Source organism: Lissotriton helveticus, chromosome 2_2 (genome assembly GCF_964261635.1).
Source record: "Lissotriton helveticus chromosome 2_2, aLisHel1.1, whole genome shotgun sequence".
Lineage (NCBI taxonomy): Eukaryota > Metazoa > Chordata > Amphibia > Caudata > Salamandridae > Lissotriton > Lissotriton helveticus.
The window spans coordinates 209,094,352-209,166,440 of record NC_136060.1 but is presented as its reverse complement, the minus strand read 5'-3'; positions in this window follow the sequence as shown (position 1 = coordinate 209,166,440).

Sequence of the window (72,089 nt, the reverse complement as noted above, 5' to 3'; positions counted from 1 at the left end):
CTCTGGGTATTGCATGGGAACACCCACAGTAACACCCTTTGAAGCAGAGTACTTCGTGAAAGAGGGCCATCTTTACAAGGCTGTGTATAGCCATGCAAAGTGGCTTTGCACTGCCTTGTAAATATGGGCCAACACAGAGCGCCACTAGTGCATCAAAAAGAGTGATGCTCCAGTTGCGCTAGAAGCTTGTAAATACACCACATACCTCTGTGACTATGCCGCTCTCCTGCTCTCTCCCTGTCACGCAGTGCTGCATTTTTGGCTGCTGCGCAGCATTTAGTGACACCTTTCAGAATCTGGGCCTAATTCTCTTGATGATTCAGTATGCTATTAAAAGTATAGCTTAAAAAAATTAATCATTGTACAGGAAAGAACGTTTTGCGTGTATGTGAACATGCGGTACAGTAAGGGCCAGTAGAACCATTGATTTTTTGTGTAAACCAAGGAGATGAACATGTTTCACAATCTTAATAATCAGAAATTTTGTTGATCTTACACTGAAATAAATATAAAGCAGAGATACACTTTGAGCTAATGCAAAAAGTGAATATAGAAACCAGTGTTTGTCTGCTCTGTGATTCATGCGCATTTCCAATGTCCTCGGGCCAGGTTTGCACTGATCATTTCACTGATCTGAAATACTTTTCTTGAGTTTATTGTGTATTACCAACATTTATACAGTTCTTTCTTAACCCTTGCGAGGCCCATGCCTCTGTTGAAATAGGCGAGAACCTACTCAGTTCTTATGCATGGTCATGACTATTGAAGTAGTACAACATATTCTTTTAGTGAATGAATGAATGAATACATTTTATTTGTGGTTACTCAAAACCATTAAAATAAGACAAGAAAATGTCATTATTATAAAAGATTAAATAGTTAAAACCATAAGCTTTGTTCGCAAAGAAACATTAATATCTAAAATTCATTAGTCCATTTATACTCAGCCGACAGTCTTGCCTAGTCACAATGGGATGGGCTGTACAGTCTCGACAGTGTAACACATCAGTGCAAGTACAGGCCCGGTTAGTAAGCAGGGGAAGTCCATCAGTTTCCGACGGGTCTGTTGTATAAATTTGCCATACATAGCCATATGATTCACTGTTTCCAGTGTGTACAGATGTTGCACAGCCTCCTTTGTCGTTCTGATCCCTTGTTGTAGTAAAATTGGCTTGAGGTAAAGTCTTCGCTCTAAACACAAGACCGGGCAGCAAAGTAGAATATGGGCCAAACTCTCCTGTTTATATTTACATAGCCGACACTCCGTGTACCCTGTCTTTATCGACTTCGAGGGATATAGTTCTTTAAGGGGGAGAGGATGTAATCTAAACGCTACGATCCTTTGTAAAGCTTGTCTACCCACTGGCTGGGTAAGATGGAGTTTGGACTTGTGTTCTATATGTGGGAGGCTTTGGGACTCATGGAACCCTCTTACTTCCAATGATTCCAGGTCTGAGGTGTGAGAGCAGAGACGGACCTGTTTTTTATCGCGCTTTTGATGGCGGTATACTTAGTTAACTTGGGGTCCCAGTTTTCCAGTGCAAGATTCAAAGCTTCTTTGGCGGCGGAAAAACTAATTGACCAGGAGTTGTCAGGCTCCAGAAAAATACTTTTTAAGGTAAACTTCTATGTGTTCACTGTTGCTGCCGTAGTGAGAAAGAAGTATTTGCTCAGGGAAGCCATCTCTTCCAGTTTTTGTTGATTTAGATTAAATTCTAACTGCACTAGATTGTTTCTGGTGCATGCGGGTAGTTGGAATATATTTTTGTATGCTGAGCAGTGGATTTTTTCTAGAGCTCTTGGTAATTTCCCTGGGAAGGCCAGTTGTGCATAATTAAGTGATGGTATTAACTTTGCTCTCAGGACTCTTTGAATTGCAGTTGTTGTAGGGCTGTGTAAAGTAACATAAAGCTTGCCAAGGGTGTAAGTAATACTTTTCCCTTTTGTGCGTATCTCTCAAGGTGAACTCCTGAGCGCCCTGTTTCAGTGAGCCAAACTCCCAAGTAATTGTAATGTATATAATCCAAAGTCAGCTGTCCTACCCTCCATTTTGCCAGTTTATTTTTCGGATAGTGCCCAAAAATTAATATTTTTGATTTAGATTGGTTGGCAATCAGTTTGTTCTTAACGTTATAAGTTGCCAGGGCCGAGAGAGCTTTTTGTAAGCCAATTTTGGTATGGTCAAGGAGCACCAAGTCATCGGCATATTGCAGTAGTTGGATCTTAGTTTGTCCGATCCTGAGCGTTCCTAGTGATGCTCCAATCAGGGCTTGATGCAAAGGTATAAGCCCAGGCAGAAATACAAAACAAGAACTGGCTATTCAAAAAACAAGATATACACAAACAGAAACACAATGAACTGTACTGATATATACAAATTTAATTATATTGATATTATACTACCCAATCAGAGCTTGACCCATGTCTGCGGTGGATAGGTTAAACAGCATCGGAGAAATACACATCCTTGTTACAGTTAACGATCTGTGTCAATTTTCTCTGAGGCAGAGGCTGTCGAAAGTTTGATTCTGATCCAAGTTCTTGAATATAATGATCGAATAGCTTGTAGTAAAGAAGGATCAATATTCCAGCTTGCCAATTTCTGCCAGAGGATCGAACGGTCAACCCCGTTGAATGCTGCCGTATAATTAATGAAACAAGCGAACAGCGGCAGACAATTTCGTGCCATGGCCGTATGTGCGAGATATGAAAGTGCTATAGTGTTGTCCACTGTAGATGCTCCGGATCTAAACCCTGTTTGATAAAAGGGCAGAAGGCCCTCGTTGCTGATCCAGTTTGATAGTTCCCAGAAGGGTACTTGCAAAAGCTTTGCCCTCGATGTCAAGCAAGGCAATCATGTGATAGTTTTGAGGATTGGATTTTGGGCCTTTCTTATGTATTGGGTGCAATAGTGACCCTCTCCAAGAATCAGGGACGTCCCCCAAGAGTCGGCATTCGGCGTATAGCGAGGTCAGTTTATCTGTCCAAAAATCTGTGTCTTCCCTGAAAAGGGAACAAGGCAACCCATTGAGTCCTGGTGCCCCATTGTGTCTAATCTTTTTTAAGGTTGTATTAACCACCTTTTTTTAGGGGGAACCAAGTGGTCCACAGTTTTTATAGGATGGGTGGTGATGACCCGTCGTCCAACCTCGTCCGGGTCTTTATTCGGTGAAGTTGTACTTCCTTCTTCTTGGTACAAAGATTTCACATGAACTGCCCAGGTGTCAGCGTGAAGGGAGTTCTCTCTATGGTTGGCTCCTTGGTTTAAAGTATTTAGGTATTGTCAAAACTCTTGGGAATTACCGGGTCTCAGTAGCTCAAAGATCTTTAGCCATTTCGCCTCAATACAGTCCTGTTTTGCGGCCCAAACTTTTTTCGAGTGGGTTTTTGCTGTTTCTTGAAATAGCCTTTTAGCGGATGCTGAGCCCGTTTTCTGATAGGCCCTTCGTTTGTTTCTTAATTGTTTTGCACTCTCTTTAATTGCAGGAATGTTTCCAAAGTTGTGCGAGGGATATGGAGGAGTTTTATTTATTGTGCAACCTTGAAGTAGTATTACCAGTTTACGTGCAGACCGGTCCCATTCTTCTATTGCACCCCTGTTGTTTTCGCTTAGTAGCCCTTCAGCCCATTTTTTTCCATATCTCAAACTTGTTATTTGGGACTGGACCCCATTTGATCCTTCTCTGCAATGTGAACAGTTCAACTCCATTTGATGACCCAATGCGTTGTAAAGTATAACAATTGTCTATTATAAGCTTTAACGTGATTGTTAGTGCGGCGTGATCACTTTCATTGTGTTGGTCTACTTTGTAGTCTGTCATAAGATTCTGTAGCCGGCTGCTTAATAAAATATAATCTATAGTAGTTTGATTATTGTATGTTGGCGTAATGAGAACTTCTGGAGTGTCCCTTAAGAGGAGAGAATGAGCTGATAACAGCTGATAAGAGAACATCAGGGCGTCAAAGGCCTCTGTGGTCGTAGAACGATTGCTTTGTGCTACCTTAGCCCCGATATTATGTGTGTTAAAATCCCCAAGTATTATTGGTTCCATATGTGCATACTGTAGGAGAAGATTTTCTATGTGACTTATTAACAGGCAACTTGTCTTTATCTCCCGGTCCATGAGGGTTATAGTAAACATTAATTAAGAGTATTGTTAGTGGGCCCTTGTTTGTCGCTAAGCCTTTCAGGGTGCCTGCCATGAACATGTTTGATGATGTTTTTATTTCTGTAAATTGTATTTTCCAAGAAAGACTGATGTATATAGAGATACCTCCAGATGGTCTACCAAATATGTTCTCCTTAATAGCTGGTTTGCAGTATTCCGCAAATCCTCTTATTGATATTGGTTTGATGGCCCACGTCTCTTGGATGCAAATTATGTCCACTCCAACTAGGAATGGCAGTACCACCTGGTTTTGTACTAACTTTAGAATCCCTGCTACATTCCAGGACATGATAGTAACACATTGAGTGCTAATCATTGAGTTTTTAGAGATTACTGGGGGAAACATTAGCGGGATCTGTAAGGTTTTCTTACTTGCAAAAAAGCTGGAATTAGGAGTTATGGTTTAAGGCCCTTGGCACCCAGGACTAGTCTTTACTGATGTTGTTCTCAATTGAGCAAGACCGAGTTCCTTGACCCAGGACTGTGGTTACTTTAATCGAACCGTCACTTGTTGGATTTATTTTTGTGCCACTGTTAGTCCCGTGAATAATGGACGCTACAGGTGGCAGTAGATGAAGTTCAGTGGTATATTTTTTGGAGTGACCGATTCCAGAGTGGCAGTTTGTTGCTTCGAGTAACTATGTTTCAGGAGCATTGGATATTTTGGCACAGGCCTGCTCGTAATCTTTATGCCCCAATTTTCCAGTTGTTCTTTACTTCTTTTTAGTGCCTGAGCCATATCTAGATTGAAGAACTGCAACTCTGTAATGTCATTGCTCTCACGTGGACCTGGGGTGAGGAAGGAGATGCTGTCAATGTCTGTTGTATTTATAGTTTGTAGACCTGGGATATTGGCGCAAAGTTTTAAAAGATTGCTGCTTTTAAGGATGTCCCACTTGCCCTGTGAGACGTATTCATGGTGAAGTAATATTTTCAAGTCATTGTGAGTGACAGAAGACGGGTTATGATGTATCGTAACTTCCTGCAGTTTTTGAGAAATTGTGTCATTTGTGGTTTTCTGTGCCAGTCCATCGACCTTGGCCTCTGCGTGATTTATGTTACCAGCCGTCAACTGGTCTTTCCTCTCTGGCATCGCTACGGTTGGTGGAGCTTCCCTTACTCTACAGGCTATGAACTTGGTGGAGCCTTCAGTTTCCCGTTGGCCCGGGAATTGTTTGTTTATTCTTAGTATGTCTCTGGTCGTGCCGCTCGAGCATTTATCCACTGCAATGTTCGTCAAGGAGCTCCCTAAGTTAGATACCTTGGTTCTTTGTGAGGCGTGCCTTCCATCCCAAGGTACCAGTCCTTGTGGCCGATTAGAGCACCAGCTGGTTTTTACTTCACCTGTTTCCACAGTTTTTGACAGTTGCTCCGTGCGCTCAACCAACGAATCCCCAAGAGGTATTTCTAGATTAGTTTTGCCCAGGTTTGTTGGGCTTATAGAATTTTCATTTAGGATGTGAGGCTTTAGAGGACTAATAGTCTCAGGGTCGTTATTATTGTCGGTCCCAGCCTCTTTATTTTCCGGCAGCAACCACTGCCTGATGGAGCCATTAGAGGTGGAGTTGTTTTTCCTTTGTTTATTAAACTTTTTTTGTTTTTTCCTATTTTCCCGTGAGAGGAGGGCAGTAACTGTCAAGTGCAAGGTATTTGAAGTTTCTTGTTCTTTTGCATTGACGCCGCTAGGTTCTGTCGCCGTTTCTGTAGCTCTACATGGGTGCTCCTCCACTGTCCTTATGATCTCTTGCTGGAGATCTTTGACATTGGTTTGGGAATGCTGCAAATTTTCAGTCAGAGCGGGGTCGTTGTTGTTCTGCTGGAAATTTATCATGTTCCGATGTCTGCTGGTTTCTGACTTAAGATCCTCAATTAGAGTGTTCATTCTCTCTGGGAGCTTTTCCAAGTTAAGCAGTACGGGACAGCAACCACAGTCCTGCTGTTTTAGTGTTGCTGTTGTATTTGCCTGAGCTCGATGAATCAAAGAATTCAAATGTTCTAGTTTGGAGTCTATTCCTGAAATCAGACCAGCGACTGTTTGTAGAATGGTTATTTGAGCATCCAGTTTGTCTGCATGCATTATTGCGGCATTTACCATTGAAGACAAGACGTCATTAATTAGTACGAATTGGTGGTCTAAGTTGGACGGCTTCAGCTCCGTTTCCATTTCCTCTCCCCGTCCTAGCGAGCTAGGGGTTACAGGAATCGAGGGAATCAAAGGAGCGTTGTCATAAGCACTGCTACTTTGAGTTGGAGAGTAAGTTACTGTGGCCACAAATGGTTCGGCCATTGCACTTAATGCTTGAGCATTGATTGTTCTGACCTCCTTGGTCCCGATTTTCCCATTTGCCTCAGTCTCTCCCTTCCCTCCATTGACCAGACCATCCGTTTGTATTTGCGTGTCTCATTGTCGTAGGGTTACTGAGTTGGAGGTGCTATATTTACAGTTATTATTGCTGTTGCTGCTGAGCAAAGTTGGTGCCGTAGTTGTTTGTGCTTTTAAACCCCCCGGCACCATGATTATTTTTGGCAATAGTCGGATTGTCAAGCTCCTGGGTGAGTGGGATCCTTGCGATGTATTAGAGACAACTGTAGTTGAACTAGTAATGGTGTTGATATGTCCTGCGCCCGCCAAGTTTGGCGTTCTATGAAGCAGAAATTCCCTTATATCTCTATTGCTGTCATTCTAAGTGATTTTTTTTCTGGTACTCAGGCTAAGGGTGATCTTGTTGGGCGTAGGCTCATGTAGGATAGCATCCTGTCCTAGTTGGAGATTAGGCGCTAGTAGTGGAGCTGAAGGCAAGTCTCCTATTTGGGCCACCTCCACCTCCACAAGTCCGTCCTTTGCACTTAAACCCAGTTTTGAAGCCCCTCTACCAGAGGGGTAAAGCATTTTTTTCCTTATGTCGTCTTGCTGACTTGTGAAGGCGGGGCTTCTCTTGGTGTTGAAGCAGACTTTAATTTCTTGTTCTCATAATTTTATTTTGTAGCTGCACGATGCTGCCCAACAGCCCAGTAGCTCCTGGAGGCACTCTATGTGCTGGGCTCAGCCCTGGCAGCACCTTTAAGGGGATCTTGTTCCTGCCTGTCCCCCACTGGAAGGAAAAGAAAAGCCTACTTGTGCCACCGGGTACCGAACTCCGCCCTCTACGTTGCGCCTGAGTTTAGGGCTGAACCTGGGTCAAGCTCCGTCAAGCCGCCGAGAGAGTACTGCAGGCGGGAGAGGCGGGGGAGGGATCGCCAAAAGCTGCTGCTACCCCCTCGTGCTCCTGGACTCACCGCGGTACCGCCAAGTGATCCATGGTCTTGGTGCAGACTGTCTTGTGCAGTGTTTGGGGAGGCGCTCCGCGGCTTTCACTGCATTCGCTGCCACCGCTGAACACTGACGCTGCTGCCTAGATGAGACTGCAACGTGCTGACCCCTCGTCTGGCCCCCCGTCTGGGTACCGGGTCCGGGACTGCTGCGGGACTGCTGCGGTGAAAAATGGCGGAATGGCGGAGCGGCAGGCTCTTTTCCTCTCCCTACAGCAGCAGCTCCAACTGCAAGGCGCAAGCAGCAGGCAAGCAGCAGGCGCTCTGGAAAACCCGAACTGACACGTGTTCGTATTCTTTTAGTGGTCATAGGCGCTTAGAGGTGGTTGGTGTTATGCAAAACTCTGCATAATACTTGAACACATAATTGCAAGAGTCAGGGTCGAGGTAGTTTTGGTGTTGTAAATGATGGTCGGGGTGTGGCCCTGAATTTGTTAATGGCTGGTTGGTAGTGATATGAGCGAAAGAGTGTGAGATATTGGACCGCAGTTTGCACATACAAACCATTTGTTGTTGTAGGATGAGTCTAGTCGAAACTCTACTTTGAGGAACACCGAAACCTTTTTCGCTTTTGAAATGCGCCCCATCTAATCCAAATTATTTCAAAAGCGGACAAATCAAGAGTGAAGACATCCTAAATCTGAGGCTGCTCATTTGACAGTAGAGATGGTAATCTTGCTCCTACCCCTTCGCCCAATTTTAGCAAGTCAGCTGTTGTGTATAATTATCATATTTTTTAAAACCGTTCATGATATTCTAGTGCCAGTACAAGAGCAGGGCCATGCAACAATACTATGAGAATACTGGGAAATATATTCGGCCCCAATCACAAGCTGCATTTTGTAGTACATAAAGTAGTAGTATAGCGGTACTTCCTATGTACTGCAAAATGCAATTTACAGCCTACTCTGTGGAGAATCTGCCTCGGGACCGTGATCTCTACACACTTACGTATACTAAATTGTACTGAAAATGGAGGGCTGTGGGCAATGGTGGTAAATACGGGAATAATTACACACACATAGGTAGGGCTAAAGGAACATTAGAAAGGGAGCTAATACTAAACATACTCTCAAAAGAGAAAGACCATTGCAATTCACCAAGTACACTTCTAACGTTACTACAGGCCTAACTGTCAGAACAGCCCAGCCTTGGAATAAGTTATGCACCATGCAGATAACTCCAGCCCATCCTTGAAGTAAGTCAAGCACCATGCAGCCCACTCCAGCCCATCCTTGGAGTAAGTCATGCACCATGCAGCCCACACCAGCCCATCCTTGAAGTAAGTCAAGCACCATGCAGCTCACTCCAGCCCATCCTTGAATGAAGTCAAGCACCATGCAGCCCACTCCAGCCCATCCTTGGAGTAAGTCAAGCACCATGCAGCCCACTCCAGCCCATCTTTGGAGTAAGTCAAGCACCATGCTGCCCACTCCAGCCCATCCTTGGAGTAGGTTAAGCACCATGTATAACCACCCACTAGCACTGCAGGACAATGCTATAGAAAGCAATGGAGGCAGGAAATTAAACTAATCGCCCATGTGATATAATGCTAAATATTTTCATTATTTCTGATTTTAAATTATGGATAAACAATTAGGCATAATTTATCAATACATTTATATTTGTAAATTTAGTAAGACAATGAATACATATTGACTGTATTAAACCTTCAAATTGTGTCTTAGACAGTGGCAGACCACAATGAGCATCCTACTTCCCTCACCTTTTTTAACATTTATATGCAACCCTTCACAGCAATGTTGCATATTGTGAACATCACATTATACCAATATGCTGATGATAAACCAGCCCTGCCCCATGGTATCAACTTCTTTGAAAATAAGCAATCTGGAAAAATGCCTTCAACAAATTATTTATTGAAAGTCTGCATTTTCTTTAAAACTGATCCCAAAAAAGACTGAGTGTTAACACCTACATTTAAAAATCTCCACATTTCAAAAGAAAAGTGGTTGACACATTAGCCCCCTTAGATATCACAGCGCTTGCGTGGATAGAATCTCTCCTATCAGGCCGCTCTTTCCAGGTATGGGACGACAATTCCCGCTCAGCCCCTTTCCCCCTTACTAGTGGAGTTCCCCAGGGGTCGTCATTAAGCCCTACTTTGTTCAACGCTTATATGGCCCCCCTTGAGGATGTCGTCTCCCCTTTCGGAATCAAGATAGTGAGCTATGCGGACGACACGCAACTGGTCGTCTCACTCTCTCATCTTGACAATCACCCGGACAATCTGTTGAACTGCCTCCAGGAAATCCACCACTGGATGTGCGAGTCATCATTGAAGCTCAACGGATCGAAAACCGAAGTCATGCTCATGGGCAAGAAATGGTCCACCATCCCACCTTCGGTCTGGCCAGACGCTTTCGGTGAGGTGCCCTCCCCGAAACCAGAAATCAAGACCTTGGGAGTCTGGCTTGAACCGGAGTTGTCCATGAAGACCCAGGCAGCCAAAACAGCAGGCACCTGCTTCGGACTTATGCGTTCCATCCGTAAAATCCTCCCACTACTCCCGCCCCTATCTAGGAAACTCTTGATTCAAGGTTTGATCCTTGCCCGGCTTGACTATAGCAATGCTGTCTATCTGGGAGCCCCTGAATCTACCCTGGCCAAACTCCAGCGAACTCAAAACGCGGCAGCCCGGCTCCTTATGGGCCTCCCTTCCAGAACCTCTGCCAGACCAGCGCTGAAGGCCCTACATTGGCTTCCAGTGCGGCAGAGGGTAGAATTCAAGGCGATGTGCACTGCCCACAAACTCCTCAATGGTCTTGGCCCTTCTATCCTGAGAGACATGGTCACCCCCTACAAGGCCCCTAGACTCCTACGCTCTGACAACGAACGCTTGGCCACCGTCCCGAGATTCAGGAAGGCACGCACTGGTGGTAGACGGTTCGCAGTAAAAGCGTCTGCAGGATGGAACTCACTCCCCCGCTGCCTGCGACTGGAACCCTGCCACCTCCTCTTCCGTAAAAAACTGAAAACTCTGCTTTTCCCCAAATAAGCTCCCCTTCCCCCTCTGGTCTCCACTTGTATCATTAGCGCGGGGATGCCTCCGGGTCACCAGGCGCTTTATAAATCGCTAAATAAATAAATAAATAAATATGATGCCAGTTGCAACATTTCTGTGATTCGCTCAGAACTTCAGTATCCATATTACCAAATTAGCAGATCTACTGGGTATCAAATGCACTTTCTTAAGAAACTTAAAACTCCAATGCCCAGAGAACTTCAAATCTATGGAAGCAAATCCAGTAGCTTCAATTATATGCATGTTTGACCTTGAAAAACACCTGTTAATGCACAAAACCTGTTCATGTAGGTCTTCAAAGATATCTCACAGAAAGAAAAAACTGCTAGGGTACAAATAGAATCAAGAGGTATAGAAAAACATAGGGGCTGAATACAACATTGGCGAAGTTGTGCATACTCTCCGCCGGGCAAAGATGTTTTTTTCTCATGCATGGGGATGGATTGTCTTTTTGTCATTCCCATGGCAGTGCCAGAAAAACAGGCACCGCAATGGAAATGGCAAATATGTTCCAGCAGGGCATGGATGGTGATGTCCATGACGTGCTGGAACTGGGGATGACAACACATGTTGTTGTACCCCCCTGAATACATTCCCATGGCTTGGGGGCACTGCCACCCTTTTCATGGCGTGAAGCCCACCATGAAATGGCTGGCCATAGTGGGACTCATAATTTGGTCATTGGGACTGTGCCAGTCCTGCTCAAGATGTTATGTTGGGCCTCTTCTGTGCCACCACCTGGAACGGAGGTTTCCTGGTGCAGGAGATGGTCTACCACAGATACAACTTTGAAAGTCGTTATCCAGCAGACTGTGGTCCACCACTGCTGCACCACCACGAATGTGTCTGCCACACTCGTAATGATCCCCTAACTCCGAAAATCCCTAACTTAAAAGAGAACAAAACTGCCAAACTGGCCCTCCTCAGACCAGCCACCAGGCACTGGTACTAAGGGTCTGATATCAAAGACTTTTTCCAATGTTGTGTTTATGAGGAAATGTATCAGTGCATATGATCATAATTCTTCCAGGTATAAAATGCAACCTACTTACATCTTATGAATGGTTCAAACCTCCACTTTATCAACACCAGCTCTCCCTGTGGGGATCAGGATACTGAACCTGTGTATCGTTCTGTTCTGTGATGCTGTTTGATGCCTTGTGTAGGTACAAATGTTATAAGTAATGTGTACAGGTCACCAGTGGCTAGGACTGTGCTCTATTGCCAAATAAATAAATATGTGTTCTAGTGCAGTGTTTCCTAACAGTGGATGGAGAGCTGATTTTTGGTGAGTAGGAAAAAGTCAAAGCAATACATAAAGATGCATTTTCATCATGTATTCATACTGCCACATTTGAAGTGCTTAAAAGACAGAGGTCTTTAATGGGGTTTGATATTTATAAATTGTTTTCACTTTGCAGTCACAGAAAGAGAAAAATGTAATAATGTGTCAATTTTGTTAGGGTACAGGGAGAATGAATAGAAAGGCTGTAGGATATCATTTATTTGGGACACACAGCAAAATGTAATTACCTCTAAATCAACTGTACACATTCAGCTATTAAGAAAGTAAAAATGAAGCACTTTTTTACAATTCTGAACTGTGATAAAACAAAGGTTTCAATTGGATCAAAACAAATCAAGACACTTTAATTGCTGATGCAAAAATGATACATTTTCTCTGAAGGCCGATTTCTATACATTATCATTAGTTTGCAACATAGTTTTATCAGTAAACCTATATGTCTTTGTAAATTTAGTGCCCATTTCAATCGAAAATGTGCTGTCTGTAAATGACAGTGTGCTTTTCCATGATGCTTGGGTTACATTGAATAACATTGCCCTCCTCATGCCCATTAAAGCTGTGTGGTTTGCAAACATTTGTCGTTCTATAAATAGGGCTGTGGTACAAAAAGTTTAGAAAGCACTGTTCAAGTGTATGTATTTGTGTGTGATTGAATGGTGGTTTTGGACAACAACGGACACATTTTAACTGTACAACTACCCATTCAAGTGCCCTGGTTATTTGCAATAATTTCGAAATTAGGCAGTAACTTCTGCTCAGAAAAAACGTTTCTCAAGTTTGTACAAAGGAAACTTCCTGCTGAATCATACAGACAAATAAGCTAGCAATCTGGCTGACCAACTTGGAAAAATGTTACTATCTGTCCCTTAAGTGTCGATTGGACTTGAGATTGGTTGGTCCTCATGAGGATAATTTCCTGTTGCATGAAAAGTGTGTGAGAGAGTCTCCCTGTAACTGAAATAATGTATCTAATATGTGTAAGGAACTGGATTCCGACAAAGCCACATCTGAGGGTTAGCTTTTTTAAAAAATCAACCATTCAGGCAGCTTGTCACCTGCGGGGGAATCCAGGCATTGAAAAGGTCCAGGTGATCAGCCATGCCTTTTGCAATTTTCGGAACTCAGGAATATATGGGGAGTCCCGGTGATGTAGGGGTGGTTAGTTTCATGTATTTGCTGCTAGATAAGAGAAGGAGGATCCTCCACTCCTCTACATAAGATGTCGGGGTTTTGGCTAGTAAGAGGGAGTCAGACCAGAGATGCCTGGTGAAAGTTCAGGTGGTGGTTCATGTAGGTGGGTCTGCAGTTGTGTAGGCACTTGAATGCATGGTTCAGTGTGATGAAAATCCTCTTTTTTTCATGGCCACACCCACCTTTTTGCTCATCAATACTGATGTTTTCAAAAGGACCTGCATTTAAAGCCTGCTACCCCGGCCCCAGGTCCAATGCTCTTTCCCTAAAACAATTAAAAATTTACAATTAGTAAACAATTGGCCTACACTATGGCCCCCTGTAAGTCACTAGTAAATTGTACCCCTGGTACGAGGGCATGGTACCACAGACGGTCTCTAAGGGCTACAACATGTCTTATGGCAGCCTAAGGTTCCCCTATACAAACTGCGTGCAGAAGGCCATTGCAGGCTGTGTGACATGCTGAAAACCATTTTGAAAGCACAACATGGCAAACACCCCTGTATGACATGCCCATGTCACTTCATATGATATAGGTAAGTCGCCCGTACAGCAGACCTTACAGCTTTAAGGCAGGATGCTTCATATCCTATGTGAGGACATATCTGCATGAGGTCTAGTTCAATTGCTAGACATTGCGAGTAAACAGGGAAGCCATCTTAAGGTATGTACTGGGCATGGTCAAAATGGGTTACACAGCTATCTAATGGCTCCAATGAAATATATGGTGTTGGCATCAAACACCTTGGTTTAATAAATATATATGTATAAGCACATGGAGGAGTATCACCACTGGACCGTGCAGGTCCTAATGTAGTGTGGGGAAAGGGATGTTTCAAAAGAAAATTATTCCTTTGATAGAAGACCCCTCACTCACCAACCTGGTTGGTGACATGCTTCATCATCAGGGTCCCACCCGGACAGCCGAGTGCCATCCGGGTGTGCTGCGACACCTGACTACAGTGGAGCGGGTAGATTTTGTGAATGTGATATAAAAGTGAGTTCAAAATTGGCGCAGTATAACTTCAAAAAACTTTATTCAGAAGTTACTGGACAATGTTAAAAACAGATAACAGATACTAGAGCAGGTTAGATTGACCGACTATATCTATGTGGGTGTGTTAGGGTCTACATGTTTCAACCTGCAGAGGAGATTCCAGGTTTTCTTCAGGACCAAGTGAAAAGAAAAGGAACCGGGGTGGTATACACACGCTAAGGTGTACCCAACTCTCGGCCCTTGTGGCCTAACTGCTACCCACAGTTGGGAAACCTTGCATCCAGAGTTTGGAGAAAGAAAAATAATAATAAAAACTCGAAAATCGAGTGGGTTACGCCCCATAGGAAATGAGGTTAGGCGGGTACATCCGAATCTATTTTGACCGGATCGTAGCGAAGGCAATTGTGCCTATGCCCAGACCTCTAGATCCTCGAGGGTCTAGGGGACTAGGAGTACTCCCCTCCACACAGTGGAAAATCCCTTACTCTCTCCTCCTCTTTATTACATTAATAAATGTATACTCATTCCAGAATAAGATTTATTATATCATGCACCCAGAGGGCACCTGAGAGGTGCCTTCTAAAACCTACCAACCTGTGCCATCACAGACATGTTTATGACTCCCTGCAGTTGAGAGCCCACCATCTATGAGGGCTGAAACAAAGCCTACTTTGTAGGAAGGTATTCACATCTCCTCACGCAGGATGGCTAGTGATTTAGCATATCGGGACCATGGACTTCAAAGTCTCTGCCGCCTTTGATATGTAACCCTGGCTTTCCCCAGACCCGGAAGATAAAGTATGGGCTGAAAATCTGTTACACTCGCGGAATTTGTGAATTTTTGACAATTTTGTGGTCCGTGAATCGCGCAAAATTGTCAAAGAATTCGCAATTTGCGAGTTGGCGGATTTTTTTTGCTTGGTCGCGCTTCAAAAATACAATCTGGCATGTGCGACATTGAATTACTGTCATTCTGAGTTCGCCGAGTTGTTTTCCTCCCGGTTTGCGTGCGCTACACCATTTTCGATCTTGCTGCATGATCGCGCGAGACTTTTCGAACTCGAGTACGTCATTGCGTGATCGCGCAAGACTTTTCGACTGCGAGTACGTCATAGCGGCCGCCATTTTGCACTGCAAGATGCTCAGAACGCGACTACGTCATAAGGGTCCGCGATCATGCATCGCGAGAGTAAACAATTGCGAACATGTAGATGCGCCGTGCAGCTGACTTCCGGCGGGAGATTTGAACTTCTCGCTTTCCCGAAAAACCAAAAATTGCAATTCTGCACAAGAAATCTATCGCTGGCTGCATAAACCTTCTGAAATTGATGATTTGGATCAGAATAACTCCTCAGATTGACATTTGGCTGCACTTTCTTGTGCAAGGAGTGCATTTTTGGGGGTTTGGGAGGAAATAAGTGCCCTAGAGTGTCCAACTTCCTGTTACTTCCCAACAGGCTCCTCCCAGTGCTTTGTCCATGTCCTGGTCACTTTTCATTTTATCTGGAGCTGGAAGGATTACTCTTTGTGGCTGCTGCTGGATATTTTTATTTGAGGACTTTTTGTTTGGATCACTTTTGGGGTTGATATTTTACAAGTAAGTTGGTGTTGTTTGTTTGGGGCATTGCAGTTGCTGCAACTACAATTTATAAACTTTTTCACAACTTAAAAAAAAATAATTAAAATACATTGTGGGTAGCCACAGTATCTAGTAGGCCCAGAAGTAGTCATGGGTGCATGATACAACTGTTTCTGTGAGTTTTGTTGAACTTAAATATCATTGACGGCATGGATAGCATGGAATTGAATAGCTGACTGTTATTATATCTATGTGGATGTTTTTGGTAATTTAGGGGTGCGTGTTAAAGCCACACTAGCCTGTAGGCTCAGGGGTAAGCAGTGGCGCATGGGCCATGCCTTTCTGTGGGGTCTCGTGAATTTAAACATAATTTAGGACATGGATGCCATTGGATTGGGGTGACTTTTTGTGTGTATTTTGATTTTTGGGGTGTTGTTGGGGCCTGGTCCACAGCCTGGCCATATGGGTGGGGGCCATATTTTTGATGCCTGGTCCAGGACCTGGCCATGTGGGTGGGGGTCTAGGAGCCATTTTGAAGCCAGGCAGTGTGCTTTGGGCCATAGGCCTGCAACCAGTCTGCCTTGCTTTCATCCATTATGCCTAGGGGTAGTCAGTGGTGCATGGACCAAGTCTTTCTGTGTGTTCTCTTGATTTTAAACATCATTTAGGGCACGGATGCCATTGGTTTGGGGTGATTTTTGTGTGTATTTTGATTTTTTGGGTGTTGTTGGGGCCTGGTCCAGGGCCTGGCCATGTGGGTGGGAGCCATTTTTTGAGGCCTGGTCCAGGGCCTGGCCATGTGGGTGTGGGTCTAGGGGCCATTTTGAAGCCAGGCAGTGTGCTTTGTGCCATAGGCCTGCAACCAGTATGCCTTGCTTTCATCCATTATGCCCTGGGGTAGTCAGTGTTGCATGGGCCAAGTCTTTCTGTGTGTTCTCTTGATATTAAACAACATTTAGGGCATGGACTCCATTGGATTGGGGTGATTGTTTGTGTGTATTTTGATTTTTTTGGGTGTTGTTGGGGCATGGTCCAGGGGCAGGGCTATGTGGGTGTGGGCCATTTTTTTTAGGCCTGGTCCAGGACCTGGCAATGTGGGTGGGGGTCTAGGGGCCATTTTTAAGCCAGGCAGTGTGCTTTGTGCCATAGGTCTGCAACCATTCTGCCTTGCTTTCATCCATTTTGTCCAGGGGTAGTCAGTGGTGCATGGGTCAAGTCTTTCTGTGTGTTCTCTTGATTTTAAACATCATTTAGGGCATGGATGCCATTGGATTGGGGTGATGTTTTGTATGTATTTTGATTTTCTGGGTGTTATTGGGGCATGGTCCAGGGCCTGGCCATGTGGGTGGGGTCATATTTTTGAGGCCTGTTCTAGGGCCTGGCCATGTGGGTGGGGGTCTAGGGGCCATTTTGAAGCCAGGCAGTGTGCTTTGTGCCATAGGCCTGCAACCAGTCTGCCTTGCTTTCATCCATTATGCCTAGGGGTAGTCAGTGGTGCATGGACCAAGTCTTTCTGTGTGCTCTCTTGATTTTAAACATAATTTGGGGCATGGATGCCATTGGATTGGGGTGATTTTTTGGGTGTATTTCAATTTTTTGGGTGTTGTTGGGGCCTGGTCCGGGCCTGACCATGTGGGTGGGGCCCATTTTGTTTAGGCCTGGTCCAGGGCCTGGCCATGTGGGTGGGGGTCTAGGGGCCATTTTGAAGCCAGGCAGTTGGATTTGTGCCATAGGCCTGCAACCAGTATGCCTTGCTTTCATCCATTATGCCCAGGGGTAGTCAGTGGTGCATGGGCCAAGTCTTTCTGCGTGTTCTCTTGATTTTAAACATCATTTAGGGCATAGATGCCATTGGATTGGGGTGATTTTTTGTGTGTATTTCGATTTTTTTGGGTGTTGTTGGGGCATGGTCCAGGACCTGGCCATGTGGGTGGGGGCCATTTTTTTAAGGCCTGGTCCAGGACCTGGCCATGTGGGTGGGGATCTAGGGGCCATTTTAAGCCTGGCAGTGTGCTTTGTGCCATAGGCCCAGGGGTTGTCATTGGTGCATGGGCCAAGTCTTTCTGTGTGTTCTCTTGATTTTAAACATCATTGAGGGCATGGATGCCATTGGATTGGGGTGATTTTTTGTGTGTATTTCAAGTTTTTTGAGTGTTGTTGGGGCCTGTTCCAGGGCCTGGACATGTGAGTGGGGGCCATTTTTTTAGGCCTGGTCCAGGACCTGGCCATGTGGGTGGGGGTCTAGGGGCCATTTCGAAGCCAGGCAGTGTGTTTTGCCCCATAGCACTGCAACCAGTCTGCCTTGCTTTCATCCATTATGCCTAGGGGTAGTGAGTGGTGCATGGGCCAAGTCTTTCTTTGTGTTCTCTTGATTTTAAACATCATTTAGGGCATGGATGCCATTGGATTGGGGTGATTTTTTATGTGTATTTCGATTTTATGGGTGTTGTTGGGGCCTGGCCAGGTGGGTGGAGGCCATTTTTTGGAGGCCTGGTCCAGGGCCTGGCCATGTGGCTGGGGGTCTAGGGGCCATTTGGAAGGCAGGCAGTGTGCTTTGTGCCATAGCCCGACAACCAGTCCGCCTTGCTATCATCCAGTATGCCCAGGGGTAGTCAGTGGTGCATGGGCCAAGTATTTCTGTTCTCTTGATGTTAAACATCATTTAGGGCATGGATGCCATTGGTGTGGGGTGATTGTTTGTGTGTATTTCGATTTTTTTGGGTGTTGTTGGGGCATGGTCCAGGGCCTGGCCATGTGGGTGGGGGCCATTTTTTTTTAGTTTTAGGCCTGGTCCAGGGCCTGGCGATGTGGGTGGAGGTCTAGGGGCCATTTTTATGCCAGGTAGTGTGCTTTGTGCCATAGGTCTGCAAGCAGTCTGCCTTGCTTTCATCCATTTTGCCCAGGGGTAGTCAGTGGTGCATGGGTCAAGTCTTTCTGTGTGTTCTCTTGATTTTAAACATCATTTAGAGCATGGATGCCAATGGATTGGGGTGAGTTTTTTGTGTGTATTTCACATTTTTGGGGTGATGTTGGGGTCTGGTCCAGGGCCTGGCCATGTGGGTGGGGGCCATATTTGTGAGGCCTGGTCCAGGGCCTGGCCATGTGGGGGGGGGTCTAGGGGCCATTTTTAAGCCAGGTAGTGTGCTTTGTGCCATAGGCCCAGGGGTAGTCAGTGGTGCATGGGCCAAGTCTTTCTGTGTGTTCTCTTGATTTTAAACATCATTTAGGGCATGGATGCCATTGGATTGGGGTGATTTTTTGTGTGTATTTCAATTTTTTGGGTGTTGCTGGGGCCTGGCCAGGTGGGTGGAGGCCATTTTTTATAGGCCTGGTCCAGGGCCTGGCCATGTGGGTGGGGGTTTAGGAGCCATTTTGAAGCCAGGCAGTATGCTTTGCGCCATAGGACTGCGACCAGTCTGCCCTGCTTTCATCCATTATGCCTAGGGGTAGTCAGTGGGGCCTGGGCCAAGTCTTTCTTTGTGTTCTCTTGATTTTAAACATCATTTAGGGCATGGATGCCATTGGATTGTGGTGATTTTTTGGGTGTATTTCAATTTTTTGGGTGTTGCTGGGGTCTGGCCAGGTGGGTGGAGGCCATTTTTTGGAGGCCTGGTCCAGGGCCTGGTCATGTGGGTGGGGGTCTAGGGGCCATTTTGAAGGCAGGCAGTGTGCTTTGTGCTATAGGCCGACAACCAGTCTGCCTTGATATCATCCATTATGCCCAGGGGTAGTCAGTGGTGCATGGGCCAAGTCTTTCTGTGTGTTCTCTTGATTTTAAACATAATTTAGGGCATGGATGCCATTGGTGTGGGGTGATTTTTTGTGTGTATTTTGATTTTTTGGGTGTTGTTGGGGCATGGTCCAGGGCCTGACCATGTGGGTGGGGGCCACTTTTTTTTAGGCCTGGTCCAGTGCCTGGCCATGTGGGTGGCCTTCTAGGGGCCATTTTGAAGCCAGGCAGTGCGCTTTGTGCTATAGGCCTGCAACCAGTCTGCCTTGCTTTCATCCCTTATGCCCAGGGGTAGTCCGTGGTGCATGGGCCAAGGCTTTCTGTGTGTTCTCTTGATTTTAAACATCATTTAGGGCATGGATGCAATTGGATTGGGGTGATTTTTTGTGTGTATTTCGATCTTTTTGGGTGTTTTTGGGGCATGGTCCAGGGCCTGGCCATGTGGGTGGGGGCCATTTGTATGAGGCCTGGTCCAGGGCCTGGCCATGTGGATGGGGGTCTAGGGGCTATTTTGAAGCCAGGCAGTGTTCTTTGTGCCATAGGCCTGCAACCAGTATGCCTTGCTTTCATCCATAATGCCCAGGGGTAGTCAGTGGTGCATGGGCCAAGTCTTTCTGTGTGTTCTCTTGATGTTAAACATCATTTAGGGCATGGATTCCATTGGATTGGGGTGATTGTTTGTGTTTATTTTGATTTTTTTGGGTGTTGTTGGGGCATGGCCCAGGGCCTGGCCATGTGGGTGTGGGCCATTTTTTTTAGGCCTGGTCCAGGGCCTGGCCATGTGGGTGGGGGTCTAGGGGCCATTTTTAAGCCAGGCAGTGTGCTTTGTGCCATAGGTCTGCAAGCAGTCTGCCTTGCTTTCATCCATTTTGCCCAGGGGTAGTCAGTTGTGCATGGGTCAAGTCTTTCTGTGTGTTCTCTTGATGTTAAACATCATTCAGGGCATGGATTCCATTGGATTGGGGTGATTGTTTGTGTGTATCTCGATTTTTTTGGGTGTTGTTTGGGGCATGGTCCAGGGCCTGGCCATGTGGGTGGGGGCCATTTGTATGAGGCCTGGTCCAGTGCCTGGCCATGTGGATGGGGGTCTAGGGGCCATTTTGAAGCCAGGTAGTGTTCTTTGTGCCATAGACCTGCAACCAGTATGCCTTGCTTTCATCCATAATGCCCAGGGGTAGTCCGTGGTGCATGGGCCAAGGCTTTCTGTGTGTTCTCTTGATTTTAAACATCATTTAGGGCATGGATGCCATTGGTATGGGGTGATTGTTTGTGTGTATTTCGATTTGTTTGGGTGTTGTTGGGGCATGATCCAGGCCCTGGCCATGTGGGTGGGGGCCATGCTTTTTAGGCCTGGTCCAGGGCCTGGCCATGTGGGTGGGGGTCTAGGGGCCATTTTTAAGCCAGGCAGTGTGCTTTGTGCCATAGGTATGCAAGCAGTCTGTCTTGCTTTCATCCATTTTGCCCAGGGGTAGCCAGTGGTGCATGGGTCAAGTCTTTCTGTGTGTTCTCTTGATTTTAAACATCATTTAGGGGATGGTTGCCATTGGATTGGGGTGATTTTTTGTGTGTATTTCAATATTTTGGGGGTTGGTGGGGCCTGGTCCAGGGCCTGGCCATGTCAGTGGGGGGCCCATTTTTATGAGGCCTGGTCCAGGACCTGGCCATGTGGGTGGGGGTCTAGAGGCCATTTTGAAGCCAGGCAATGTGCTTCGTGCCATAGGCCTGCAACCAGTCTGCCTTGCTTTCATCCATTATGCCTAGGGGTAGTCAGTGGTGCATGGGCCAAGTCTTTCTGTGTGTTCTCTTGATTTTAAACATCATTTAGGGCATGGATGCCATTGGATTGGGGTGATTTATTGTGTGTATTTCGATTTTTTGGGTTTTATTGGGGCCTGGTGCAGTGCCTGGCCATGTGGGTGGGGGTCTAGGGGCCATTTTGAAGCCAGGCAGTGTGCTTTGTGTCATAGGCCTGCAACCAGTCTGCCTTGCTTTCATCAATTATGCCCAGGGATACACTGGTGCACGAAACAACTCTCTCTCTGTGGTCTCTCTTCTATTAATTTAAACATGTATTTTGGATTAGAATTGCAATTTTTATTTTGGGTCTTTCCGTTTTTGGGTGTGTTGTGTTAATAATAATAAATGCCTAGTTGCAAGCACGACATATGCAACATTTATTTAATTGATGTTCCTCTGCCTTCCATTGCTTTAGGTGCACAAAGACTGACAAAATCATCCTCATCATCATCACTTGCTGTAGTGCCAGGAAGAATTCCTGCTGCGGTGTGTGCACAACGTCACTTGACGTCACGTGTGTTGGCCACAGACAACTCTGCAATTCGTACAACAGTGTCCTGCTGTTCTGACATCTGTAGAAGATGGGCCCAAAGAAAGGTGGCCGTAGCTCCTCTACCAAGAAAGTTGCCAGTGCCACTGCCAGTAAGAAGGAGCAGAAGAAGCAAGTGGCGCCACTTACCAAGGAGACTGGCGTGCCGACAGGCACTTTTTTTTTTTAAAACTACGCCTGCAGCAGCGGTGCCCACCAGGGACCAAGCGGGGAGTAGCACCTCCGCTTCATTGGTCTCAGTGCCACCACGCCAAGTTAGGCCCAAGTCAATGAGTGCCACAGAGGCAGCCTCTTTAATTGCTCTTTCACCATCGACCAGTGATGTGTGCGTTGACTCATCGCAAAGTAGCATCCAATCAACGCATGGTGTAACTCATCTGACGAGTGTTCAACCACAGCCGCAACGGCAACCATAGGTGCAACAAGGAGAGGCGCAAGGAGAGGCGCAAGCAGTGGCGCAAGGAGTGGCGCAAGGAGTGGCGCAAGGAGTGGCGCAAGTAGAGGCGCATGGAGAGGCGCATGCAGAGGTGCAAGTAGAGGCACATGGAGAGGGGCATGGAGAGGCACAACTGCCCACAATGCTTGTTCCTCCAGAAGTAGGGGCACAACAGGATATCGAGATTCAAGCGAGCCACTCCTCTTGATGATCCATTGTCTTCCAGATCCCCAGCAAGAAAAAGATCAAGGAGGGCTAGTACAAGTTCTTCTTCAAGCCCCCTTCCTTCTGATGATCTAGATTTTGATTGGAACCCACCAATGCAGTCTGAGAGGGAGGCACGCCATGAACCGACAAAGGTAGCTAAAAGGAAGGTTCCCGCAAGGCTTTCACTTATGGGTGATGACGACAACAAGAAGTAGAAGTGGTGTATTCTGCTGCTGATGAACAGTCTGATGATGACGACCCAGTCATCACAGTCCTCACTCCAGCCCCAGCGGGCATGCAGCAGACAGACATTTTTACCCTAACCCGAATTGCTGCTGAGCGGGATGTGGGCGGTGTGGCACTGGTACCACCACCAACACAGGTAATTACTACACCAACACAACCTACAGCTGCCATATTTTCTCTTCAGACGGGCCCGCAGGGACCTCCATCCAGCTCGACCTCCGTTACCCCAAGTAGTGGTGCTGTAACTGTAAGTGCACAACAGAGTCAAATTCGGCCACGCCTATCCTCCACTTCATCTGGCATTGAAAGTAGCACCTCCACCACCATCAGAAATCTCAACTCCCCAGATTGGAACTTCTTTAGTATTTGCAAAAAGGGGTACAACCTAGTTATTTGTTCGATTTGTAAAACTGTAGTTAGTCGGGGTAAGCTTGGTACCAACTATGGTACCGGAGGCCAGAGAGGTCATCTCCAAAAACACCACACTATCTAGTGGGAGGCGCACCTAAGTAAGATCCGGGAAGCCAAAAGTACAACAAATCCAAATGTATCTATTGATATTGCACCTGATGATGACAAGGGGCTGATCGTGCAGGGGGGAGGTGAAGAAGCGACAGACATTTTTTCTGGTACACACAGTACCCCTGGCAGCAGCACTGCAGTGGTAGCGCCCACACCCTCTACCCCAGCAACATCTATGAGGCACACTAAGAGTCTAGAGACACCAATGCGAAAAAGTACACCAATGAGCCTAACTGGGTTGAAGACGTCTGGATCATCATCATCACATATGAAAACGGTCCAGACCACCATTAAAAGCATGTTTTGGTCGGAGGCGCCATTTGAACGCAACCAACCCAACGGCACGTCTTTATAATGCAATGCTGGCTAAAATGTTAGCGCTGGACCTTGTAGCTTTTTCTTTCGTGGAAGGGGTGGGTTTTCTATAATTTGTGGCAACAGTCTGCCCTAAATGGAAAGTTCCTAGCTGGTCCTATTTTGCCAGAGTTGCAGTTCCAGCACTACATCAAGATGTGCTAGAGGTTATTGGGGCAGCTTTGCAGAAGAGTGCTGTTCACACTATCCACCTGACAACAGACATGTGGACCATTTGCCAAGCCCTTGATTACATGTGCATCACTGCACACTGGATCTCTTTTGCAGGGGTTAGAGACAAGATATCTGCAGGTGTTGACTGTGCCACAATTTTTCAAGCTAGTCGGAAACATGCAACAGTAGCCATGTTTGCCATGGAAAAATCTCATGCTGCAGTAAACATTTTGGAGGAGTTTAACAGTAAGGTCTTTAAATGGTTGCATCCAAGAAAGCGCATGATTGGTTATGTTTCCACGGACAATGGCAGTAATATAGTTAGGGCCATGAATGATGGTGGCTATTTCAGAGTGCCGTGTTTGGAGCACAGTATTAACATTGTTGTCCAAGATTTCTTGAAAAAAGAAAACAAAGTCAGCAAGTTACTGACCACCTGCCGAAGAATCTGCACACATTTCAGCCATTCTTTTGAGGCCCGGAAACAGCTGAGGATCATTCAACGTGTCCGTAGAGCGCCAGTCAGAGGACCCTTCCAGGAGGTGGCAACACGTTGGAACTCAACCTTCTACATGCTTGAGCATCTGTTTGAGCAGTGCTTGGTAATCAATGAATATGTCTTTGCACGGGGTTCGTCTATGAAAGACATGAGGTTAGAGATGGTGGAATGGGACCTAGTTAAAAGCCTGACAGACATGCTTCGTCCTTTTGAGGTCTTCACGTGTGAAGTCAGCAGTGAGGACTGTACTTTGGGCAAAGCTATCCCATTGTTGCGCATGCTAGACCACCAACTGAAGGCGGTGTCTTCAACGTTCAAAGATGATACTGACAAGCAAGACGAGTATCAGTTGGCGAAGAGCTTATTAACCCGCCTAGTTGACAATGAAAGGCTTAAAAAAATACATACAGAACAACATTACATTTGTGCTTCTATTCTGAATCCACGGTACAAAAAGGCACTGGCCAGCAATACATTCATTTCTTTTACTGAAGCAGATGCTTCAAAGTACCAAAATTGGCTAGCTCTGTCAGCCACTCGGTTCGAAAAAGAGCGGCAGGAAATTGAAGGAACCACCTCAAGTACTACTGAATCAACAGGCCATCCGGCGTCAAGGTCCACTTCTGTGGCCGAAGGCCGTCACTTTCCCTCAGAGCCGTTACCGACACCAGCAACCGTATCATCATCATCCTCACCTGCACTAGGCCCAGCCATAATATTGTCGGAAGCGGATTGGATGACTCATCAACGGTTTGCTTGTTCCAGTGTTGATGCAAAGGCCACAGATGGTATGCAAAGTAGAGCACCCCTGGATGACCTTGAGTGGATGGTGCAGGCCTATCTGGATGACCCAAGAGAGGTCTTCATTGATCAGAACCCATTGCTGTATTGGTATGGGAAAAGGGGTCAATGGCCACTGATCACCAAGCTGGCTCTAAATTATTTGTCTTGCCCACTCGCAAGTGTGTCTTCTGAACGTGTTTTCAGTGCTGCTGGTGCCATTGTAATTTCAAAAAGGACCCGCCTCTCACCCAAAAATGTGGAGAGGTTAACAATGATCAAGATGAATCAGCACTTCATACCACCTGATTACAAAATACGTGAATCCACGCAGGAAGAAGAGGGCATCGACTTAGGTGACGGAAGAACTTCTCTGTTAGCTAACCTACTCCCGTCTCAATTCACAGAGTTTGAGGACGAGCTCTACTTCCTGAAACTGAAACTGACTTCCTTTTTTTTCGTCCTTATTCACTTTTATTCCTGTGTGTCTTTCTTTGTTTTGCAACTTTTACCACACCAAATCTCTAATCACAACAAATCCATTAGCAGCAATGTCTTCGTCTTATTTCCTTATTGAAGGTGCCGCTGTCTGCATTCCTGAAGTTCACAAGTTCACAACTCAGTCATGCTCCTCTCTCCTCCTCCTCCAGACTCCCCCTATCCATTTCCCTCAAGGCAGATGGCTATATTACAGCATCAAGAAACTGTTGCTTTGTAGATGAGTCCCCTCAAAAGAAGTGGGACTGGAATTAATGACTATATGCTGATTGCTGACAGTTACTTCTGAAATTGACACGAGAGGCTGCCCTGTGGGCCTTCAGATGCGGACAAAAAGTGGAACAGGTAATGAATAATGAGATAGCATGCAGTGTGCAGCACTGGCTGTCTGGTTCTGATGAAAGCAATTGCTGTGTGTTTGTTGTGCATGAAATTAATCATAAGTCCTCTGTTATTATTTAATCTTTTACACACTAAATGTAACTCAAGTCTACTCTATTTTTACCTTGTTTAATTCAAATTGTACTTCTACTGCAGGGGCCACTACGTTGCATTTTTAATATGCAAAATGTCCTTGGACTCCCTGTGTGTGTAGACTGCGACTGCATGAACAACATTGAGTTTGCCAATATACCATGATGATGATGAGTCTTGATGATCAAAGTTACATAATATCTTTTTTCTTTACAGTCACTCACTGGGATGGATGGATCATCATCATCGGTTTACAGAAGAACTATGGCCTGTTCTGTGTCAAAGAGGTATGCTACATCAGGTTGCTTCACTCAGTGGTGCCTGCCTTGACCGCCTGCATGGCCCTGGCCTGCTGTGTGCTAATTACTATCCTTGAAAAGGAGACTCCGAGTATGCACTTTGGAAATGATGCTTGTATGTAATACTGTCACCTCTGAAACTGAAAGTGTTATTTTTGCACTACACTCCATACCTTATATTGTTTTTCTCCGTGGTGTTTTAATATCACTTCCTGTTTTTCCATCAACAATTACAGGCTGGCTTTTACCCTGTGCGATGGGAAAAACAATTAACTCAGGCTTACCATTAGGGATCCCCAATTCCGCATCCGCCAGGCAGGCAGTGGAGAGTGTGTCTGGTAACCAAGATTGATCGACGGAGCGTCAGATGGAATGGAGGAGTACCGCGAATAAGAGGAATGGCTGGATGCATGCAACTTCCCAAATTGAACAGGACAGCTACAGCATACAGTTACAGTATCTTCTTCACTTCTCCTTATCTTTTAAATAATGTTATTGTTGTGAACTTCTATGAGTGTGAATCTGTGCGTTTGTTTGCTCTCTGCTTCAAATTCATCCCTCCAGCTATTTGATAAGTTTCTTTGCTATTTTTAAAACTAATTTAATGTACTAATAAGTGTTTATTCTCTCTGAGGGCAGATAGGCAAGTGAAATTGCGTAATTACTGGAGCCCTGTACTGTCAAATTGTTTCTTCATAGTTAGTAAGTTGTAGTAAGTACTACTTTTCAGTAACCTAACCATCCATTTAGCAAACAACTTCATGCATGCAGTAGTGCACATCCTTTATGTCCCTTAAAAGATTTATGGATATCTTCGTATCCAAAGATTTGTTTTTCTCCATTTGTTGTTTGTCCATGCTGTGTTTTTTTTCCTCTCACCAAAAACTTTCCCCAAAACCCCCATTCCCATCCAATTTTCAAACCCTAACCCACTTCCCCCGGTCTGTGTGGTTTTCATTGAGGTGTGACTAAATGACAAAAATAATTCCACACCCTTGCTGGGGAGGATAAGGTCAAAGCAACAGAAAATCAATTTCAAGGCTGGTGAAGGAATCCGAGGATATATTCTTATTCTTATTCTGCTTGACACACACCCATGATTATTTGCAAATCAAATCAGAATTTCATGTGCCCCATCAAGTGGATTGATCATCAACAACATCCTCCTCCTACGTGTGATGAATCGAATGCTTACGCTGATGTGTCCTTCACCTTCAGTACTATTTCTTGTTGTAGCCATACTCCACGCAACTAATACTTAAATTTTGAATACTTTAGCATTGCTTAGGCTACAATTTATGGCACTGTTCTTGTGTACTGTACTATCTATCATACTGTTCTAATGCTACACTCAGGCCACTCAATGTTTTATTTCCTTTTTTTCATATGCTGCTACTGCCAGTGTGTAGCACTACTACTACCACCACAATGATGACATTTCATCCATCCAGGATTCCATAGCCAACCTTAATCGCCATTTGCCATGCAGCCAGCCTTGTGCCTAGCCCTATTCTCAAACACGAATCACAAGTAAGATAAGCATTTTGGGAGAGGAAGAATAATAGAGTAGGAGGAGATGAGAGACTGATGGTAGTACTAGTAAAGTAGTAGGACAATTGAATTTACTAACTCTGTCAGTGGCACCTTTGTACAAATTTGGGCGAATAGACAATTTGAATCAACCAGCCAGTTAAGTTTCAGGAAAACAAACGTACAGTTAACCCACCCCTGCCTCCCCACAAAACAGTAAAAAAACACGAATGCTATGTTTAATTTGAAACAAATAATGATTTGAACCCTAGCAAAAATAAACTATCCCACAGGAAGACCCGACCCACCCCCCCTCCCTAACCCCAACCAATGTCCATGCAATCAATGTCCCCAGTCCAAAAACCCAAACGCCCAATTCCCACCTGCCCAAAAGTCTTTAAAAAAGGGGCATAGGACAGTCTATCTACTTCCGCTGGCAGTGTCCTTTGGCCAGGTGGTCTCGGTGCTCTCTCCGGAGGTCCTCGAACAGGGATTTCAGCCTCGCCACCTCCTTCTCAAGGTTGGACACTCTCAGGGTCAAGCAGTGCACACGACCCTTGCACTTGCAGGTACAGTGGGGGGCAGCTGTTGTTTTTGCTGTTCGGCGGTGGCGGGTGGCTGCCAGACCATGGCTGTGTACCGCTGGAGGATTGCGCCTACCATATGACCCAGGGGCAGCGGAGGAGGATGCAGCTGTTGTCAATGTCAACTGTGATTCCTCCTCCTCCTGGGCCACCAGCCGCCGATATTCGGCGACAATTGCCTCCAGATTCCGCTACTGGTCCCGACTAGCCAACTCCTTCCTTGTTAGTTTGGAAGGAGTATCTATATGAAGAAAGAAAAACATACTGTAACCAATGCTCTTTAAGATTAACACAAAATAATTCAGCAGAAAGTTGTGTCACAGTAGCACTAGCAACTTGCAAGCACAGTACATAACATTTGTGGCACGTATCTATCTAACCTCCCACTTCGTCGCCCTCTGCTCTAACATTAGTGGGAGTTTCAGGAATTCTACTAGCACTATATGGACTCACTACATTAGACTCAGACAGTACACCAGTCTTCTTCTTCTCTCTTGTTTAGCGAAATTGGTACGTAAACTTGTGGAAGCCGGCATAATGCCAGCTCAGTCAACTTGCACCCGGAAAAAAACAGACTCAAGGCATGATGACACAGACTTGCGTTACTGTTAGCAGTCCAGTACATGCAGGTGGTGAAGCTCTTACTTTTCTATTACGGGTGGCACTGGCCATACTCTGTTACAAGGGCTACTGCTTAATTAATTTAACTTTCACACTGCCCTGCCCCCGACTGCAAATGAAAATGAAGAGGTTAAATAATATCATCATCTATCCTTTCACAGGATATTTGCTTACATATGGGATGACATTCAGGTGCTTTGTTTTTGATTGAGAGAACACCGATAGGCCACACATGAATGAAAGATTTGTAAAAAAATGTATTAACCAAGGTAGTGAGTGAGTGGTCACCGTAATCGCCGGATATATGCTGTGCTTGCCAACTACTGTTACTACTGTTACTAGTCATGGTAGTATTCTGAAATTACAACATCTACTTTCCTCGGCTTTGCTACTCTGGCACGGACGTTCGGTGTTACATGCTCTTCAAAGTAACACTCTTCATCCAGTGACCGTCTACTCTGTCTACATACACCTATGCTAACTATGAGGAAGATACCATCCAGGCAGGCATCCATCCATTCAAAGTAAATGACAATCATTCTTTATAATGTCTGACTCTCAACTGGACAAACCTTACTTTTTCTCACTGAAAAAACACCTTTTTATTTTATTTTGTAAAACGTCAGCCATGCATCCGTGCTTGACTTGCATTTGAATTTGAACCAAAGGTTATATTGCGCACACATACAGTTTCTGTTTCACCCACCCAGGCAGTCCTCTTTTCTTTCTCCTTCCACCCATCCTTGCTTTAGCCTTCAGCCGGCCATGCATCAGATTCCCAGCCACCTCGGGCAGCATTCAAAAACAAGTATCATTCTTTGCCAGTCATTAATTTTCATTCGCTCGTCCTTCCCTACACCCTTCTTTCCCTTTTCGTTCATCCCATCCATCAAGTTCATCTCTGATCTGACTTTGATTCTCGATAAAACTTTCACAGCTGAGTTGAAGTCAAATTTAGAGGAGGCCATTGGTTACTCGTCAACTCCCGCCGCTATTGCTAATGAGAAGTCAAGGGTGACTGTCTTCTACCTGGTTGACAAAAACATAGTTCTAAATGTGTAAGTCTTATTAACAGTAAAGTTTACTTGTACTGTACAGTATATACACCCCTGCAGAGAGCTCACTCTGCAATCTCAATAAGTAAGGAATATAATAGCTTTCCACTGCCCGCCACTAATGTGGCATCTCCCAAAGCAGTTCCTGCTGGCTGTAGCACCGCATCCGACCCTGGAGTGCCCAACTCCGCACTGGCCCCGTCACTGGTGGTAGGCTGTGCCGATGGTGTTACGCCTAGAAAAAACATGTAATATTTTTAGATGCCATATACACCACTCCCTATTTTTTCTAGGAATGAAAAAAAGTTCCTAGTACTACATAAACAAATTTAATAATTTGTGACTCTCTAGTCCAAACTAAAAATGTCCCTTTCTTCAGGGAAGGGTGTTTTTTATTTATGCTTAGCCATAACATGTGATGCAACACTTTTTGACACAACTGATGAATGCTTGCTTTTTTACATGCACAATTTTTCTCATAACCGACAGAAGCTTCCCTTCTATGAACAAGAGCAAGATCATCATCATATGTTAGTCGGAGTCATCAATGATTCACCCCACCAAGACTTTAAGTTCCAACCAGGTGAGGGCTCTCCCACAATTAATGTGTGAAATCAGCCACTTTTCAGTCGTTCACCGTTTGTTACATGACATTGATTTTAATAAATGTTTTTATATAATGCACAATTTAAATTTTTACAGAGTACACACAGAGCTAGTTATTTTACTTTTAATAAAGCTTTAAAATTTACATAGACTCTGTGGTTTTTGGTCATGAGTGAGTGAGCGAAAGGGTTTATAATTTGCAAGCATGAGTCCGTGACTCTGAGAGGTCGGGACTCTGACTCCATTGTCTTATGTTCTGGGTTGTATAATCATTGGGGATCGTCGCTGCATTCGGGAGCTAAATAATGACTCTGACACACTAGCTAGTCAGTAAGGGGATTGGGGATTCAACTTCTGTTATGACTGAGGTATGTGGAAAGTCTAACTGCGCCTATTATAATTTATAACCAATGCCCTATTTCTTGTCCATAGTTCTGTATGTGCAGAATAGTCCCTGCAACAGTAATCGTATTTCCTCCTATCCAATCAAAAAGTAAATTAGTATCTTATTCTTGGTGGCCATTGATATTTTATTGTTGGGAATTGTCAAAGCATAAACATTTAGAAGACTGCAATAGACATTATAGACAACCCAGAGGACTGCACACAGTGCCTAGAGCTATTGCTGATTAGGAGTTTTGTTCAACAGTACACCTTTTGCCAACTGTGAAAGCTTAGGTAGCTACACAGACAGACTAATAGTAATCTAGTAGTAGAACAGAGAGTCATAGTAGAGGCAGGATAAGAATTTAGAAACAGTCTACAAGAAGATCAAAGACAATTTAGGAAAAAATAGAATTATGAGGATCATTTGGAATAAATAGGTGCTGTAAAAGATAGGGAAGTCTAATTAATAATATTAACAGGAAAACTTACTGGGGCCACGAGAGGAGCCCTCGGCGGACCTATTCTGGTCTTCCTGTTGTTCCTGCTCCGCCGGCGCTGCTACCTCCTCTTCTGTCCTCTTGCCCCTGGAGGGAGTTGATGTACAACATGAAAGAAAGGCACAAACATGGATGATTGTTGTCAACCAAATCAAACATTTCACAAAAAAATAACAAATTATTTTGGGGAAATAGACAACAATGGCACTAAATTTATTGACCTATCCGATGTGGTCTACTAGGATATTATTATTGCTGGACTCGCGGACCGTCTACTTGGAAAGTTATGTAACTCACTAAACCAACTACAAAAAGGTTCTACTAGGACTGGAAGGCAGCACTCCGCAACATGCGAAGTGACAGACACAGTCTGTCATGATTGCATACCACTAAAAAGTTTCCTACTAAATAACCAGTCATAATATACTCAAACTATCAATCCACCACCACTATCTTTTCTTAGTGGCAGGAGTACAAAGGAAGGACTGGACTTGAGTCTCTAGTGTCTAGCATTACACAGTTCTGTAAAGTACACTCATACATAATTACTCAGGCCAAATTAGTACAAAACTGAAAACAAGTAAGCATAGTAGCACCGCCAGTGAGCAGGCGAGCACCTGCAATCAGAGAAGCTTTTGAAACATAATTTACCTGCAATGTTATGTAATCTCTAGTGTCTAGCATTACGCACTTCTGTAAAGTACACTTGTACATAATTACTCACCCAGGCCAAATGAGCACAAAATTGATAACAAGTAAGCATAGTAGAACCGCCAGTGAGCAGGTGAGCACCTGCAATCACAGACGCTTTTGAAACATAATTTACCTGCAATGTAATCGGCAGCATTCTTGCTCTTTGGAAAAAACGAATTGCAATATCATAACACAGAGCAGGAGAAAACAAAGTAGTGATTAAATACTAGCTACTATTACTCACCAAGCCCAGGGATCTCAATGCCAAGCAGGTCGAACAGGTCTTGTTCCCGGTCCAGGATGTCGGACCACCGGTGCGTCGCCTGGTTGTGGGTGCGCAGGTCCCCAGACTCCCGATACATGGCCCGGCACACCTTCCCCCATAGCTTGCGACGCTCCCGGAGCCCGTACCCGGTACCAGGCCTGCCGCCTGCCACGACGGTCTTGGGGAGGTGGCGCTGGACAAAGAAAACCAGTGCGGCCACCTCCACCGCGCTGAAGATCTCCCGGGCAGTTACTGCCTCCGCCTTAAGCACCCGCAAAGGAGCCGGGGTGTGGGACCCTTCCCCTTCAGGTTCTTCCAGGCTCCCTTTGCCATGGTCCTGGACAGGAAAGGAAAATAAAATAGGAAAAAATAGGGAAAAAGTAAATAAAAGAAAAGAGTTAAAAAAAGTAGTTTTAAAGTAACCAAAAGTAGAAAAAAACACAAAATATAGATGTAGAAAAATAAAGAGATAGATAATAAGTAAAAAATGTTTTTAAAAAGTTCAAAGAAACAAAGGATTGCAAAGATTAAGGGAGGATTGAAAAAGCATTCCCAGAACCATAGCAATGAATAAGAAACAAGATGGCTGCGCCCACTGCGACTGCGTGAGTAAGTACGCGCGATATTTCCCCCGCGAGCACGTAAAACCGGACGCGAACACGCAATTGCGGCCCGCATGTAGGAAATGCACAACGGGAGCATGCAACTGGCGCCCGGGAACGGTAATACGCAACGCGAACACTGAAAACAAGATGGCGGCATCCATGTACGACCGAATTGGTAACTTTGCGGTCGCCGTGCTGAAAAAAAAACCCTCGAACATGCAAAGCGCCCCGTGAATACGCCCCTCAAAAAACCCTGCAAATTCACACAAATTTGCGAAGTTTGCGGACTGCGACTTCGCACGAAAGCAAATTCGCTGTCCGCAAAATCCGCAAATTCGCAAATTTCGCCCATACTTATGGAAGATGCCAGCCCCTGCCCTGAGGCCCATTTGGCAACAGGACAGATGGGAAATTAGCTATGCAGAGAGGCGTAGTGCACTACCAGGCTAGTCACACTCCTAAGGAGGATTGCCTTATGTGACCCATGAAAAAAGTGTTCCACAATCTTGATTTTGGTGGAATTAGGAATTTAGGTACAGGGATATACCCACTCCTCACAGGATGTGGTCAAAAAGAGGATGTAGTGACCCCAAGGTTAAGTAGCCCATTTACTACATCCCTTCACTCCCATTAATGCCTCTACATCTAGTATTTAGGGGAGCCCCTGGCACCATGAAATCAGAATCGACTGGCTCAAGAAGAAGAAAGACAATGAAGAGCCACAAGAAGTAAGGACTGAGGAGCATCAACTGACTTGCCTCCAAACCTGCCGGCCTGCCTGCTGTCCTCGAAAGTTGCAACAAAAATGTCCGGCAGCTGTTCAGCCATCAAAAGCCTAGGAGGGCTGCTTGCACTTTACAAAACAGCCAATGAAGTAATGAAGCTACTTCCCTGCATCCTCCAGGCAACAAAATGGAAGCTCTGGTTTAGTGCTCTTCGGACCTGCAGGCTCACCAATGAAGCAGGCACTCAAGAGGGGGTGTTCCATATTCACAGAGGTCATGCCTATCTCCCCTGCAGGTAAAGAGATGGTAGACAATTCAGGAGCCCTCCAGCACCAATACATGGGGTACAGGACCCCGTGCAACAGCCAAGACTTTTTGATGGTCCAATCTGGACACCGACCCCACAGTGACAGACCAGCCGATGAGGTATGTCAGCACCACAGAAGCCATTATCCAGAGTGGCCCCGTTGTCCTTTTGTGTCCACATCTCCATGTTGTTGCCTGAAGCAAGTGTCTCTGACAGCAGCAACTTGACGCCTCAATGCACGTCTGCACCCGAGCCCGACAGCCCAAGTTTCAGTGAACCGACATTGTCCTTAGAACCCAGAGACCCCCAAGTCCAGAGCTCACCTTTGAGTTCTGCTGGACTGGTCTGCCAGTCCGATTTCAGCAGGCTCACTAAAATCGAGTGCCTATGTCCCCACAAACCGCTCTACGAACGACCACTGCATACCAGCCCCACAGCTCAAGTTCAGATCAACCAAGGATGCATCCCGGCTCCAGACACCCTAAAGACCCTTGCTCCCCTTTGGGTTTGACCTTACTGGCCCCCTAGTCTCCACTTGCAGCTTACTTTTGCAGGAACTGTTTCATATTGACTTTACCAGGCTGCCCGACACCAAAAACCACCTCTCCACCTAGATGCCTCAGAGCTGACCAAGGTGACCTGTTGGTGCTGTCTTGGACTTTGGTCCCTACTTACCTTAAATACTGAAGAAATGCCCTGTAAGTCATTGACATGTGGTTCTATGCAGTGTGTTTTTTCTCCATTGGTGAACATTATCTCAAAATACGTAAATGAGAGGTACCCCTTAAGAGACTCAAGGGAATTGAGGTTATTTAACCAGTCAAAGAGTGGATTCCCTTTCAAGTAAAACAGGATTAAGCTAAAACATAGCCTAAATATTTACAATTAAATCAATTCTATTACAAACACAAATATATAAAGTACAAATCATTTATTATGCATCAATAGTTACAATTAATAACACTACCAGACATATTCTAGTTCTCAAATAATTGGATAAAAAACAAAACAATTACACAATCAATTATGACCTGCACAATTGAGAAGACAGACAAAAACTGTAAAACATAAAAATTATAAAATACAATTTGTACATTTGCAGCTCCCAGATGCTACCACCTATGTTTTATTGCTACAAATTTTATATATAAACATTGGTGATGGAGACTTAAATTGTACTGGAGAATGGGCGTCGACGCGTTTCGGTGGTTAAAGCAGATTATTTCCACCTTTTTCAAGACCTTTCTTGTTGTCTGTCGTGACAGAGTGTTTGTTATATCACCCCTAGTTTGACATGAAGGTTTATAAATCTCAGCGGATTAGTCTTCCTGTTCTATTTTCTTCCGTAAATTAGTATTTGTGAGATCAATGGGAGGCCCTGTTGGTACTTGGCAAAGTAACATAGGACGGGGTGCTATAAAACACGTCCAATCATTGTTGATGAGATTTCAGTGGGTTTCAGCATTAAGAGACTTCTAGCCCTGCAATGAAGAGGCTTGACTGCTTTGTCCACACTGCACTGCTCATGGACAGGAATACGCTGATCCTTATTTCGGAACTTATGTTCTGTAATGGGGGAGGCTCAGGTGTAGTCTCCTGAGTGGCACTGTCAGTAAGCAGATAAATTGCCAGAATATCTTTCAGGTTCTAATGCCTCCAGTATGAATATACTCCCGCATGAGCTGGGGTTCCATTGCGAATGCCTCAAAGCCTAATTCTGATCAAAAGAACCTAAATTCACACATGTGATGATCAGAGAGGAAATGTAAAAAGTATAAAATAAGTATACAGTTTATTCAAGACAAATTCTTAAAAACCGATTAAGGCTTATGAAAGCACATAATCCAAACATATCATACGTACAATATTATTAAAAACCGCATTAGACAATACACAAAGCAGAACAAATTAAAAATGTGAACACTAAGGAAAAATAATTCCTATTGCACAAAGTAGTGATTAAATACTAGCTACTAATACTCACCAAGCCCAGGGATCTCGATGCCAAGCAGGTCGAACAGGTCTTGGTCCGGTCCAGGATGTCGGACCATCTTACACATATTGGTTCATGTAAGAATCCCACAAAATTTGCAGATGTATTCAGGGCATGACATCAATATTTTCAAATACAATGTATACATTATACTTTAAAAACATATTGCAAACATAATAAACTTTATTCGTCACACACTTTCCCTCATGGTTCTATTTGTGAAAAGAGGCAAGCTATCTCTCTATATATCAAAGGATACTGATTGTATCCTAAGTAGTATCATGTTAGCCCATAAGTTTAATAATTAGCCCATACGGTTTGGCAAAATAATCGTAGTGTTTATGATGCTACAGAGCGCCATAGTTAGAGTAGAGACCTCTACATACCTTTACTATGCCGATATGTACGGCACTAACTATGCAACTCCAACAATGGTTCGACTAATAGTCACACGCTGGTACGGTCATCACAGCCAACGTGAAGGGAATATCAGGGCACCAATAATCTGAATAGATCAAAGGCACAAAAAGGTCAATTGAGGCAATGTATCTGACAAGTAATTAAACATATAGTGACACACATTCAGCTCAACTAACCTTGAAATTAGAATTCCCCCTTGAATGGCAATTCGCTCCACAAGTTAACAGAGTTATCTCTTTAAGAGGTGGGTATGTTCAATTGCCACCTAAAAGAACACCCAGAAACAGTGGCGTTCTGAAAAAAGAAAGAAGGGAAGAGAGAGAAACAAGTGATATTAAAACTATAAGTACTCAAAATTTCCTCAATTAGATTGCAGCGTGTAGACCCAACTACTGCCAAAGCCTAACATACCTCTGGGGATCCGGCATACAGGATGAGGGGCATGCGCCTCCAAGAGTTTCCCAAGTTTCAAACAAATCCGTGTTTACTATGCGTATAAATACCAAAATTGCGCGGAGCACGGCCACGTACTGCTTCTGGTTTCCAGGTATGTTTTTATTCTTACCTTTTTCTTTCACAGATTCGTAATGTTTTAATGGGAATGAATGTAATGTTTTCCTGAAGAAGGTGTTGGCTAACTAATACATTTCCCACCGAAACGCGTCGATGCTCAAGCAAGGGATAATTACTCTAAGTCTGTGGAGACAATAATTCTGACGGAGAATTGAAAAATTGATTAGAATTGATCTCTTGATGACTTTTGTATTTCCCATTGTGCAATAGGAATTATTTTTCCTTAGTGGTACCATTTTTTATTTGTTCTGCTTTGTGTATTGTCTAATGCTGTTTTTAATAATAGTGTACGTATAATATGTTTGGATTATGAAGAATTTGTCTTGAATAAACTGTATACATTTTTATACTTTTTACATTTCCTCTCTGTTCATCACACGTGTGAATTAAGGTTCTTTTGATCATAAATAGGCAGTGTAGTGAATATAAGTGACTGAGAGTGCCCAAAGGGGATTTTATTTTCTGACATTTGTCTTTATGGTACCCTACCCCTTTGGTTGTTGGGCCCCTCTCTTTTATTAGAGAACATTACCTCAAATACAGTATTGTCCATTTAAATACTGAAAACCTATCTTACAAAATATTTACCTGATCACAAAGAGCTTGCTGTTTAAAATAATATAAAAATCGGTGTTATTTTTATAAATTGGTGTTGGATTTCTTTATTGAGTGTGTGTCCAGTTTATTGACAGTGGGGCCGATTCACAGAACTAACTTAAGACAAAATCCTAAACTTACTACTTTTGATATTCACAGACAGACTTAAGATAGACTTAAGACAAACTTAAGAGAAAATTCTAACTTAAGTCTGTCTTAAGTCTTTCTTAAGTTTAGGATTTTGTCTTAAGTTAGTTCTGTGAGTCGGGCCCTGTGTGTGTGCAACAAATGCTCTACACTACCATTTGATAAGCCTAAACTGCTCGACCACACCCCCACAAAATTGAGCATTTGTAATTTTTGAATAGAGCCCTGTAATCCAAGAAGGGTTGCTTGTTGAATAAAGCCCTGTAATCCAAGAAGGGTTGCTTGGATCTCTACACAGTGTTCTCCATTTCAGCGCACTATATTATAGAGAGTCATCTTCCTACAGGCAGGAGTTTTGTTAGAAAGGGGGATTTCTTTTTGGCAGAGGTAGGTACCTTTGCGCAAGTAGAGACCCTTGCTTCTAGCCAGCGTAAGGGGGATACACACTCCAGATAACCCCTGCTCACCCCCTGGGTAGTTTGGCATGAGCAGATAGGCTAATCTCAAGGCAATGTCTTAAGTATTTGTACTCAAAACACACAGTAATACTGTGATAACACCACAAATGGACACTACACTAGTTTAGAAAAATAATGTATCTTTATCTAATCTCTACAAGAACAAAATGACAAAAATCCAACATAGATGTAATAAGAATATTACTTTTCAAAGATTTCAAGCAACTTGATCCATAGAAAACTGTGGATGCTTGATTCTACACAAAGTACCTGTAGATGCATCCCAATCCACAAGACTAATCAGCCACAGAGAAGGGAAGCGTCGAGAAACAAAGAGATGCATCTGTTCCTGAGTCCTTGGTGAGGTGATGCGACAGCTCTGTTGCACGCAGGAGAAGTGATGCATCAAATCTGGAATGTAGGGGGAAGTGATGCGTCGACTCCAAGATGGTTCTGGTCCATGGGTGAAGCGTCAGGAAACCGTGCCACGCAGGTATGATGCGTGGAAATCTGGGATGCGTTGGCTATTGTTTTGGCAGCGTCAAGCGGCGCTGCATCAGTTTCTTCAGCCGTGATCCCACGATGCGTCGGTTCTTGCAGCCGTGACAGGCACTGCGTTGTCTCTGCAGTGGCGTGAAGATACTTCCCGCACTGCAGTGCTGTGGCAAGAAAACAGCTGCAAGAAGGGCGATGTGTCGATTTTCTCAGAACTGGAATAGGCACCTCCTGGTAGGTCAGAACTCTGAAGAGCAGAGTTCAGGTGTCCCAGAGACTTCAAAACATGAGGCCAGCACACATGGGCTCTTGGAGATTCTTCTCAACCAGGTTCACAGCAAAGTTCCAGTCTTTGTCCTTTCCTTGTCAGAAACAGCAACTGCAGGCCCCGCACAACACACAGCAAAGATACAGTACTCCCCCTCACAGCTCTCCATCTCTTCTCCTTTGCAAAGGTTCCTCTTGAGTCCAGAATTAATCTAAGCTTCTGAGGTTTAAGGTCTATTGCTCATACCCCATCTTTTCTTTGTTCTCTTTGTGTGAGGGTTTGTGAGCCGAGTCCAAACCAGGTTTTTCCCTACTGGTACAGTATGACAACAGGAGGTCGACAGGGCATTGTGCTAGGGAGACATTCCCTATTCAGGTGCAAGAACAACTCCTCCCACTACACTAAATGCAGCCAAGCCCAATTCTGCTCCACTCTGAGACACCCAGCGAGGGAAAGGAACAGCTCACCCTCCTCCCCCATTGGCTGTCTACAGCGAAAGCACATCACCAACCCTTGTCACTCCCAAACCAGACAGTCAATCTACAAACCAGCAGAGGCACACAGAATGGTTAAAAAAGAAAATGCTTACTTTCTAAAAGTACAAAAAGCTATAGGGGTTAAGCCCAAAAGACTGGGGCCAGGTAGGGCTATTCAAAATTCGGATCACTGACAGAATATCGACAGTCAAAATATCGACTTACCAAATATCGAGGTAAAAATATAGAATGCCAGAATATTGACTTCCTATCTACAAACAGGTAAGTACAAAAATATCGACTCCAAAATATCGATAGGAAAAAATAAAGACAGTCAAAATATCTATTTTTTTAAATATCTTAAAAGTAATTTTAACGTACTATAATAATAAATATAATTAATTTAAACATATTTAAAATACTTAAATAAACTTAAAATTAATAAATAATTATTTTAACTTAAAAAAAAATGATTTTAAAACATATATATATATTACCTACTGGCGGTCGCCAGTAGGTAGTTATAGTTAGGATCGTTTTCCATAGGAAATCCGCAACATTCTATTGGGAATAACTTTGGCGCCGAATGAGGGATCTGCCTGTAATTTTCCTTAACTTTGCCTCGCTGCGCTCTGCTCTTTCCCTGAAAGTTTCGGGGGGAGCCGTCAAGCGGGGGCCGAGATAAAAGGGGGTCCCAAAACGTGTTTTCCCATGTTAATTTCCATAGGGCGGTTGGACTCACTTTTAGCCTGAACGGCTAAATGGATTTCCACCAAACTTGGCAAAATTGTAGGGACTGGTACCCCGATGTGCCTTTGCTATGTCTCAAGATATATGCTCCAGTGGTTTTTACGAAAATTAACTTTGAAAAAATATATATTGGGCTACATTGGGCTATATATATGTTAGAGCCCAAATGTAGCCCAATATAGCCCAATGTAGCCCAATTATAGCCCAAAGATGGCCACCAGAGACAAAAAAAAACAAATGTAGCCCAAATATCAGCCAGATGTAGCCCAACTATAGCCCAATGAAAGAATGTCCCAGAGTGTTCTAAAGAACAACTAGAGCGCTAACAGACTTACTTATGACAAAAGTATGGCACACCTGAAGTCATCTTGATTGGAATAAAGTGTTAACACTTAAAACATTTAATTTGCAAAGGAACAAAATGAGGGGGTTCATTTTGCCATAGAAATTATGATTAGTGCTGAAGAAAGACAAATTAGGGCACATTTTGAGTGACTTCTCAAATCCTCTTATATTTCATTAAAAAAATTCTGATATGCAGTCTCCCAAGATGGCCACCAGAGACAAAAGAGCCCAAATGTAGCCCAAATATCAGCCAGATGTAGGTAGCCCAACTATAGCCCAATGACAGAATGTCCCAACAACTAGAAAGCTAACAGTCTTACTTATGACAAAAGTATGGCACACCTGAAGTCATCTTGATTGGAATAAAGTGGTAACACTTAATACATTTAATTTGAAAAGGAACAAAATGAGGGGTTTCATTTTGCCATAGAAATTTTATATATATATATATATATTCACTGAAAAAACCATAGGTTACACACGAGTTATAGTTAGGAATTAGCATTTAAAAAACCTTTGAAATCCACTGAAAAAACCATAGGTTTCACACCAGTTAAAGTTAGCTGGAAATTTTACTCGCATAAAACCATTGAAATTCCCACGTTATAGTTAGTTGGACTCACTATAACTTGCACGTCTTCAATGCACTGCTGATGACATCACATATTACATCACTCATGCATATGTTTAAATATTTAAACATTACTCGCTAATATATGTATTCACTAAGATACACTTAATAAGCCAGTTAACCAATCAATTTTTTAAAAAAAAAACACTGTCATGAGTGATGTAATATGTGACGTCATCAGCAGTGCATTGCAGACGTGCAAGTTATAGTGAGTCCAACTAACTATAACGTGGGAATATATATATATATATATATATATTCACTGAAAAAACCATAGGTTATAGACCATATATAGTTAGGAATTAGCATTATCAAAACCTTATTTTACTCACACAAAACCATTGAAATTCGCATATATAGTTAGTTGCACTAACTATATATCGCGCACCCGCAATCCACTGCTGATGATGTCACATATTACATTATTCATGACATGGTCAGTGACATCACTGATGACATCACTGATGATATCTCAAATGACATATGTATATGGTCTATAACCTATGGTTTTTTCAGTGAATTTTCTAGGTTTTGTAAATGCTAATTCCTAACTATATATAGTCTATAACCTATGGTTTTTTCAGTGAATTTCAATGGTTTTTTAATAGCAAATATCAAATGGTGTAAAATATTTTCTTCTTTTAAAGGAAAAATATATTTTATATGTATCTAATTTAATTTTTTTATGTCTTTAATTTTTTTAAATTATTTTTTTGTTTTGCTACCGGTCCGCGCACCGGGTAGCTTCCCGTTAGCTCAATTTGGTGCCGCGACCCGATCCGCGCATCGGGAAACGTTCCGTTAGCGCAACTCCCGCGATCGAACACAACATCGTGACGCGTCGCGTAAGCGCGACGTATCTCGTTGCCGCGTAATGCGTCTTATGACGCGCCGCGTTAGCGCACCCGGAAGCGCTTCGGTTCGCGTCCCGAGGCGCGAAACGCAACACCCCGGAAGTGAACCGGGCGCGGAACGGGACGCGTAACGTAAGCGTAACAGGTCATGTGACCTGAAAATAACACTTTTCATTGGTTCATTACATTTTTTTTTTCACAAATGATGAAAGCCCCCACCTTTTTTCCTCACTCTGACTTTCATCTTTGTGAGAGGAAGACCTACTTTCCATATTTTCTAAAATGGCAAGTGTTGTAGCTGCAGCTGCTGGAGCCAATCCACCACCACCACCACCACCAAAAAAGGATGGACCACCTCCTCAGGTCATCCTTAATCAAGAGCAGGAAGAAGAGGAAGAAGAGGAAGAGGAGCAAGAGAGGAGGCAGTTTTTGCCTGAAGAGCCAAGGAGGTCCCATGTGAAGGATAATTATATGTGGCAATTCTACACATTTCCCCGGGGCCAAAAAAAAGTAAATGCCCGCTACGTCACATGTCTGATATGTTACAAAGTTCTGTCCAGAGGGACTAATAAAAAGTACAGCTTCGGGAATTACACCATGCATCGGCACATGGAGAGGTGGCACCCTATAAATTATAGTGCTGCGCAGGTACGTGACCTGCAGGAAAACCCCCCTCCTGTGGCCAGTACATCAACCGAACAGGCAGTGACGGGACCAGAGGCGAGGGAGACGGTACCAAACATCCAGATGAACTTCGGGGACCTGAGGCATGTCTGCATTTTTTGCGGCAAATTAATTTGCTATGGGGAGAAAAGCATAAATCTAATCAACAGAGCTGTTGAAAATCATAAATGTACAAAACGCTCCAGAAAGTAAATTATCTTTTTTTTTTGGCTCCTGTTGAGCCCTTTATAATGAATGATTTTCGTTTCCCCCCCCCAAAAAAACAAAAAAAATATAAAACCGTTCAAAAAATACAAAAAAAATTAAAAAATGTTCAGAAAAAGAATAAAAAAAATATAAAACAACAAGAACAATAAAAAAAAAGTTCTTTTCAGAACTACCTCCCATTTATAAAAAATTGCTAGAATGTTTAGCACTCTGGCAACCTCTATTTCTTTTGATTCGCTTCCCAGTCCGCGTGCCGGTACGCGAACCGGAAGCGAAACAGAATTTTTTTTTTTTTTTAAAAAGGAAGAGTGAGTATAAGGGAAGGAAACAGAGAGTAATGTTAAAAGAAAGACAGCTAGAGGGAGTAACACAGAGATACTGTTTAATAGATCTATTTACCAAAGAAAAGATGTAAGAGGGTATAATTGAGAAAAACAAAATAGATAAGGAAGTGAAAGAAAAAAAGGAGATTAGAAGAATAATAAACAAGAGTTTCTTGGAGAATGTGAGTGAATGTTCAAATTAAGAAGAAAAACATTAAAGGATGTGGAATGAGAGGTAGGGATAGAACCGGACTAAAAGAACAACCCTGAGGGAAAGTGTTAAGAAAACAGTGAGCGAAAGTAAATAGGAATAAAACAAGATGTATGACAGTGACTAAGGTTAAAACATGTGGAATAACAGAGAGAAAAAACAGAAAGCAGAAAAGAAGAAGTGACAGAAAAGGAATAATTGAAACAGCAAAGAAATGTAAATAACATAGTGTGCTTGAACTACAGGGAGAAAGCATAATGAACAAGTAGTGAAAGAGTGATGAGTCAGAGACAGTGAGAGTAATAGAGACGGACTGAGTGAACAGGAGTGAGGAACTATGAGAACAGAGGGACTGAGAAAAGGAGTGGAAGGAGTAGAGTAAGTAAGTAATAGAAAAAGGAATGAGGGAAGTAGCAAAGGCAGGAAACTGAGGGTTAAAGAAATGAAGCAGTGGAACTGATAGAAGTTAAATGTGATAGAGATGTAATGGAAAGAGTACAAAACACTTACCTTATAATTGTCGTTAACTTAGTCACTTGTTATTTTTATACTTTCAATCTGTGAAAGAAAGAACAAAAATTTGAAAAATATTAAAACATGTATTTAAAAATTAGAAAAGACAAGGGAAAAGATTGAAAATCATCCAATTTTACAAAGAAATAAAGTTAGAGATAAACATGCAGAAAGAAAGAGAAAGAAACAGTGATAGACAGACAGAGACAAAAAGAAATTGTAATAGAGTAAATTACTAAGAGAATAAAAAGGAAGATACCTTCAGTGACAGAAAAGAAGGATAGAAGAGAAAACTAAATTGAAGTTGTGTAAGCTACTAAAAGAAAGTGAGTAAGGTAAACTATATAAGGAAAGGGTGAATAAGGAAAAGAGAGTGAGGGAGAGAGGAGATAGAGGAAGTGAAGGAAAGAGTGTCAGATACAGTCTGAGTGAGGCAACAAAGAAAGATAAATGAGTGAGGGTGAGTTATACTAACTGATTGCACCAAAAAAGGAGAACCCAAAAATATTTAATTTAGAAAACAAAGGGAGGAAAGATGGAAAAGACAAGCGAAGCAGAGGGTCTAAAAGCTGGAAAATGGTGCAAGGGAGAAAAGAAAAAAGCAGAGTTGGAATAGGGAAACAAAGGTTGAAAGATAAGTGGAGTTAGAGAACAAGGGTGAAAGAGAATAAAACAAAAGGCAATGTGAGTATGTAAAGAGGATTGATAGAAGGTAGTAAAAGACGAGTGAGCATGAGACAAGACGAGTACAAATTATAATTCACAATACAAAGTACAGAATTAATTATACATGTTAAATGGTTTATTTTTGCTGTTCTCAGAATATATCAAATTTCACTAAAAACAGTGAGTTGAAGGTATTCATCATATAACAGCGGGGAAAAGAAACACAATCAAAATGATTGTGTTTAAAAAACCCATATAACATAACCAATCAGAAATCAGAACTCCTCAAAAGGAACTTACTTTCCATGACGTCGAAGGATGTCCTATAAACAGCTTATACTCTGTTGTGCTGTTATTATTTTCTGCCCGCCACTTTCTGAAAGAAAAGCTCCATCGTTTTGACAAATATGTTACATACAATAAATGACTTCTCGCTCTCTACCGCACTTCTCCTCAAGGCCAAATAGTGTAAAAGCCATTTATAACTCTTGGAATTCTTCTAAGCAAATCCCGTCATTTTCTTTTTCCACAACTTTCAGAAAGAAAGCGTCCAAGATCACTTTCACAATCCTCTACTAGTAATATCTCACCCTTCTTGCTCACTCATGTTCCACGTTTCCCATGACACTGATACTGCTTACTATGAGGCACACTTACACTACCTCTATGACTACTACAATTATTTAATTCTCTTGATCACTGTTAATCACAAAGCAATTTAAAACAGTACATAAAATTATATCAACTCCTAGAATCATTATAGGCCAGTTACCTACCCTAAATTCTCTCTTCTGAAAACACAAAGTAAGAATATTTTAAGTCAAAAGGCAACATTGTTTCATAGTCAAATGGGAATCATTTCCGAAACACCAGCTTTTTTTTACATTTTAAATAAGCTGTGTAATAAGCGGATGTTGTCAAAGGACCATCATGTCATATAATAGCTGCAGTTACAAATGTTCTTCCTAAAATCAACGACTGTGTAGCCACAACATTTGTAATTAAAGTTGAAAACTTACTTTCATCAGGTTTATATAGTTGGAATTTTAAAATGACATTATAACCAAAAGTTTGTACAAATAATGTGGACAGCATCCTTAGACCTTGAATCCTGCGCCTTACAGTTATTTAGTTCTTTACAGTTTTTTTGTTCCCCAGCCAGATCCTGCAAGCAAATTTCAGAGCGGGAGGGGTCCCTGTTTTTTAGTGGTGAGGAAATACCTGCCTGAAGATGTGCTGTCCCTCTCCCACAGCCCCACCTGCCGAGAATTGAAGCCTCGCCGCTGCCCGCCTACCTCTGCCTCTCTCTAGGGCTGCGCGGCTCCAGCATTCGAAGCCCTTCGGCAAGAGCACCTCCGTTGATATTGCCGATGTTCCTGCTGCTCCCTCCTCAACTCCGTTCTCAGCAGCTTTCACCGTTTTCACTGCCACTAAAGCAGTGCAGCCTATGCAGCCCCCTTCCGCGTTCTCCATAAGCTACCGCCTCCGCCGTCTCCGCTTGCCGGCCTGCTTTGCCTGTTCACAGCTTACAACACGAGTGCCACTGTGCCACTGTACAACAACTATCGCTCCTTCGTACACATTCGTGCACATTAGCTTACATGGGTTAACGTATTTGAAAGCCGCCTCTGTCCGCCGCTGTCACTTCATGCTTCCGCACTTTCACCCGCTGCAGCACGCCGCCTATGACCGGCACTCCCGACCAGTCTCTCTAGCTAGCCGCCATGTTCTCCCTAGCCCCGCCCCCTCCTCAGGCGCAGGATTCACGGTCACGGTCTAAGGAGAAAGGGAAAAATTTAAATTCAGGTTATGCACTGAGGAGTGCAGGGAAGCCTGTAGCGGGGGGAGGGAGCCCTCATAATACAGCCCACAAGCTGAACTTAAAGTTAAAGAAAATACAAACAAGAAGGTCAGGAATTATTGGGAAAAAAATCTCCATTAACCCATCCTTAAATTCTTATTTCAAACCCATTCCCAAGACGTTGGTTCTTGCAAGAGGGGGCAAGCAAGGAGACTCAACAACTGAAGATTGGGCAGAACATTTGAGTCCAAACCGCTATAAAATTTTGGAGGTGGAGGAGGAGGTCCCAGACGCAGAAGCAAGAGAGATGGAGCCCGAGGCTGTCAGTCTGTCGGAAACTCCAATAGAAGGGGGCACACCTAAAAGTCCGACAGAATCAGGAAAATACATGGAAGGGAGAGCAGATGAGATTGGGGGTAGGATTGACGGGATTGAAGAGGAGGGTGCCGTTTTAGGAGAAGGAGCGATGCATTCAGATAGCATGGTTATAGCCCTCCTGAGAAAGTTAGATTTAGATGTTCATCGGGGGTTTGAGGAATCTAAAAGCAAGCAGGATGGTATCAGGGAAGCAGTGGGATTACTGGAGGCAAAGTTTGACGAGTTAAATATACGGACAGGAAAACTTGAACAGGAGGTTAAGGAGATGCAGGGGGCAGTGGAAGATAACTGTAAAGAGCTCGAAGAGGTTAAATTTAGAGAGAGAGCTTATGAAGACCGGTTGGAGAGGTTGGAAAATATGCAGCGTAGAAATAATTTGAAAATTTTGAAACTTCCGGAAGGAAAGGAGGGAGAGGATTTAAAAGGTTTTGTGGTCCACTTATTAAAATCTGAGCTGCAGATAGAGGAGTCTGAAGAGGAGATTGCTGCTGATATACAGAGGGTCCATCGCGATCCCTTCAGACTGAAGCCAAATCGGTCCAAGCCAAGAAAGGTACTGATTAATTTCCTTACGTATAGCCTAAAAGAAAAGATCCTCGCGATGGCACTGAAGAAGGGCTTTCTTATGGTGGGGGAAGTGAAAATCGAGATCAGATCTGACCTGTCGGTAGTTACCGCAAATCGGCAGTGGGAGCTGGGGAAGCGAATTGACCCCCTAAGGAAATTGGGGGCGACGGTGCAGTTAAGATTCCCAGCTATCTTAAAAGTTATGTGGAATAATAAAATGTACTCCTTTAGATTTGTGGATGATGTGGATAGCTTTTTGGAACACTGCCAAGGTGGTGGCGCTTAATTAACTGATGCAGTTTGAATTCATGGGTTGCGTAATATGTAAATAGAACAGAACAAAATAATAAAGAGAAAAAAAAAATGGGTTAGGTATAGCAGTTAGGATAACACGTCTGCTGGTGATCGGCACTCAAGGGGCCTAGGTTTGGGCCTTAGGTAGCTGGAAGGGTTTTCCCAGGGAGGGGGGGCATGGAGGGGAGGGGGGTACGGTTAGGGTATAGAAGTGGGTGGGTGGGATAGGCAGAAGGGGGGGCAAAAAACAAAAATGTTCTCATGTGCTAGAGACCACCTTGAGGGTAAGAAGTTTGAGATCAGTATATGATGGCGGAGAGTAAGAGCCTGAGGGGAAAAACACAAATGGTGAGATGGCTGTCATGGAATGTTAATGGCCTAAGGGTAAAAGCAAGAAGAGAAAGGATCCTGAAATACTTAAGATATACTTCAGCTAATATAATGATCCTTCAAGAGACCCACTTAACCGACGAGGAGTGCAAACAATTTCTGGGTCGACTTCGGTGGATAAGGCACTTCTATAGTTCACCACAAACGAGGGTTACTAGAGGAATATTGGTGATAATCAGAAAAGGGTTAGATTGCAAGGTAGAGAGTATCACAGCAGATGAGAAAGGTCGGTGGTTGATTCTGACCTTAAAGATAGTGGGCACACTATATCATATTATTGGTTATTATGGCCCCAATCAGGACGATGTCACCCCGTTGCTAGAACTAACAAAAGAGATGACCGGGTTGTCAGGTTACATAGTTCTTGCAGGGGATTTCAACACAGTATTAGTCGCCAAGCTAGACAGATCCGCGAATAGTAGAGCTTTGGGAAATTGCAAAATGGCGGCCAGTGTTAAAATTCTAATAGAGCAGTTTGGGTTATGTGATATTTGGAGGAGGCTGGCTGGGACTAAGCATGGGCGGATTTTGCGGATCCACGATTCACGAATTTGCGAATTCACGGATCGTGGATCCGCAAAATCCGCGGATTTTGCGGATCGGCGGATTTGGGGGCGGGGCTTCGTCGAGTGTGTGGGCGGGGCCAAACGGACGGGGCTTCCATGCGAGTGCACATGCCTCTTGTGTGTATAAAAGGTCAGAGACTGATCAGAGCAGTAGATGTAGAGACAGAAGCTCAGTGGTCACATAACAGCACGGGGATTGCGCTCGTGAAGGTCAAAGATGCAAAGGCCTTTGTCCAGCGTCACAGCTGATTTTCGACGGTATATTTGGGAAGAGGGCACAGCTGCCCAGCCTCCACAACGCTCACAGTTATATGGCAATGTCATATCTTGCAAATTCTCCAATATAAAGAATTATTCTCCCATGTCCTTACATAATCACGCCGTGAATGGGCAATCAAAGAGTACTCGCAGAAGGTGAGGAAGAGCGTATGGGTATGTAGGGTGTTCTCTAATGTTAAATAGCAGTGTTCTAGAACCCATATAACCCCATGTCTTGCATTAGATAATGCCCTGAATGGGCAATACCAATATTTTGGGGGGAGGTGTATACGTGCTCGTGGACGCTTCCCCAGCCCTATCTTTTCCAGTGTATCAAAGTCAAATACTACAGGTACCACCGCACACAGAATAGGTGATTTCGGCCCTGACAATTTCGTGACAAATGCAACGGCGCCTGAGAGAGAAACTTTTGAGATATGCGAATTTAAAGCTCAACAACACAATCTGCATTCATACTTCCATTTCGTCTCCGCTGTGAGTCCTCTCTTCCCCCTTGTGTTAGATCTGAAAACTCCTTTTCTGCTAAGGCTTTCTTTTTCTGAATCGAGGTTCGTTTAGATTTACTGAGAATGAAATGCATGAGTTATATCGTCTAAATCTGTCAGCCAATTAATCCTCGGTTAAACAAATTGAACCTTCCTAGAGTGTGCTGCAGCCTTTCTACACTAGAAGATGCATAAAATTAATAAGTTATTTTTCCTGGCATACTTTAAGGCTGTTAAGAGATTTGCGATTGTGGAACAATTATGACTTGCACTGGAGGTGAAAAGGGTTTGAATTGGAAATCTCTCATGTCTTTTAGCTACAATTTCAGCTTATTTGCCTTCTGCTGGCATCTTATTGTCATTTTCCAAAAGAGGCCAGAAAAGAAAATCAATTGGTATTGAAGGGTAAATTTCATCCCATTGAACTGACACTCACGATTGTTTTTGGGCACGTGCTGTACTGATATCTGTAAGTGCTTCCTGTTGAGGTTTAATTTTTGTGCCGGGACCATCGTGCCAGAATGAACCCTGCCCTTCATATTTATTCAAGAAGACACCACCGTTTTGTGCCCCTGCTGTAAATAATTTACGATGGCGCCGGCAAGCTGCCAGCGCCATCGTAAAAAAGTTACTTAATTAGCTTCAACAGGAAGCTTCAATTGGTAAAATAAAGCAGGTGCTCGAGCCCCTGCTTTATCTTATCTATTAGAGCTTCCTGTTGAAGCTAATTAAGTAACTATTTGAGGATGGCGCTGGCAGCTTGCCGGCGCCATCGTAAATTAGGCTTCAACTTTTGACCCAGGAATCCGCCGCTCGCGGATTGCGGATTTTCGGTAAATTCGCGAGAGTTCGCGGATCGCGAATTTACCGAAAATCCGCAAAATCCGCGATCGGAGCGAATTTTGCGCTCATGCTTAGCTGGGACTGATCGTGGATATACATATTACAATAAAAAATACAGTCACAGATCTAGAATAGACTTCTTTTTATTAGACGCAAGAATACTGGATAAAGTGAAAGAGGTGGCGCACGTAGGGGTTCATCTGTCTGACCATTCAGCGGTCTGCTTAGATCTGGAAATTGGGAGTTGCGATGTGGATTCAGTCTGGAGGCTAGACCGTACAGTTTTGTATGATAAGGAAGCAATGCAGTCCCTTCAACAGGAGCTTGAGGTCTTTATCGAGCAGAACATAGGATCAACTAGATTGGATATTGTTTGGGAGACCACTAAGGCCTTTCTTAGAGGGCGACTGGGATCTTTGGGGGCTAAGAGAAGGAGAGCATACTACCAGGAAGTCCAAAGTTTGGAGCAAGATATTCGAAAGCATGAAACCATTATCATAAATCCCGGGGGCGCTCCTGAGGAGGAAACTCTGCAAAAACTGGAAGGCTTAAAGGAACAACTCACTGTCGTGATTAATAAAAGGGTGAAGGAGAGATGGGAGGCTTCCAGACAGGATCATTTTGAATATGGGGAAAATTCAGGCAAACTTCTAGCATGGAAGGGCAGGAAAGATCGGGTTAGAAACATGATAGAGGAGATTAGGATTGGCGAGGAAGGAAAAATAGCCTCAAATACAAATGAGATTGTGGAAGCATTTTATAATTACTTCGTGGAAGTGTATAGCGAAGAGTTGTATCCTGATAAACAGGAGATGGAGGAGTGGGTCAGATTTCTAAAGCCCTCTACGGAAGATCACCGAAGATCCTTGAACAGAGAGATCAGACAGGAAGAGGTAGAGGAAGGTATTAGGCAGGCAAAAAAAGGCAAAGCACCTGGCCCCGATGGCCTTCCTGTAGAAGTTTATAAGACTTTGATGCAGGAGCTGGCACCACTACTAACAAAGGTGTTCAATGAGGTGTTTTCTGAAAAAAGGGAGATTCCTGCATCGTTGGACCAGGCAAATATAATCATTATACCTAAAGCTGGTAAATCTCCGAGATATATGGATTCATACAGACCCATTTCACTCTTAAACTGTGATTACAAATTGTTTGCCAAGATTTTGGCAGATAGGCTGGGCAAAGTGATTCCGTATTTTATTCACGAAGATCAAAAAGGATTTGTGAAAGGCAGGCATCTACATGAATTAACGTTTTCCCTGATAGGCAGCATAGATGTCGCTGTTGATCAAAAGCTTCCTCTGGCGGTGGTGGCTCTAGATGCTGCTAAAGCTTTTGATCGAGTAAATTGGGAGTTTTTGAAAACTTTATTAGAGCATCTACAGCTAGGGGAAAACTTTCTTCAAACGATGTCAAGATTATAACACACGCCAAATTCTAAGGTTTTGGTTAACGGAGTTCTTACAAAATCTATCAAGATCATGCGAGGAACCAGGCAGGGGTGCCCCCTGTCCCCGCTGTTATTTGACCTGTATATTAAGCCTTTGGCCTGCAAAATAAGAGGGACAGAAAACATTCCTGCTTTTACGTTTCAGGGTTGGTCAAGGAAGATAGGGTTATACGCGGATGACATTGTAGTTTTAACATAAAATTTGGCAAAAGCACTGGTGGAAATTGAAAGCACCACAAAGAAGTTTGGGGACGTCTCAGGATATCGTTTAAATTCTGAGAAAACTGAAATTATGGCTTGGAATATGGCGGTAGAGCCTGGACTTACAAAAAAACAGATCAGATATTTGGGGATACAAATAACTCAAGATATAAAACAGTTAACAGCGGTAAACCTGGCTAAGGCAAGGAAAGACATTACTGTATTATTGAAAAATTGGAGCTCATTACCATTAACTATGATTGGTCGGGTAAATTTAGTTAAGATGATGGTGCTTCCTAAGTTGACCTTTTTATTTGACTCGGTTCCTCTCATGTTTGAGAAAGAAGGGGTAGCTAAACTACAGAGCGAAATTGTTTCATTTATTTGGGGCTCCAAGGGGTCAAGGTTATCTTGGAAAAAAATTCGGAGAAAATATGCTAAGGGAGGTCTAGCAGCACCTGATTTTCAATTTTATTCTTGGGCCTTTTTGCTTAAGAATTGTAGAATGCTTCTTGGTTTCCCCAATAATTCATCAATAGGGGTCCTCTTCGCGGCTATGCTGAAAGTAGAAAAATGCCATTTGCGGGGCTTTTTATACAAATTTGCAGATCCAAAATACTTTAAAAAAGTTAGACTGAAGGTGTTAAGAGACTTAGCGGCGGTGTGGTATTGCATCAGGCGAGCGACAAAAATTCCATATTTCAGTGCGGCTGCACCAATCTGGGAGACTCCGGGGGCCCCAAGTTGGACGGAAGATGAATTAGCTAGGGCATTAAAAACAGAGGGCCCACAGGTTTGGGGCGAGTTGTTTTGTGAAGGAGTTTTGTTTCCGTGAGCAGTCTGTGAGCAACTTTGGGGTCGTAACTTTGCAAAGTTTAAGTATCTGCAGATACAAAGCTGGGCGATAGGTAAGGGAAAATTAATTGGACGATACAACGAGTTCGAAGAGAAGCTGGCCTCAAACAGTCGGATCAAAAAAGAAGTGGCAGCGTGGTATTGGAAATTAATCGAAATGGAGGATGGTCCTTTCCTACTTCCAGAGGTCCTGTGGGGAGAGTGCTTGCCGAGGATCGCAACAGAAGAACAATGGCAAGTAGATATGTTGATTCTTTACAAAGTGGTAAAGCCTGCAAATTTAAGGAGGAATCACTTGTTCACTCTCCACAGGGCATATTGGACCCCAAAAAGGCTTGCTAAATTCAAAGATGGGGGCACGGTGCTATGCCCTAAGTGTAAAGGTCCGAATGAAGATGACATTCATATGTTTGTGACATGCCCAGAGATTCAAGACTTCTGGGCAGCTGTAAGTACAACGCTATCAAAAGTGATGGAGCTAAATATTACGGTAAGCCCTGAACAGATCATCTCGGGCAGGCTGGATACACAAGGTAAGGGCCTTGATGACAAGTCTAAGTTGTTTTTTTATGCCATATTGATTGCTCTGAGAGAAATATGCGAACTATGGGTATCGTCAGAGCCTCCGACAGACTTAATGTGGATTAGAGCTATGAGAGCCATAGCTAAGTTGGACATGGCTGGACAAAATATTAGGAAGCACCAGTTTTGGAATTTATTCTTAAATCACTATGGGTGAGGGAAATGGGAGAGCAATATCGTTTGTCTTTAAGGATGAGAGAAGAACAACGGTCCGATGATTAAGTCACTTTGGATGCTCTTGGAGGTCAATGTAGTCTATATGCTTTCCTGCTCTAGGTACGGCTGTGGCACTTCCCATCCCCCCTTAAGGCGTGCAGGCTTGCAGTAAAAGCAGTAGGAAACAACCTCTCATAGTTGAGTTGAAAACCACCTAAGGGCGCCATAATTTTAAGAAGGGGTGGAAAGTGGCGTATGAGGACAAGAAAAAAAAAATAAAAAATAAAAAAATAATGTGGACAGCATTGCAGACTTACATTACCTCTACTCCATGTTTTGATTGGCTGCTTGAATTAGCTTATTAAAAGAAACAGTTTTTCTGAACTCATTCAAAGTGCAGTTATTTTTCCATGACGTCAAGTGTTATGGTAGGAACACCGTTTGCTTTGGGAAATACTCTGTTGTCCTTTAACTAATCCGTGCCCACCACTTTCTGTAAGAAAACCTTCTTTTTTTTCAGGAACTACTTAAAACTCAAAAATAACTTTTCACTCTGTACTACACTTATCCTCAAGGCCAAATAGTGTAGGAGCCATTAGAACCTCTTGAAATTCCTCAGAGCAAATCCCGAGATTCCTTCCCTAAAATTTTGGTTGTAAAAACACCAGGTAAGAATTTTTAAGGTCAAAAGGCAATCTTTTTTTGAAAGTTAAAAAAGAATCATTGCAGAATGACCAGCCGTTTCCAGACTTCGAATAAGCTGTGTAATGTCCTGATGTTGTTGAATGACCATCATGATATATAATTGCTGCAGTTACAAAAGTCCTTCCTGATATTGACAACTGCGAAGCCACAACATTTTTAATTAAAGTTGTCAATTTTGTTCCATCAGGCCTACATCGTTGGAACATTAAAATGACATACTGGCCATATCTTCGTATAAATAATGTGGACAGCATTGCAGACTTACATTGGCTACACTCCATGTTTTGATCGGCTGCTTTTACTAGCTTATTAAAGGACACTGATTTACTGTCTGGCAAAGTTAAATATATAAATCTTTCTGAGTCTACACTAGTAGTACTTGATACCCTACAGTTCTCGCAGTCATGCTGCCATTGATAAGAAAGGCCAAACAGATGATCTACATCTACACCTTCATCTTGCAATACATCAAGCATATACATTAAATCTCCTGACAATCTTGCTGAATATTTTGAGAGAATTGCGTTTGACCTGAACATTTGTCTAACAGATTTCGAATTTCAGACACACTTTCTATTTTTGTTCTATCAGTGCTACATTTCTCTAACACAGAATTCAACAAACAGCAAAAACTTTGATCCGAATTGATCACAATCTGTTCTTTTAAAGTTTCTAGAGAAAAGACAACATTAACCACTACATTAGCATAGCAATTGACACCAGAACTATTTTCAAATTGAAAACCAACAACATCTTCAACAGAATCCATTTTCTTTCTGCTTATAATTTCGGGTTCATCAACTTTTCGTCTTTTTGCTACAACCTCCCTACTATTAGTCACATTTCTTCGTTTCCGGCCTACCACACGTTTCTCAAACAAAGGATATTGAGGCAAATGTGGCGCATACTCTCTTCTTAACCTATTGTATTCCTTAACACAATCTAGATCCGCACAAGTGTTTGTGACATCACACTCAATCAAGTACAATCCCGATAAAGTTCTGACTCGTGACAATGCCACATATGCCATACCCTCCTTGAACACAGAACTGCCAATATTCACCAATGCACTGTCTACACTTAAACCTTGCGATTTATGGATTGAGACCGCATATGCCAAGCAAACAGGAAACTGCTTACGGCGAACATATACGTTTTTTACAAGCAAAAACCTAGCAGAGCAACGACCAATTAGCTGTACTTCCTCAATGCCATCAAATTTAATTTTTAAAAATTCAATTCCATCTCTATTTCTGTATTTCTCAAAATCAACAACATTACCCATTGATGCATTTACCAGACCTCTTTCAACATGTAAATTCCTTCTCAAAATGATACGGCAATTTAAGCACACATTCAGAGTCTTTTCAAAACCAGCAGTTTTAGATATAGTCTTCTCTAATGAATCCAATTTAGATTTCAAATTCTCAGACAAAATAATTGTTGCTCCCATATGCTCTATTCTGTCAATAGCTTCCAGTTTCACAATCTCTTGGTTTTCTAAATTCAACATTTTGTTGTTGAAGATGGCACATTCTGCAAGAGTTGGCATCAAACATATTCCAGATTTCTTCTCAGTAATTTTCCGAAAAATATTCTCTGGCAGAATGTCTTCTTCTGGATACAAATTTGACAGTAATCGTGCATGTAAAGCTTCTTTCCCATGCTCGGTCACTTTCCCGATTCTAACATCTTGTAGAATATTCTTGTAATCTTCATCCTTCGCCTGACGCATATTTTCACGCAGCTCAGCATAATTGAAGTTTAACCATATGTTAACGTTGCCAATGCTCCCTAGGCACTTCCTGGTATCTTCATGCGTAAGCAGTTTAAACACTGGTTGTCCTTTCACTGGTGTCAGCTGCAGAAGATCACCGAAAACAATGATGTGTTTGCCACCAAATAACACATCATACTCTGTTTTAAGAACTTCCTGCATTCTCAAATGCACAAAGGCAAGCATGCCATTAGAAACCATGCTTACTTCGTCAATGATAAGAAGTTTCATCTTCTTCAGGACTCTGGAAACTTCACAACAAGCATCTCCAGATAACTTGTGGTATTGTAATTTGTTATCATGCTCCACTGGCAGCATCAGTAGACGATGTAAAGTAATCCCTTTAATGTTATGTGCTGCCAGCCCAGTTGGAGCGGTGACAACACAAGACAGCGATGACTCGGTCCTTTTCTGCAGAAAACATGAAATTGCTTTAATTAGGAAACTTTTTCCAGTTCCTGCTTCTCCACTCACGTACAGTCGGACAGGCTTCAACGACGTACATGAGCACTCTTTCTTCTCATGACTTAATCCATTATCAATTTGGTTTGTAACTTCGTCATATATTTTCCTCTGCTCAACGTTGAGTTGTCTTTCCAAATTTTCTAAGTTAACCGCATCCTCCTGAGCATGTGCCATGGCTCTTTCCACTTCAATCATGGCAGTGGCAGCTTCATTTTCGATAACTGGTCCTCCTAGTGGATCCTGACTCAATGAAACAGAACTCTGACTGTCCTGAGACTGTCTCTAGCAATCTCGGCTGCAATTGTTGCTTCCTGCTCGATTTCCGCATTCAACATTTCTAGATATTTTGGAAAAACAGGACATTCTATGGTCTCCTTGGCTGCATTGAAAGAGTCTTCGTAACAGAGGAAATCTCCAAGCAGTTCCTCTTCTGCACGCCAAGGCTTGAAAAGTTGCAAAAGAGCTAAATAGAAAAACTCTTTTCTTTCAGGAGATTCGCCACTCAATTTTCGATGATTTACCAATTGGCATTTTCTTTGCTTGACCAGACATCCCTCACTTCCAATTACAGCATACACTCCTTTATCAATATCTTCTTTGATGTTCCTCTTGAATATGTAATTTTGTAGAACATCATACAGACAAACATTCTCGAGGTGACTGCTTCTATTTGGATAATATGTATCCAACATGTTGGTCTTCAAAATATCTGTACTCTTTGGCTCCTTTTCCGCCAAATACTCAATTTCCCGTACAGGTTTCAGAACTCGATTACGCGTTGCAGCAAGACCAAGACTTGCCCAAATGATACTCCTAGATTTGGCATAGAGACTTGCTGAAGATAACCGGTCAGAACATTCGTAAGCTCCGATTTCTCGATGCGACAACATCTTCAGATTGAAACTGTACAACTTCTTACTGAGGCTCTTTTCATGGGAAATGTCCTCCCACATATCCTTCAATTCTGTCTTTTCTTTTTTTGGGATGTAAGATGTCACATACCGAGCCACAGCCATACAGTTATCAGCCAAAAACTGTATATCCATGTTAGCATTCCACATGGACAAAATCACTGGGTTGTAGTCGTTGATGTACTTGGACTCTTCGTTTCTTTTCAAATTGTATGTATTTTTGGGAGATTTCCTCGTCAAATTATGTCGCAGCGAAGACATCAAACTGTTCACTCTTCCTTTAGATATCACCGATCGTGGAAATCCAAAACGACATTTTGTGTAGAACTTGTCCTTGTTTCTGAATTTACGACGACAGTACTTTCCACAACGATGGCTTTGAAAGCGTAAAACTTGTTCTCTTAGGCTTTTGTCTTCCTTTGTCTTTGGAACAGCACATGTAGAATACTGTTCTATGAAACTCATCACTAAGTCATCCGGATCTGTTCCAAATTTGGGTGCATCTTTGATCCATAGCAGCATATGTATATGAGGAGCACCTCTTGCTTGATACTCCTTTCTCCAGAAGAAATCCAACACCTCTCCAAGAGGTGGATTTTTCTTGTTCATGATGAAAGACATCATAGCTTCAAATCTATGATTGAAGTACCTGCATACATTCACTGGATCCAAAGAGCACAGTTCTCCGGGTGTCTTGAATTCGATATTTTCAATGTTTCCATTTGCCTCTCGTAGGAATTCAAGTAAGTCTTCCCAGCCATACTCGGCACAGCTGAGAGTGAGGAACCATGTGGGAGTTCCTAAGTTCCTCAGCATACATTTTAAATCACCATGACGACGGTACCAGTACTCATTAGTACCACGCTGACATGCCATGAGATTAATCAGGTGAGAATCCAAAATACTGTATTGCACATTGACTTTATCCATAAAGTCCCTTGCCGAGATATTTTGCATCTGTACACCACTTTTCAAGATGTGGTTCACTGCATATGACAGTCCAGACAGATCTTTTTCAAACAGTAGATGAAACAAATAGGGAATGCATTGACGAAACCTAGGATCTTCTGCATACAATCGTAAAGTCCGGTATTCAGAAGCATGAATTTGATCAGGTAGCTCATCATATCTTCCTCCTTGACCTGTTGGAAATAGCTGTGGGAAACACCGAGCTTCCAAACTTTCCTCCCAAACACTAATGGGACTCCCTTTGGCTTGTTTCATTTGAAACAACTCAAAAGCATTCTCCATGACTTCCTTGGAATGCAAAGGATGAACACTATAATGTTCATATATTTCTTCATTTTTAGAGGCTTCTACTTTCTCAATTTGTCCAGCACACAAATCGCTGTCCTCTTCTTCACTTACTTCCTCTTCTGCAACACATACATTCTTGTAGTACTCATTGTTTTTCATCAAATACAATGTTGCCTTTTTGACTTTCCTAACATCCACTAAATCTTGCCAGATTTTCTTACTCTTTGTCGGAACCCCATTAACTAAGATAACCAGAGGTTCCTCTTCCACTTTCTCTCATCCAAATTTTTATTATTTTTTTTCTTCAAATCTAGAGGCAAATAAACAACTCTTCCCTTTAATCCTCTCTGTAAATCTGATGGAGGCAATTTCCCTGTCTTTGGCTCCATTCATACAATAGCCTGAAAGGGATGGACACTTTGAATCAAAATAGATTCATAAGTATTTAAATCCTTCTATTCAGAAGGAATGTCAACCAATTCCAGATTATTATGAACCGCTCTAGCAGGCATCCGGTTTTGATTTAATTTGTTACAACAATAAGTACACACACGTTGATCCGATCCCAAATCAAAACAATTTTCTACCATCAAGTATGTTGCGAAATCCTTCCATTCACTATTATTTTCCCTTTCACTAACTTAGTCTGATTCTTATAATAAGTGCGTCGACAACACACACAAGTGAAATTAGGCCTCTCACTTGATTTCACCTGAAACGTGGCAATTTCCTTCTGAAAATTATCTGTACTGGAAATCTGTACACTCTCTTCCACATTACCTTCTTCTTCTGGGTCAATTTCAACATTCTCCTCTTTACTTGCAAAGTAACAAAACTCCATTTCTTCACAAATATTCTTCACATCTACTTCAGAACTATGCAAAAGAGCACTGCTTAATTGTTTAAGCTTAATTGCTGGACTCTTAGCAAAATACAACATTCTCACTAATTTCCTCACTTTGTTATGATGCACTGCTAGCATCCTGAAATGATGAAAAACACTCTGGCATACTCTCCTGGAAAGACAAGCCAGTGAATGACCATGTAAACCTGTCACTTCTCTCACTCTGCATGGATCTAATTCCTGCAACAACTTCATTTTCTGTTTTAAACTTTTCTTAATAAATGTCCGTACAAAATCACAAAGCAAATTGATGGAATCCTGTCGCACACTGCAAATACTACTACACTTCCAGGTGTACACTGGACCCTTAGGACGTCTCCCTAAATCTTCATCACCTAACACCTCTTCTGCCTCTGTTGACACAAGTTTTTCTTTTTCAACTGGACAACCGTCTTTCACCTCATATGCTCGACCACTGGTGTCAACTGCATGCACCAAATCATTGTCCTGAAAGTAACCCTCCTCATTGAAAAATGCCTCACAACTTGAACTATGCATCCATTCTCCTGAAAATACTTCACAAACATTTGTACGATTAACTATTCTCTTCCATCTACTATTTGTTTTGAATTCATAAATTGCCTTGTTTAGTTTGCTAATTCTATTGATTACCACAATAAATAACTTTCTCTTCATTTCCAAAGCCTGATCAATAATTTTCTCAACATTTTTCTTTTTCTTATAAAAAGCCAGTTTCTGTTGACCTTTCTTTACATTTTTCATCAAATTTACAATGATCCTGTTGCGGAACATTCGTCTACGAATGTCCCTAAATTGATTGTGCCTTCTACCGGCACTCACAGAGTTTTCTCCTGCTCTACCACTAACTTTATTAAGGGGCCTTTCCTTCCTGTTTAAATTGACTCTCTTCTTCTGGACTAAAACATTTTCTGTAGTGATCCTTTTTTTTGGAAATGTTTCTTAGGAAAGATTTTGTTGTCTTACCCGGAGCTTTTTTGGTGATTTGACGAGTTTTTATTGTAGAGGACTGATGCAAGCATGTACTAAGCTGCTGTGTTTGACGTTTTGTAGCCTTTCTCCTCCTTTGCCTTGAAGGCATTTTTTAATTTTGAAATGATCTGCAGTTGAATCTGTGGTAAAATATAATAAAAAATGTTATTAACCACTATTACCAAACAGTAAATCAATAACAGTCGTCAAAAAATTAACACACTAGTTGTCAATTCTACATACAATAATTTTTAGTGTATTGACAAATTTAAAACTCACGAATAGTAGCAAAGAAATGGAATGCTTCTACATTTGACCTGTGCTCTTTTATATGTGAATCTGAACTAATTTTATTAGCATATTTCACTATTTTATTAAAGTCACTTCACACAAGCTGTTTTTGAAGTTGTATTTAAATTTAAATAAAACGGTTAACATGGTTACTTTTCATTTCCAGTAACTTAATTTTATTTTTCAAAGTCTTTATAGTTCACTAGACTCGAGCAGGTCAGCTGCCCACCCTATGTCATACAATTCTGACAAATCGGCATCCTCATCATATTCTTCATCATCCACAGGATATAAATCATCCAAGGGATCTACTTCCACTGACGTTTCAATGACAAGTTCAATGATAAGATCGAGATCAACAGATTGCTCATTATTTATCACTCATGGTTGATGTTGTCGTTATCTTTAATGAAAGAGAACAACAATGAGATGTTGCAGAGTAAGAGACAAATCTCAGAGACTATAATAGTAAAATTGTTTAACAAGAGTAACATTTTGCAGGAATTATTTAGCCATGTCCAGCGATGCTGAGGAGGTGAGGCCTATGTCCAAGTTTTCAGTGAACAGGACTCATCTCTTCTTAACCTTGGATAAGCCTCACCGACTCTGTGTCCCCTGCTCATACTTAAATGTAAAGGGGCAGATTTATGTTAACTGGCGCATCCCCAGGGATGCACCAGTTAACGTGCGCCGCTGCTCTGCCACCCATGGTGTGCCGCATTTACAATGCGGAGCACCATGGGGCAAAAACAGCACAGATGCGTCACGCATCTGTGCCGCAAAAGCGGCGCATTGCAGGAATCACGTCGCAAGCACGACATGACTCCTGCAATGCACAGGGGCAAGCCACACATTGCATGGTGCGTCACTCCTTATGCCTGTTTCAAACAGGCGTAAGGATTTGATTCAGCAATGCCATAAATCTGACTCAGTGAAATCTTGTAAATTTCACTGTGTTAGTTTTACAGGGCTTTCATGCAAGTGAACGCCCACCCTGCAACAAAACGCCCAAATGAAACCTAACGCAGGTTTCATGTGGGGCAGTACTTTACAGCGTGACACATCTGCCTAGATGCATCAAGTTGTAAATATGTCGCAACATGGCGCCTCTTTTGCACCGCCGCTGCGTCACAAAAGTGACGCAACGGCGGCGCAAAAGAGGCGCGCGGCCACCATAAATCTGCCCCTAACATTTTAAATGATTGGTTCAGGATGCCGATAAGGTGTGGCCTATCCAGAGGTTTGTTTGAGGTGAGGCCTACTCAGGTTTGCAGATGAAATTTAGGCTTGTTGAAGAGTACAGAGGAGATAATACATGTGCAGGCCTACCAACGAAGTGAGTCATGTCCACTGCACTCTTGAACAAAGGCCAGACCTCCTCTGTCTCCCTGGACAGGCCTAAACCTCATCTGCACAATGTGATTCGTAATGTTAGGAAACACAGGTGATATAATTGAAAAACGTGCAAATATTTTTGCTCATTTCACAATCACATCACCTGTATTTCCTCAGCTTAGGTATCTCATTGTGCAGATGTAGTCTAGCATATCCAAGAGTACGCAGAAGATGAGGACTGTATGCAACAGAGCAATGTACATTAGTCACCTCCCTTGACACTTACAGAAGCCTCAGTTTCTCCATGCCTCCTACACAGTTCTAAATGTATATCATTATCATCATAGTGACTATGAAACTCTAGCAGTACATATTGTGAAACCTAAATGTCTTAAAGTACCGATTTTTAACCGACAAACACGCAAATTATTCTCCCAGATTGATGGTGAGAAGTGATATATTTATTTAAAGAAGCAGACACCTTTTTGTCATTGTCATAAATGTAAAAAGCATTCCTTTTCTTTATGAACCATTTTCATGTCATAATTTGAAAACACAGCACAACTCCTATGTACAAGTACACCCTGTCAGTACTTAAATTTGCCAAGCACACATGCAGGCGTATTTACAAGAGCCTTGCACCACGGAGAAATGACTTAAATTTACCAAGCACTCATGAGGGCTTATTTACAAGGACCTTGCACCACCTTTAAAGTCACTTTTAACATGGGGAAAATGACGTGAATGTAGCTCATAAGCTTTGTAAATTTGCCCCCATGTTGACTATGAAACTCTTGCAGAACATATTGTGAAACGTAAATGACTTCAAGAAACGAGTTTTTAAACCGACAAACAAGCAAATTATTTTCCCATATTCATGGTGGGAAGTGAAATATTCATTTAAAGAAGCAGACACCTTTTTGTCCTTCTCATAAATGTAAAAAGCATTTCTTTTTAAAAAAAAACGATTTTCTGATCATAATTTGAAAACACACCACAGCTCCTATGTACAAGCACACCCTGTCAGTACTTAAATTTGCCAAGCACACATGGGGGCGTATTTACAAGGACCTTGCACCACGGGGAAATGACTTAAATTTACAAAGCACTCATGAGGGCGTATTTACAAGGACCTTGCACCACCTTTAAAGTCACTTTTAACGTGGGGAAAAAGACGTGAATGTGGCTCATAAGCTTTGTAAATTTGCCCCCATGTTGACTATGAAACTCTTGCAGAACATATTGTGAAACCTAAATGACTTCAAGAAACGTGTTTTTAACCCGACAAACAAGCAAATTATTCTCCCATATTCATGGTGGGAAATGAAATATTTATTTAAAGAAGCAAACACCATTTTGTCCTTCTCATAAATGTAAAAAGCATTTCTTTTTTTTAAAAAACGATTTTCTGGTCATAATTTGAAAACACAGCACAGCTCTTATGTACAAGCACACTCTGTCAGTACTAATACTTCACATTTTCTCCAATTACAATTTGTCAAAGAAGCAAAATCTTTTTGGAAAATATAATGAATACACTTGACACAAAACAACATTTTAAATGCACAGCTGGCTTCCTTATTTTCTCCATAAACAATACTAGTCTCTATCTAAAGTAAATTAATATTTTTTCACCTTAGCAAATGCTTTTTGAGTTTGAAAACAGTCTCAGGCACACACCAATTTTTCTTTAGCAGAGCAAAGGGTATGATCTTCTGAGTCTGCAACCAGCAATGGCACAGAAATCCTGTAATTCTTCACACATATCCCTCATGTCAGCCAATCAAAACTCTTCCCTCACTTTTTTCAAATGAACACCCTTCCCCCCTCTGCCCTTTCTGCCTTTTTTCCATAGCAACTACCTCCTGAAAGACCTCTCACACAACAATGTTTCAACTGAACTCTGAACTCTCAGTACACCTGCTTATCCAGTGCAATGTTACTTAAAATGATTTTTTCTTAACCATTCAAATTACATCTTTCATAGAACTCATCCATGCACCCTAACTTTCTGTTTTCAGCAATCATAATCCACCAATCACTGCTACTGAATCATTAGCACTGAAACTCCACAGTTTTTTTCATAACAAACTCCTACTGTTTCAACTGCCATTTCATTCCCACACTTCATCTGACTGCAGCAGAACATCCTCTCACCATGTTTTCTGTCTGGATTATTGGACATAGTTACATCCACTGGGCTCAAAGGTATGCTGATACTAGAAATTTACACAACCTCAATTTACAAAATGTGGAAATCAACTGGATGGGCCACAGAGGATTAAGATGTCACCAATTGATACCATTGGTGAAAACCTTTTTGCATTTGCCAAACCCATACCTGTTAATTGTGCACTGTGGAGGAAATGACTTGGGCACTTTGACTGGGGTAGGTCTGGAAATGCTTTTAAAGGACACCTTTGAGCAATTGATGGCACTTTTTCCTCAAACTGCCTTGGTATATTCAAATATATGCCAAAGACAGAAATGGAGGTGGTCCAACCAATTTTGTCCACAAATTGAGAAATCGAGGAAGCATGTAAAAAAGTCTGTTTCAGCTTACATGAGAGACCATAGAATGGGCTCCATCTACAACAATAACTTGCGTTACTACATGCAAGATATCTACAGAGGAGATGGAGTTCACTTCTTAGATGAGGGGAACAGAATTTTCATCCTGAATTTAAGACCATGTATTGGTACCTACTTATAAGTACCTAGAACTTACACAGAACCCAAAAGCTCTTTTCAGAGCTACCTTAACTATGATTACTCTTTAAAAATTTCAAATGTGCCTTTTTTCACTAATTTTCACTTTTGTTCGCTTCCCGGTTCGCTACCCGGTTCGCGTACCGGCAGCTAACCTCGCGAAAAATTCTTTTTCGACATATATGAGCCTCCTCAGCCACCCTTAGAAAACCTAGGGGGTCAGGATACGTCTCCCGTGCCCCCTTATACCCATTTCCCACATTGTTTTTCCTCCATCTTGTGATTAAATTCGACCGAAACACAAGATGGCGGACTCCCGTTACGCTACCGGTTAGCTACCCGGTTTGCGTACCGGGTAGCGCCTCTACTGCGAAAAAACGTAATTTTTTTTATTTTTTATTTTTTGCCCCGCGTGACCCTTTAATAGCCCCCTCATCAATCCTAGGGAGCCAGGAGGGGTCTACCTTGCCCCCTTTCATTAATTTCCCCCTTCGTTTTTCTTCACCTCTTGTCTCTCGATCCTACCGAGAGACAAGATGGCGGCCGCTCCGGACTGTTTAGAATGTTGACAGACACCGGAGAGCCAATCAGCTTCGCTTCGCGAAGTTCCGTTACGCGTCAGGTACGCGAACCGGGGCGCTAACCGGAGCGCTGTTACAGATATATATATTTTTTTGAACGTTAATTTATCAAAATCCACTGGAGCTCATATATTGAGACCTAGCAAAGGCACATCGGGCAAACAATATCTACAATTTTGCCAAGTTTCGTGGAAATCCATTCAGCCGTTCGAGCTAAAAGGGAGTTCAACCGCCCTATAGAAAATTGCATGGGAAAAACGCGTTTTGGGCCCCCCCTTTTTTCTTGGCCCCCCTAGATGAAACCCCCCCAAATTTTCAGAGGCTGCTCAGAAACCAAATGTTCCATTGTCCTGAAAATTTTAGCCAATTCCGTCCTCAAACGCCAAAGTTATTCGACATAGAATTTTCAAAAATCCCATAGGAAAAAAATCCTAACTATATATACCTACTGGCGACCGCCAGTAGGTAATATATATATATATATATATTCACTGAAAAAACCATAGGTTATAGACCATATATAGTTAGGAATTAGCATTTACAAAACCTTGAAAATTCACTGAAAAAACCATAGGTTATAGACCATATATAGTTAGGAATTAGCATTTAAAAAACCTTATTTTACTCACACAAAACCATTGAAATTCCATATATAGTTAGTTGCACTAACTATATATTGCGCACCCGCAATCCACTGCTGATCATGTCACATATTACATCATTCATGACATGGTCAGTGACATCACTGATGACATCACTGATGACATCTCAAATGACATCACTGATGACATCACTGATGACATCATCCAGTGACTGTGTGTTTCTGTAAAGTTTAAATATGTTTTAGATATTGAAGAATGAGTAGATGTATAACTGTCTGGACGAAGGATTTAGTAGGTGCATGACTGAATGTATGAGTGAGTGATTAAATGTGTCTCACTGAGTGCATGGGTTAGTGACTAAACTGTCTTAATTTGTGCATCATTATGTCTGTTGTTCTGTAAACTACTGCATGTGTTGATCAGTAGCTATATGATTAACTATATGGGTTATTGATTGATTGTCCAAGTATTTGTATGGGAGACTGAGTGTGTGTGTGGCTGGCTGGGAGGTGTGTGACTCTGTGCAGATCAATGTGTACTTGTATCAATGATTGTATAAGAAAGTAAGTATGTGTTACTATATGTTTGAAAATGTAAGGTGCTCTATGTTTAACTGTATAGACAAGAAAATGGAAGTGTGATTGATTCTTTACAGGACTGACTAGGTGTGTGAGTAACTCCATGGATGAGTGGCAGAGTGTGAGTGTCTGTATAGGTGTATGAGTGCATATGATAGTGTTGTAAAGATGAGTGATTGTATGTATGAATGATTGTATGGGTGAATGAGTGAATGTGTGTGTAGACGTAGGAATCAGTGAGTACGTATGTAGTAACTAGTATTGGTGTGTCAATGGTTTCAAAAATTATACTCTGTATTTAACACTGGGTGAAACAGAGGTTATATTAAAATGTGAGGAGATGCATTGTATTGTCACATGAATGATATCATCAGTGATGTGGTCATTGATGTCAAATGAGATGTCATCAGTGATGTCATCAGTGATGTCATTTGAGATGTCATCAGTGATGTCATCAGTGATGTCACTGACCATGTCATGAATGATGTAATATGTGACATGATCAGCAGTGGATTGCGGGTGCGCAATATATAGTTAGTGCAACTAACTATATATGGAATTTCAATGGTTTTGTGTGAGTAAAATAAGGTTTTTTAAATGCTAATTCCTAACTATATATGGTCTATAACCTATGGTTTTTTCAGTGAATTTTCAAGGTTTTGTAAATGCTAATTCCTAACTATATATGGTCTATAACCTATGGTTTTTTCAGTGAATTTCAATGGTTTTTTAATAGCAAATATCATAAGCTGTCGAATGTCAAGTACGTGGTAAGTGAAAACATTTTCGTGTTTATGCACACTGATCTGCTTTGAATGGTGCCCCCCCCCCTCATTTCTATTAGGAGTACTCTCTCTTTGCAGATAGTGAAAGGTAGTTAACGCAGGCCTTTGCCCCCGTTGTAATCCGTCGTGCCTGCTTCTCTCTCCATTTGATTGATTGTTATCCAAGTATTTACTGTTTTAGAATTAGTTCTCTTTGGTTCATTCTCTATTTACAAACAAACACAGAGTCGCAATACTCTGTTTAGTCTTTGCAGATAACGAAAAATCGTGTAAAAAAAAAGAAAAGGAATCGAGCAAAATCAGTAGGCCACTAATGGGATCTCTTTTTGACCTCGCTAAAATAGAAACATTAGGAACAACCCCTCATGACAAATACAAAACTAGTGAGATGAACTGAACTCCACACAATGATGGCTGCAAAACAGCTCGGCTCCGCCACCCACCCCGCCCAAAATAACGATAAAGAGCGGCTGCCATGATTGGTTGCGGAATGGCCACAACGGAGCTACGAAATGGTGCTGCTCTCATGCTAACCCCAGCTTCGGTCTGAAACATCCAGAAACACTGTAGACTACCAATTCGATCAGTTCCGGTAGTGCCCCAATGTAACCCGGTAGAGAAGAACTAGCCCTCCCCTCTTTGACTGATGGTTCTTGTTGCCTGTCCCTTCTGTTGTCATTTAACAGAACTATTTAGCCTGCTGAAAGGGGTTGTGTTTCGACCGCTGGTTGGTGGAGACATTTTGACTATATTCTGGACCTGCGTTGTCGCGTAATGCGTCATATGACGCGCCGCGTTAGCGCATCCGGAAGTCATCCGGGGCGCGCAGCGCGTAACGTAAGCATAACAAGTCATGTGACTTGTTAATAAAACTTTTCATTGGTTCATTTTACTTTTCTTATTCTAATGATGAAAGCCTTGGTCATATCACCTAAAAATTACGCTTTTAATTACTTCCGAACATTATTTTCTCTTAAATATATGTTATAATGTTCCAGGCTAATGTACTTTCCTGGAAATTTTACAACTGTCCTGCAAGTAAAATATATTCTTTTTTCGAGAAAAAGAGCGTTTCTTCGTCCCATGACGGAGCCGTTGAGCAAAAGAGGGTCGACCTGCTGTCTTAGTCGCCGATACGCCTGAATATGAGATTCTTATCGATCACTTTATGTTGCAGGAATAGAAAACACAACAGCCCTTGACCATTTATCTTTACTGCGTTCCTTCGTATTATACCTTTTACCCTTCATGTAATTGGTCTGCTTTATTTCACTTGCCTTTTAATGATTCTAAAACAGTGACTATTATTAAAAACTTTACCAATGTATACACTACTACCATGGTTTCTTTTAAAAACCTTTATTGTGAAAATTTCATTATACAAATACGAGCCTATAACCACGTGGGCCTGCCACGGAGCAAACTGTAATCGTATATGATGAATAGACATTTACACTGTAGAGGAACGTAACGGGCGGGCCATTAGGTTGCAAAAACTAAGGTGTCTAACAGTTACGGAATCGGTGGACGTACATTTTATAATTAAAATACGACAGGGCCAGTTACAATAAAATTATCTAGATATACATTTGCGGGCAAGTACCATGGGTGACGTTAATTCGAATTTTCAACAGTACAGTAATCAATAACACATCAGAACTTAATATCAATAGGGATGTCGAAATATTCAATCAATTCTCGTCCCCGCCCGCCATGTGCTTCAAAACTGCATACGTATCTCGTGATTTCAAGGTTCTGCAACCAGTACACAACAAGGAGTTACGAGTCCCATTTATTCCGGCGCCATTTTGGGCGAGGACGGGCAGGTCCAGGATATAGTCAAAATGTCTCTACCAACCATCGACTATGATGATGTTCATATGCTGTATTTATTAGAGTAACACTCATCTGCCCACATGAAATTAATTTACCACAATCTAAACATGTCATTTTAATCTTTCCAAAGTTCTTCTAAATATTTGGGACCGTTTCCCTGCCTCTGAAGCTCTCAGTGCCACTTCTTTGATGAATGTACTAGCAGGTCAGGGGTTCTCCTCCAAATCTCTCTTTTATGCAGCACTATAATTAATTGGTGCCACCTCTCCATATGACGATGCATGGTATAGTTACCACAACTATATTTTTTTTCGGTTCCTCTGGAGAGTTCATCGTGGCAGATGAAGCGTGTAACATACCGGGCATTTACCTTTTTTTGCATGTACAGGAAAGGAAAAAAAAATCGAGCGTCCGAGTTCTAAGGTGTCCCAGGGCTATTTTAGTGGACCAGGCCCAAATCCAAAGAACAGCCATCTCACAGGCTAATGGGGCGACCCACGCCGAGTTTCAGCATTGTAGGATGACCACACAAGTACAGCAACTTGCTAGACATCACCTCGGTGCCATCCGGATCTCGGCGCCCCACTGCAGATGAAGTGCCTCTCAACTATGAAACCACCACGGTGACATCCGGATCTTGGCGCGTTGTGCTGCCTTCGGCCTATTCGCACATCGGTCCGCTACTGACGCCATCTCACAGGCTAATGGGGTGACCCACGCCGAGTTTCAGCATTGTAGGATGACCACACCAACTTGCTAGACATCACCTCGGTGCCATCCGAATCTTGGCATCTCAACGCCTAGTGGTATCTTCCATACAGAAAATATTGTTACGCTGCCTTTGGCCCCATTCGCACATCAGTCCGCAACTTAGACATCACCTCGATGCCATCCGGATCTTGGCATCTCAGCGCCTTGTGGTGTCAGTCAGAAAATATTGTTGCGCTGCCTTTGGCCCCATTCGCACATCAGTCCGCTACTGACACCATCTCACAGGCCAATAGGGCACCCCACGCCGACTTTTACCATTGTACGATGGCCACACCAGTGGCACAACTTGCTAGACATCACCTCGGTGCCATCCGAATCTTGGCATCTCAACGCCTAGTGGTATCTTCCATACAGAAAATCTTGTTACGCTACCTTTGGCCCCATTCGCACATCGGTCCGCAACTTAGACATCACCTCGGTGCCATCCGGATCTTGGCATCTCAGCGCCTTGTGGTGTATTCTCTTCAGAAAATATTTTTGAGCTGCCTTTGGCCCCATTCGCACATCGGTCCGCAACTTACACATCACCTCGGTGCCATCCGGATCTTGGCATCTCAGCGCCTTGTGGTGTCTTCTACTCCGAAAATATAGTAGAAAATATTGTTGCGCTGCCTTTGGCCCCATTCACACATCAGTCCGCTACTGACACCATCTCACAGGCCAACAGGGCGCCCCACGCCGACTTTTACCATTGTACGATGGCCACACCAGTGCCACAACTTGCTAGACACCACCTCGGTGCCATCCGGATCTTGGCATCTCAGCGCCTTGTGGTGTCTTCAAATCAGAAAATATTGTTGCGCTGCCTTTGGCCCCATTCGCACATCGGTCCGCTACTGACGCCATCTCACAGGCCAACGGGGCGCCCCACGCCGACTTTCAGCATTGTAGGATGGCCACACCAGTGCGGCAACTTACTAGACACCACCTCGGTGCCATCCGGATCTTGGCGCGTTGTGCTGCCTTCGGCCTATTCGCACATCGGTCCGCTACTGACGCAAACTCACAGGCCAACGGGGCGCCCCACGCCGACTTTCAGCATTGTTGGATGGCCACACCAGTGCGGCAACTTACTAGACACCACCTCGGTGCCATCCGGATCTTGGCGCGTTGTGCTGCCTTCGGCCTATTCGCACATCGGTCCGCTACTGACGCAAACTCACAGGCCAACGGGGCGCCCCACGCCGACTTTCAGCATTGTTGGATAGCCACACCAGTGCGGCAACTTACTAGACACCACCTCGGTGCCATCCGGATCTTGGCGCGTTGTGCTGCCTTCGGCCTATTCGCACATCGGTCCGCTACTGACGCAAACTCACAGGCCAACGGGGCGCCCCACGCCGACTTTCAGCATTGTAGGATGGCCACACCAGTGCTGCAACTTGCTGGACACCACCTCGGTGCCATCCGGATCTTGGCGCGTTGTGTTGCCTTCGGCCTATTCGCACATCGGTCCGCTACTGACGCCGCCTCACGTGCCAACGTATTTTCTCCGCATTTTACAACCTATGCCGCATAACAGGTCATGTGACTTGTTTATAAAACTTTTCATTGGTTCATTTTACTTTTGGTTTCCTAATGATGGAAGGCATGATCATGTGACCTAAAAACAACACTTTTCATAGGATGAAAACTTTTTTTTTTTCCCAAACGATGAAAGCCCCACCTTGTTTCTGGATGTTTCAGACTGAAGCTGGCGTCAGCATGAAAGCACCACCATCTCGTAGCTCAGTCGTGGTCATTCCGCGAGCAATCATGGCAGCCGCTCCCCACCAGAAGCCTGCAGGAGTCGGAGCCCCCAAAACTTTTGATGAATTCTCAAGGCGGAGGGGACGCTTTCGAGAATGGGGTCCAAGACCTAGCAGACAAGCGTCCGATTTCCAAGGTGTCCCAGGGCCATTTCAGTGGACCAGGCCCAAAAAGGAAACAGCCTGCCGCCATTTTGAGAGTCCTGTGACAGCCGCCTATCGCTGCACCGCAAGAGTGGGCGCAACTCAGCTGAATTGCGGCTTTTGACACAGTGGACCAAAAACGGACGGAATGGCAACTGAAACGGTAAAGGGGCGCCCCACTACAACAGATGACACTCCACCTGGAGAGGCCCGTTCACGCCGCCTCCCCCGGGGCGCTCCACG